Consider the following 72,089-nt stretch of genomic DNA (forward strand, 5'->3'; position numbering starts at 1 on the left):
CATATGGTGCATTGGCCTTCATCAATCGTGGGAATGTGTTTAGGAGCCGAGAGGTATTGTTGCACCTATATAGGAACTGGTCAGACCCCACTTGGAGCACTGTGCTCAGTTCTGGTTGCCTCACTACAGGAAGGATGTGGAAAAGGTGCAGAGGAGCTTGGAAGTAGCTACAGAGGAGATGTCAGGGGTAAGTTTTTTTACACAGAGAGTGGTGACTGCGTGGAGTGGGCTGTTGGAAATGGTGGTAGAGGCAGATACCATAGGGCCTTTTACGAGACTCCTGGATAGGTACATGGAGCTTATAAAATTGAGGGCTATGGGTAACCCTAGGTAATTTCTAAGGTAAGGACCTGTTTGGCACAGCATTGTGGTATTATGCTGTAGGTTTTCTTCGTTTCTAACAGCAGGACAGGCACTGAATTTTGAGCCTGGCTTTTAGCATTTTGTATCTGCTGCTCAGTGGAAGAGGGGAGAAGAGAGAATGTCCAGGGAGGGTAAGTTGCTTTACTGAGACAGTGTGTGTAAGCAGAGTCTACAGAGGGAAGGCTGGTTCCTGTGCTGTACAGAGCTTTGTCCAGAATTCCCTGCAGTTTCTTGTGGGCATGTGCAGAACAATTACCATCGTTGCCATATGAGAAGAATATTCTGCACTCAACTTTAATTTCCCTAGGATTCAAACATTCAGGAATGTTGTTTCAGCATGAAGGAGGACAACAACTTCCAATCTGTCTTTGTCCAGCCATTCCAATGTATGATGATATTTTACACAGTTTCGGATTAAATAAAATGTTCCTGGGTTCTGAATAATTTCATCAATAAAAGGATAATATTTTCTCCTCAATGTGATTTCTAAGAACTTTATGTTATTTCCCTCTGTTGATCAAAAGTGACAGCTGTTCATACATGTTAACAAGGAGATAATTTTAATTGTTAATGTTATGAGCTATTATTTTGTTCCCATTTAGACTTATTTGAAACCAAATAATCATTTGAAAAAATATCAATCAATATGTTTGGTTCATGTTTATGTTCAAACCCAAAGCAGTTTAATATGTTTCAATCAGACTTCAATGAATCAGAAATTTATTTAGTGAGTATTGTTAGGAACTGGCTGTGTTATTAACAAAATGATGGACCTCAAGGTGTTAATTAGAGTCAACATATTGTTCTTTCTTCTCAAATGGATGATAAATTAAAAGAATTTATTAAATGTTTCAATAAAGTATGCATAAGATTAACATCTTTTAAAGGTCAATACATCACGGAAAAGTAATCACAGTTCAAAAAGACATTTTAATATTTTAAACAATTCATTTGATTCAGTGGCAGACCCAATGAAGAATGATTTTATTTACTCACAGGCAATCATGCAATACCAGCATTCCTGTTGAGAATGCTGCCTAAATAGAACCAAGCAACAGCCACAGTGATCAAGGCATCACAAGAGATTTCCTCATTTGTGTCTTGATAGTCAGAAATCATGTAGTTATGTGCTATTTATAAAACAGCCATTATCTTTTAGATGAAGATCCTGGCATTAGTCGTTTATACTGCTCAGGAAGCAATGAATAAGATACGTGACTGAAGGGAGCTATGATGGATGTTTCCCAGTAGTATTTGCAGTCACGATCTCACCAAGCTGGATGGTGCTTTAGAGGTAAAGACAGAAATAAGTAAGGCTTACTCTAATTGGTAATCAGAACTCCAAATCCTTCAACTTTTTTGAAGCCTCCCTAATTATAGCTGTATATATACTTGCATAAAAATCATTGTAAGTTAAAATTTTTTGATGAACAAATAGCGAATAAGTGAGTGTTCCTGACACTATATATGATCAGTTCAGAATCAGGTTTATTATCACCAGCATATGACGTGAAATTTGTTAACTTTGCAGCAGCAGTTCAACGCAATGCATGACGCAGAAGAAAAAAAAATAATAATAAATAAATAAATCTTTTTCAATATACTTTATACAGTATACATATATTGAATAGACTAAAGATCATGCAAAAAGCAGAAATATTATATATTAAAAAAAGTGAGGTGGTGTCCAAGGGTTCATATCCATTTAGGAATTGGATGGCAGAAGGGAAGAAGCTGTTCCTGAATCACTGAGTGTGTACCTTCAGGCTTCTGTACCTCCTACCTGATGGTGAGAAAAGGACATGCCCTGGATGCTGGAGGAACAATAATGGATGCTGCCTTTCTGAGACACCACTGCCTAAAGATGTCCTGGGTAGTTTGTAGGCTAGTATCCAAGTTGGAGCTGACTAAATTTCCAATCCTCTGCAGCTTCTTTCAGTCCTGTGCAGTAGCCCCCAACCCCCTCAATACCAGACAGTGATGCAGCTTGTACGTCAATGGAAGTTTTTGAATGTATTTGCTGACATGCTTAATCTCTTCAAACTCCTAATAAAGGAAAACCACTGTCTTGCTTTTTTTGTAACTGCATCGATATGTTGGGACCAGGTTAGATCCTCAGAGTTCTTGACACCCAGGAACCTGAAGCTGTTCACTCTCCCAATTGGTTGGCATACAGGAAGCAAAGAGTGGGAGTAAATGGGACCTTTTGAGAATGGCAGGCAGTGACTAGTGGGGTACCGCAAGGCTCAGTGCTGGGACCCCAATTTTTTACAATATATATTAATGATTTAGACGAGAGAATTAAATGCAGCATCTCCAAATTTGCAGATGACACGAAGCTGGGCTGTGGTGTTAGCTGTGAGGAGGATGCTAAAAGGATGCAGGGTGACTTGGATAGGTTAGGTGAGTGGGCAAATTCATGGCAGATGCAATTTAATGTGGATAAATGTGAGGTTATCCACTTTGGTTGCAAGAACAGGAAAACAGATTATTATCTGAACGGTAGCCGATTAGGAAAAAGGGAGATGCAACGAGACCTGGGTGTCAGTGTACACCAGTCATTGAAGGTGGGCATGCAGGTACAGCAGGCGGTGAAAAAGGAAAATGGTACGTTGGCATTCATAGCAAAAGGAATTGAGTACAGGAGCAGGGAGGTTCTACTGCAGTTGTACAAGGCCTTGGTGAGACCACACCTAGAATATTGTGTGCAGTTTTGGTCCCCTAATCTGAGGAAAGACATTCTTGCTATAGAGGGAGTATAGAGAAGGTTCACTAGATTGATTGCTGGGATGGCAGGACTTTCATATGAAGAAAGACTGGATTGACTAGGCTTATACTCACTGGAATTTAGATTGAGTGGGGATCTTATTGAAACATATAAAATTCTAAAGGGATTGGACAGGCTAGATGCAGGAAGATTTTTTCCAATGTTGGGGAGGTCCAGAACGGGGAGTCACAGTTTAAGGACAAAGGGGAAGCCTTTTAGGACGGAGATGAGGAAAAACTTTTTCACACAGAGAGTGGTGAATCTGTGGAATTCTCTGCCATGGGAAACAGTTGAGGCCGGTTCATTGACTATATTTAAGAGGAAGTTAGATATGGCCCTTGTGGCTAAAGGGATCTGGGGTATGGCGAGAAAGCAGGTACAGGGTTCTGAGTTGGATGATCAACCATGATCATACTGAATGGCGGTGCAGGCTCGAAGTGCTGAATGGCCTACTCCTGCACCTATTTTCCATGTTTCTATGTTTCTAATCCCTCAATGAGGATTGGTGTGTGTTCCTTTGTCTTACCCTTCTGGAAGTCCTCAATCAGCTTGCTTTCATCTTACTGATGTTGAGTGCCAGGTTGTTGCTGTGACACCACTCCACTTGTTGGCATATCTCACTCCTGTACACCCTCTCATCACCATCTGAGATTCTACTAACAATGGTTGTATCATCAGCACATTTATAGATAGTATTTGAGCTATGCCTAATCATACAGTCATGGGTATATAGAGAGTAGAGCAGTGGGCTAAGTACACACACCTGAGGTGCACCAGTGTTGATAGTCAGTGAGGAGAAGATGTTATCACAAATCCTCATAGATTGTGGTCTTCCAATCAGGAAGTTGAAGATCCAGTGTAGAGGGAGATACAGAGGCCTAGGTTCTGCAACTTCTCAATCATGATTGTGGGAATGATGGTATTAAATGCTGAGCTATCGTTGAAGAACAGCATCCTGACATAGGTGTTTATGTTGTCCAGGTCTAAAGCCACGTAGAGAGCCATTGAGATTGCATCTGTGGTGTTGACCTATTGTGGTGATAGGCAAATTGCAATGGGTCCAGGTCCTTGCTGAGGCAAGAGTTCAGACTAGTCATGACCAACCTCTCAAAGCATTTCATCACTGTAGATATGAATACTACCAGGTGATAGTCATTAAGGCAGCTCACAATATTCTTCTTTGACACTGGTAGGATTGTTACCTTTTTGAAGCAAATGGGAACTTTCACCTATAGCGGTGAGACACTGAAAATGCCCTTGAATACTCCCGCCAGTTGGTTGACACAGGTTTGCAGAGCCTTACCAAGTACTCCATCAGGACATTCCACCTTGCGAAGGTTCACTCTCTTCAAAGGCAGCCTAATTTCGGCCTCTGAGTCAGAGATCACAGGGTCATCAAATGCAGCAGGGATATGCACAGCTCTAATTGTATTCTCCCTTTCAAAGTGGGAATCATTTAAAGTGGGAGTTCATCTAGTAGTGAAGCATCGCTGCCATTCTTGCTATTGGGCAAAACATTTCAACAACTCCGCTAGTTGGCATATCTCATTCCTATACGCCTTCTCGTCACCATCTGAGATTCTTACCAACAATGGTTGTATCATCAGCAAATTTATAGATGGTATTTGAGCTATGCCTAGCCACACAGTCATGTTATACAGAGAATAGATCAGTGGGCTAAGCACACACACCTGAGGTGCGTCAGTGTTGATTGTCAGCGAGGAGGATATGTTATCACCAATCCGCATAGATTGTGGTCTTCAGTTAGGAAGTCGAGGATCCAATTGCAAAGGAAGATACAGAGGTCCAGGTTACACATTTGAATTGAGATGCATTCTATAATCAATTGGATTTTATAGCGAAGCAGGGAGGAGAGTCATGTATTTGATATTTCTGTAATATTTGAGTAAAATTGTAAATATGTTTGATTAAGCATTCTTAGTTTAAATGATTTGTTATGAATTGTGTGTAAAAGTATATGAATGGTACATGTCAATTCGCCATGTCATATGCGCACACTTCGCTAAAAGTAGAAGTGATGTTCTCCTGGGATCCCATGAATTTATTTCAAATAGGTTTACGTTTTGTATTTATGAAACATAACAGCTTTTGCCATCATCAGCAATGAAAATTAGATGCAGAGTGAGGATGGAAACCACCTATAGGATTCAAAACCAGAAGAGAGACAAGATGCTCCATTTGGAGGACGATAAAATTGTCACTGAGAACAAACTCACAATTGAAAATCAAAGGTAAGTAATCTATGTTGGCATGGTAACACATTAGCCAGTAGTTACAAACTGCTTCATAGTTACTATGGCATCGTTGAGGCTAATACCTTCTTCCTATCTAAATGTGTCGCATGAAGGAGATCAGAGTCTGTATTGAAGAAGTTGAAATCCCTTATAATAACAACTTTGTTAGCTTTACACCTGTCCCTAATCTGTCTGTTTATCTGTTCCTGAATGTTCTGCTGTCCACCCCAGTTCGAATATGGTCCAAGTGTGGAGTGAGAGACACTGAAGTGGGTCGATAGTTCAGACTTTAATGCGATTAGTGTAAAAAGGTGGAAGAAAACAATAAATGCTAGGCCAAACAAGGCTGCTAGCTAAAACTTTCTAACGGAAAAATGAAGCCTATACCGCAGCTGAAAAGAACAACTAAAATATTAAATGAATACCGCTAGCCTTGTGAGTCAGATGACTTGACGAGCCAATCTCTCAGGCAGAGCTGAATTCAAAAAGGCAGCAAAGCGTTGCTAGCTGAGTCCAAGTCTTGACAAACACAAGTTAAATACGATTACAATGAAATAATAATTAGCTGACAGGTGAATATTCACAAGTGCAATTGCCGCATCTACTGCAGCTGCCGAATCAAAACCATGCAATTGAAACAAAACCATTGAATCTTGCCCATCTCTCAAGCAAATCTCTGTTTGATTACAACATCATAGGACCATCAAACCATAAGACATTGGAGCATAACAGGCCATTTGGCCCATCAAGTCTGCTTCACCATTCAATCATGGCTCATTCCTTCTTACTTCTCTCAGCCGCACTCCCCCGGTCCTCTCCCCGTAAACCTTGACACCATGTCCAACCTATCAAGTTCTGCCTTAAATATACCCAACAATCTGGCCTCCAAAGCTGCCTGTGGTAGAACATTCCACAAATTCCCCACTCTCTAATGAAATAAATTTCTCTGCTTCTCTGTTTTAAATGGATGTACCTCTATCCTGAGGCTGTGCCTGATTGTCTGGACTCCCCCACCACGGGAAACATCCTTTCCATATCTGCTCTGTCTAGTCCTTTCAACATTCAAAATGAGTCAGAGATCCTTCTAAATTCAATTGAATACAGACCCAGAGCCATTACATGTTGCTTGTATAGTAACCTTTTCATTCCTGGAATCATCCTTGTGAACCTCCTCCAAATTCTCTCCACGACCAGCATATATTTTTCTTAGATGAGGAGTCCAAAACTTTTCACAATACTCAAGGTGAGGCCTCACCAGTGACTTAGAAAGCTTCAGCTTCACATCTTCACTCTTGTATTCCAGACCTCTTGAAATGCATACTAGCCTTGCATTTGCGTTCCTCACCACCGACTTACCTACAAGTAAACGTTTAAGGTGTTCTGCACGGGGAGTCCCAAGCCCCTTTGCATCTCAGATTTTTGCATTTTCTCATCATATAGAAAATAGCCTCCACATTTATTTCTACTACCAAAGTGCATGATCATGTATTTACCAACATTGTATTTCACTTGCCACTTTCTTGCCCATTTTCATAATCTGTCTAAGTCCTTCTGCAGCCTACCTGTTTCCTCAACACTACACGCCCCTCCACCAATCTTCATATCAACTGCCAACTTGGCAACAAAGTTATTTACTCCATCATTAAATCATTGATAAGAAGCGGTCCCAACACCAACCCCTGCAGAAAACCCCTGGTCACTTGGAGCCAACCAGAAAAGGATCCTTTTATTCCCACTCGCTGCCTCCTACCAATCAGCCAATGCTCTAGCCATGTCAGCGACTTTCACATAAAACCATGGGCTCTTAACTTATTAAACAGCCACATGAGTGGCACCTTATCAAAAGTCTTTTTCTGAAAGTCCAAATATACAACATCCACTGCACATATCTTATATATCTCATCAAGGAATTCCAACAGGTTAGTCAGGCAATATTTTCCTTCAATGAAATCATGCTGACTTTGTCCTGCCTTGCCCTGTGTTACCAAGTACTCCATAACCTCATCCTTAACAATTGAGTACATCTTTCCGACCACTGAGGTCAGAGTAACAGGTCTATAATTTTCTTTCTGGTGCCTTCCTCCTTTCTTAAAGAGTAGAGTGATATTCACAATTTTTCAATTCTCTGGCACCATGCCCCAGTCTAATGATTTTTGGAAGATTATTTCTAATGCCTCCACAATATCTACGATTTCTTCTTTCAGAACCCTAGGGTGCAGCTCATCTGGTCTGGGTTATTTATGTACCCTTAGGACTTTCAGCTTTTTGAACACATTCTCCCTTGTAATAGTAACTACACTCACTTCATTTTCCTCACACCCTTCAACATCTGGCACACTTCTAACGTCTTCCACAGTGAAAGCTGATGTAAAGCTCTCATTTAGTTCATCTGCCATCTCCTTGGCTCCATCATTATTTCTTTGACCTCATTTTCTAGCGGTCTTATATCATTTCCCATCTCTGCTTTAATTTTTTTTACATACTTAAAAATGCTTTTGCTATCCACTTTAATATTGTTTATTAACTGGCTTTCATTTTTCTTGTTTTCTCTCCTAATTCTTTTAGTTGCTTTCTGTAGGACTTTAAAAGCTTCCCAATCCTTTATCTTCCTGCTAATTTTTGCTTTGTTGTATGCCCTCTCTTTTGCTTTTACATTAAAACTTTGACTTTCCTTGTCAGCTGCAGTTGTACTATTTTGCCACTTGAATATTTCTTAATTTTTAGAATTCATCTATTATAGTGCCATGGTCTAAGTTCATCACTTTTACCCATAATAGTCAAACTAAATTCTAATCAATCTGTCTGTCCCATCATGTCCATCATGATATCCATTATCCTGCCTAATGCTTTCTTAGGGACGTACTCATTATGAGACCTATCTTTCTTTCAATCCTTCCACTATCTGACCTGGTGCTCTGGTTCCCATCCTCCTACCAAACTAGTTTAAACCTTCTTGAGTAGCATTACGAAGTTCTTGGCCAGGATATAGCTTCCCCTGTAGTTGTTGCAATGAGCGACTGAAGCGAACCCAAGTGCAGGACACAGGCACGCAGATTGAGTTTGGATGTTTACACAGGTGTAAACACCGAACAGCAAGCAGGAGGGATCTTGACATGGAGCCCTGATATGGAACCTTCACACGGAGCCTTGACTCAGGGAAATGGAGTCTCATAGGTACCTTGAAACTGGAGCTAAACTTAGAACAAATGGTTCTAAGCAATCAGGAAATGTAGTTTACTCAGGAAAAAACACCAACGAACTGGCGACTAGTGGTTGTGACGTACAGGTTCTTATACTGAGTCCTTGATGGAAACCAGGTGTGTTATCATTAAAGAGAATTGGAAGTAATTTGGGAAATTAACGATCAGGACCATGGCATAATCAAAGAAAATTAGGAGTAAGATAGTGAATTAACAATCGGGACCATGATAGTACCCCACCCCTCCAAAACGGGATGTTTGGGTGTCCCCGCTGGAAATCTCAGATGAGGGAAGGGTCCAAGATGAAGGAGTGGGGAATCCAGGAACATTCCTTCTGGCTGGATCCCTCCCAATTGACCAGGTATTGAAGGCCCCTGCCTCGGCAGTGCACATCTGGTAATTGTCGGATAGTGTACGCTGGGTGGTCATCAATGACCCGGGTGGGTGGAGGGGGTACAGTGGGAGGGCATAAACGGCTGACAGATACTGATTTCAATTGGGAAACGTGGAATGTAGGATCGATGTGCATAGTTTTGGGTAGTTTGAGTCAGACAACCAAGGGGCTGACAATACTCTCAATCTTGAATGGTCCCAGGAAATGGGGGGGGGGGGTGAGTTTCCTGGGCTCTTCTTGAGGGGGATGTCTTAGGAGAGAGCCAAACCTTCTGCCCAGGCCATTAATCAGGTGCAGGAATCTGATGGCAATCAGCAATCCTCCAGTTGTGGTCGGCTGAATAGAGCAGGGCCGCGCGTGTGTCTTTCCAGATCCTGCAGCACCGGCAGAGATGGGCCCAAACAGAAGGTACAGCAATATCATCTTCATGAGCAGAGAACAGAAGGGATTAGTAACCAAGGGAGCATTCAAAGGGAGACCTTTCGGTGGCAGTGCTGTCCAGGGAGTTGTGGGCGTACTCGACCCAAGTGAGATGGGTGCTCCAGGCAGACGGGTTGTTGGCAATTATGCAGCGCAGTGCTGTTTCCAAATCCTGGTTAGCTCACTCTGTTTGCCCGTTCATCTGCAGATGAAAGCCGGAAGACAGATTTACTGAGGCTCCAAGGGCTTGACAAAAAGATCTCCAAACTTGAGGGACGAATCGGGGCCCCTGGTCAGAAATAATGTCTGAGGGAATCCCGTGAAGGCAGAAGATGTGATGGATGAGAAGGTCGGCTGTTTCACAAGCTGTAGGGAGTTTGGGAAGGGCTAGAAAGTGCACAGCTTTGGAAAAGCGGTCCACCACAGTGAGTACGGCAGTGTTCTCATGTGAAGGGGATAGTCCCGTAACAAAGTCCAGTGCAATGAGAGACCAAGGATGGCCAGGAACAGGTAAGGGATGAAGCAATCCAGCAGGTGGTTGGAGGGAGGCTTTTCCACAGGCACAAACAGAACAGGCAGAGACAAAGGAATGTGTGTCAGCATCCACGGAGGGCCATCAGAAATGTCTCTTCAGGAGGGACAGAATCCAATCAATCCCAGGATGGCAGGCAAAACGAGACGTGTGCCCTCACTGGAGAACCTGAGATCGAACGGAGTCAGGGACAAAGATGCGATTGGAGGGGCCGTTGCCTGGGTCTAGCTGAGTCTGTGGAGCCTCTTTGATTATGGCCTCAATCTCCCAGGTGAGGGCAGCCACTACACAGGATGGTGGAAGGATGGTCTCGGGGTTGGAAGGCCCTCCTTGGAAAGGTATTGACGGGAGAGGGCATCGGGCTTCCCGTTCTTGGACCCCAGATGATAGGTGAGTGTAAATCTGAACCGACCAAAATATAATGCCCAACGGGCCTGGCGAGAAGTCAGCTTGGCTGTTTGGATGTATGCAAGGCTCTTGTGATCGGTCCAGACAATAAACAAATGTTCTGCTCCCTCCAGCCAGTGCCTCCACTCCTCCAAAGCAAGTTTGACCACCAGTAACTCCCGGTTCCCTACATCATAATTTTGTTTGGTGGGGACAGCCAGTGAGAGAAGAAGGCACAGGGATGAAGTTTTTGTTCAGGGCCTGAACGTTGGGAGAGGACCGCTCCCAGCCCAGAGTTGGAGGCGTCCACTTCCACAATGAAATGACAAGAGGGGTCTGGTTGGACCAGGATGGGAACAGAAGTGAAACATCACTTTAGCTCCAAGAAGGCAGTGTCTGCTTTGAGGTCCCTGTGAAAAGGGGTCGCCGGAGAGGTGAGTTGAGTAAGGGGTGCTGCCCTGATGAAACAACGATAAAAGTTTGAGGACCCCAGGAATCGCTGGAGTTGCTTGAGTGTTGTAGGTGTTGGCCACACTGCTACCACCCAGATCTTTTCAAGACCTGCTCTCACTTGCCCGCTCTCGATGATGTATCCTAAGAAACTGACTGAAAGAATGTGAAATTTGCACTTCTTGTCTTTTATGAATAGTTCGTTCTCCCAAAGCCTTTGTAGAACCTGACAGACATGGTGTGTGTATTCCTGAAGATTGCTGAAGAAGATTAAAATGTCATCCAAATAAACAAACACGAAGTGGTTCATGAAATCTCTAAGGACATTGTTTATCAGGGCTTGGAAAACGGCAGCGGCATTGGTAAGGCCAAATAACATGACCAGGTATTCGAAGTGACCAAGAGAGGTGTTGAAAACAGTTTTCCACTCATCTCCCTCCCTTATTCTGACCAGATGATAGGGACTTCATAGGTCCAACTTGGAGATGATGGTGGCTCCGTGAAGTGGTTCAAAAGCAGAGTTGAGAAGGGACAATGGATATTTCTTCTTTATGGTTATGCTATTCAAGCCTCGGTAATCAATGCAGGGACACAGTGAGCCATCCTTTCTCCCCACAAAGAAGAAAACTGTGCCAACAGGGGAGGATGAGGGCTGAATAATGCCTGCCGCAAGACATTCATTTAAGTACACCTCCATTGCGTCTCTTTCTGGCCAGGACACGTTATACAGCCGACTGGTGGGTAGTGGGGCCCCAGGGAGAAGGTTGATTACACAATCATAAGGGTGGTGTGCTGGCAGGCAAAGAGCCCGTTGCTTGCTGAACACTTCTCCCAGATCATGGTACTCTGCTGGAACTTTCAGGGGTCAGGGGTCTCAGTGGCAGATGAGGCCTTGGTGACTTCCACAAGGGAAAGGGCCGATTGAAGACAAGTGGAGTGACAGAATGGGCTCCAGCTGGCTATCTTCCCGGTGGACCAGTCAATGTGAGGATTATGGTGGACCAACCAGGGATACCCAAGAACTATAAGAGATTGAGGGGAGGAAACTAAGTTAAAATGTACCTGTTCCCAGAGAGAATTAGAGAGAGGGGTGGTGTTCAGTGTGTGATCCAGGCCAGAAGCCTGCTGTCTCATGCCTGGGCTTCCAGACAGGCATTCAAAAGCTCCCGAGGAATTCCAGCCAGGGAAGCTATGCCTTCATCCAGAAGATTGCCCTCAGCACCAGAGTCCAGTAGAGCTGACAGAGGCAGGGATTGTTTGCTGTAACATGGATCAGGGATCTGCATCCGGCTTCTGGGAATGGAAGGGAATGTTGTCTGGCTCACCAAGGACTCCCTTTCTACTGGTGAGCCTTCCTCCTTTGGCTGAAGGGGACAAGTAGCTCGGAAGTGGCCAGACTGGCTGCAATATAAACACTCATCCGCTCTCAATCTCTGGAGTCGCTCAGCGGGAGAGAGGTGGTTCCATCCCAGCTGTGTGAGTTCCTCTCCCGTGGCAGTGGAAATGGCCGGACTGGAGCTACTCTTGGAGCAGGAGGAGGAGAGGGACTTGTTCTTGTGGGAGGCGGAAACAAGTGCTGTGGAGTGGCCAGTGGCGGTGGTTGGCCAAATCTTTCCCTATGGTGTTCCGGAAGACGGTTATCCAGCCTGGTCAATGTATCCAGGCTGTTGGTGTAACCCCTTGTCGCCAACTCGTCCTTCACCCTGTTGCTGAAGCCATTCCGGAAAACCCCTTGGAGCGCCTTATCGTTCCACCCCGAATCAGCCGCTAACGTCCAGAACTCCACGGAATACTCAGCGACACTACAGGAGCCCTGATGGAGACTGAGTAGACACTTAGCGACATCTTTACCACAGACGGGGTGGTCAAAGATCTTTCTCATCTCTGTGATAAAGGTGGGGAATGATGAGCAGATATTCAGCTGATTATCCCAGACTGCCGTAGCCCACACTAAGGCACTTCCCCACAACAACCCCATGATGTAAGCTACCTTTGACTTGTCCATGGAGTAATTGGTTGACTGCTGATCGATCACCAAGGAACATTGCAGAAGAAAGTGCCGGCACTTCCCCAGATTCTTAGCATAGCATTCAGGCTCATGTACACGAGGCTCTCTTGGCGGGGATGTTGCTGACAGGTAGGGGGTTGCCACTACAGACTGTCTGGACTGGTTTGATACACAGTCCACCTGGTCACCGATCTTCGTTATGTTTAGCGAACAGGGAACAGAGGTTGTTCACAACATCTCAGAAGAGTTGATCTTGCAGACCCAGTAGCGAGCTCTGGCTGATGAGGACTTGTTGCAGGGTCTTCGTATCTGCTGGGTCCATAGTGACCTGTTCATTCTGTTGCAATGAGCAACTGAAGCAAACCCAAGTGCAGGATACAGGCACGGAGATTGAGTTTAGATGTCTACATGGAAGTAAGCACCAAACAGCAAGCAGGAGGGATCTTGACACAGAGCCCTGATATGGAAACTTGACACAGAGCTTTGACTCAGAGACTTGACATGGAGCCTTGGCTTAGAGAAATGGAGTTTTATAGTTACCTTGAAACTGAAGCTAAACTTAGAACAAACAGTTCTAAGCGATCAGGAAAAATAGTTCACTCACAGGAAAAAAAACACCAATGAACTGGCAACTAGTGGTTGTGACATAGAGGTTCTTATACTGAGTCCTTGATGGAAACCAGGTGTGTTATCATTAAAGAGAATTGGAAGCAATTTGGGAAATTAATAATCGGGAACATGGCATAATCAAAGAAAATTAGGAGCAAGGTAGTGAATTAATGATCGGGACCATGACACTAGTAAAGGTTAACCTGCCCTTCTTGTACAGGTTCCAATGATACAGGAAACTGAAACCCTGCCCCCTGCATTAGTACCTCAGCCACATGTTTAACTATTTTATCTTTCCGGCCCTGACTAGCACATGGCATTGGGAGTAATCCAGAAATGATTACCTTCAAGTTCCTGGTTTTAAGCTTCTTTCTGAACTCCCTCTACTCATTGCACAGGACCTTCTCACCCTTTCTACTTTTGCTTGTGCCAATGTGTACTATGATATCTGAATGCTCCATCTTCCCCTTGAGAACATTCTGCAACTGCTCCAAGATATCATCGACTCTAACACTGGAGAGGCAACACACTATCCTGTCTCTTTTGTAGACATAGCATCCCCTGACTACTGAGTCTCCCATCACTATTACTCTGCCTGACTTTATCTTTCACTGCTGAGACTCCGAGCTAGCCACAAAGCCACTGACATGCCCTGAAAGGTCATCCACCCCAGCGTATCCCTCAAACTTTGAGCAAAGTCTAGTTTTGCAGTAATTCTACCTTACCGTGTGACAGCTTTAAATCATGTAGGAATAGGTAGTGACCCTTTTCTTTTCCCTACTTCAAGGTTCATTTCCAGGTCATTTATAAATTACCTTGACAGATCAGCCCAATGTGACTTTTTTGATGGTACACTCAATTTCCCCTGAGGCTTCAGGTAAGGGTCTCAGAGAGGATCAAAAATGTTAGCATCTATATACTACTAAAACTCTCCTGCTCCGTTTGTCTGTTTGTGACCTCCAATGAGCACAAACAGTGCATTACAGCAGCACTATTTTTGGCTAAGTCAACTTAAAATATGTTAACTCATCTCCTTCTACCGTAGGCCACGAACTTATCAACCACCCCTGATGAGTTATTAACTGATGAACTATTAACTTCAAACTTGCTGCATAATCACTCAAAGAGCTGAAATGCATGTGCATGTAACGAGAGCTGTATAACTCATCTGTTTCTACCTTAGGCTACAAACTTATCAATCACCCCAGCTGTGGACACTTTTTGTACGTCCAAGATCCGTATGCTCCACGACTGCTGGACTAAATGTGTAAATGTAAGAGGGGACTATGTTGAAAAATAAATGTGCTAGGTTTTCTAAAATTGACTCCTTCTACCTTAGGCCATGAACTTATCAATCACCCATCATATCTCTGATGGTGTAAATTCAGTTGACCATGGGGATAAGCTGTAAACAACGTTATCCAGTCACTGAATGAATGGTAGCTGTAATGGACCGAGAATATTGACAATTGAATGTAGAAACTGAAAAATGCAGATCAGGAGGAGGCTGTGCACCACTTGCAGAGAAAAAAATGATGAGAAAAAAGTACAAGCTTAACCATTATCACAAATAGACAACTGAGGCAGGCAGAGAAACGAATGTGCCCAATCAAAAGGTGAGATGGCGTCCTTCTGACATGTTTCTGATCATCTCTATATTGGAGTGAACAATCTCTACTTCCATCAACTTGATAAAGATAGTCAGTAAAATTACAAAAATTGTAATAAACTACAATATGGAGACCAACAATTTACTTTTCTGATAGTATTTATTTTGAGGGCTGTGTATGCACTCATGGTAACTATTTTGGTACATGTACCAAGAAGCTTGGATCACATTGCTAAAAAAAATAGATCTTGATTTGTACTTTATTTAGGTTGATAAAAGCACTTGAGCAACTTCATTACAAATGTTGGAGTTAGCTATTTATTGAGAGTTTCAAGAGTTCAATTTAGATAAACAAATTATTTTTATGTTTCATTGTGCCCGTACTATCCAGAACTCATAGGATCATACACAGGCAACAAATACAACATAGATGACTCATATCATTGATGTGACAACTAACATAGCACAATTCTTTTTGTTCAGCTGTTTCAATTTCTTTAAATGGATTCCACAATGGCTCACAGTTAAATGCGTGCCTCCAGCACACTGTTAGATACATAAGCCACTTCTTTCAAGGAGTTTGTGCTGTCCCAGGCATTCTCAGTGACTGTCAGCAGCTCTGTGGATCAGCGGTTTAAACTGCTAACCTATTCTTTTACTGAGAACATTTGAAAGAAAAACAAACTCAGTTTTTTTTTGAAATCTCCCAAAGAACCGCAATGTTTCTATACACCACTGTCCCTGCACTTATCACATGCCACTCTCCAGCTTTCACCGGTCACTGCCTTCTCATCTTCAGAGTAATGGAGCCCTGGTTAGAAACCACTGCTCTATGCTATTTTTTGGATAATAACCATATCAGGTTGTTGCATTATAGCTATGCATTGAGTGGCAACTAAACATGAAGCTACAAAATGCTCCATCTTCATTATTTCATGTAGAATGGATGAATTGTGTTGATGAGGGAATTGTTTCTGCTCATTAAAATAGTTCCCCTTGATGTGACATATTAAAGATCATATCCAAGTAGAGATCATCATATTACTCCAGAAAATCTGTATTAATTCAATAGAATTACAGGTGATATCAATTTGCAGATTGTTTTCAAAATCCAGAAAATATCTATAAAACCACTGCCATGTAACATACCACAACATCAATTTTTGGAAAAGAAAATATTGGGAGGAATTGCCAGGAAGTGAGCAGGTCCTCTGCAACATTCCTAATAACAAATAAAGGAATATCAACATTAAAAAACCTGGACAACTGTTTCTCTGTTCCTTGTCTGTCACATCTATGTGCTAGAAAGGCATCCAATATTGAATTAAAAAAAGGATTGTGTAAAACAATCTCTGTTTTAGACAAGCTATAATCAAATGCCATGTTGAATTGGACTCTCATGAAGAAGCAGGTCCTTCTCAACCTTGGTATGTGTTCTGTTTGATGACTTCCACAAGAAACGCAAAAGGTTCTACTTCATGCATATTTCTTTCTGAATATGTACTTGTTTTACAGCACACAGTACATCACATAGAATGACTTATTGAGTCATCTCTGCAAACTTTGCACTGTCAATAGCTGATCCATTTTATGGAGAAATTTCCCACTCAAAATATATGTGACTTATTCGCTGAGTTGTTTATTCTGGAATAGTTTAGCTCTTGCATAATAGCCATCTGCTTACTTGCCGAAAGGATGCGTTCGCTCTCAGCCCGGAAATATCACCTGTTTTGTATTGTTTTTCCTGTAGCATTAATTATAAAGTGATATTCTTCATAGTTTTCAAGTCTGTAAATATATATATATATATATGTGTGTGTGTGTGTGTGTGTGTGTGTGTGTGTGTGTGTGTGTGTGTATATATATTGTTCAAAACCATGATCAACCCCATCTTTGTTCTTGCAACACGCATCACCTCATTTTAGTCAGGATTAAATACCACTTATCATTGATCTACTCATCTTTCCCAATTATCTACATCATGCCAAGGTTTTAGACAAAATAAATCACTATTTATGATGTATCCAATTTGTGTATCATCTGCAAATTTACTAATCATATTTTCTACATTGATATCCAAATATATAATAGCATCAAAGTTTTCAAACCCAATAGTTGTAGTAAGCCACTGTTCACAGACTTCCAATCAGAAAGCCAACACTTCACCACCATGCTCTGCCTCATATTACCAAACCATTTATGGATCCAGTTGCCACTTGCCTTGGATCTCATAGGCTCTAAAGTGTTTGACCATGTTACTATGCAGATCTTTGTCCAACAACAACATTTACAGTACTACACTGTACATAGTACTACACTACATAGTCAATGTGTGTAGTTACCTCTTCAAAGACTTCAAATTTGTTGTGCTGAGATTTCCACAAATAAGGCAACCTATGCTGATTATCCCTAATTAATCCCTGCCTTTCCAAGTGAAGAGCAATTCTGTCTTTTAGAATATTCCCTTGCCATTGATGTAAATCCACTGGTCTGTAGTTATCTACCTCTTTCTTGCTGCTCTTTCTGATAGCAAACACTTGCTATCCTCTATTAATATAGGACTCCACCCATGGCTAATAGATATCCAGAAATGTCTGGATCATAGCGGCTTCTGATACACATCTGAACCTGGTGATTTATATACACAAGAAAATCTGCAAATGCTTGAAATCTTGAGCAGGCAGCAACTAGCCCATCAGAAACAAGAGAAAATCTGTAGATGCTGAAAATCCAATCAACACACACAAAATGCTGGAGGAACTCAACAGGAGAAGCAGCATCTATGGAAAAGTGTAAACAGTCGACGTTTCGGGCCAAGATGCTTTACTGGGACTCCTGATGAAGGGTCTCACCCCTTTCACTCCTCTAGAGACACAATAATTTAACCTCAGGTTAATATGACTCTTGTGAACACCCCGTCAAGTTGCAAATAAAATACAAAAATACAAAACTAGTACTCTACACCCAATAGTCACCCCTCAGTGTACTATTGTAGTCTTTCTCTGCCACAAAAGGCCATTGACCTCCCCCCACCCCCCCCCCCCCACCTCAGAGTGTAATAGCCAATGAGCTGGTCCCTCACTTAATCTTCACCACCGATTCTCAGATGCGATCGGCCAGCTGAGTGATGTTCCCCAACTCATTCAGAAAGTAGGTGCAGCATTCTTGACCAATAACAGCACAAGTGCCAGTTTTCTTTGCGAGCAGTTAATCGTAGGACATTGATATCAGTTCCTCGTGCAACAGTCTGCTTATACCATACTGGGAAGGGCTATTATTTTAAAAATCCCTTCCACTATAAGAGCCCTCTTACTATACTAATCAGCATGGGCAAGGTGCATATCCAGTGCACGGAGATGGTATATGTACAGCACCACACCAGGAGATACGGGTAGACCTAGGAAATGCATATCCGGCAAGTGCCTTTCAGTGTGCAGAGAGTGCATACCCTCACAGCACCATTCAGCATTAGCAAAGTGCTCCCAGGATACTGATCCAGCTCACGCTCACTGGTTGGCCCTGTACTTACCGTATCACCTACACCAACATTCCTTGCCCTTCCCTGTCAGGTGAGGAATCACTTTAAGATTCGGGACCTTCCAGTTATACAGATAGTATATAAGGAAATATCAACCCTTAAACCATTTACTTCACCGGGATTACTAAGGCTCAAGTCACTTAAGCCTGCTACCATACTTTGGGTCAAGGTTGGCCGGAATCCAGGCTTGTACTTCTCTTCCTTCAGAACCTTTGCAAGTAACTGCAAAACTTAGAATGAACAGTTAATTCCCACAGCGAAAAGAAATAACTCATTTTCCAAAGATGGTATCAGCATACAACACTCATTCGGTCAGCATCTTCCAGAGAGCCTTCTTCTGTTTTTCACCTTAAGCGTGTTTCTGGGACTGTGAGAGCCTGAGATTTTCAGTGTGGAGATCAATTGAGTGATCTCGCGCTTTGCTCTCTTAGAAGATTCTGGGAAGCAAACACGTACTCAGACAGCCTCAATGTGAAAAACTTCAAAATAGGACACAAGGCTTTGTTCAACTCCATTTGGCCAATTAAAACACCCATTAACTGGCAACTAGAGGTGTCAAGGATGATTGAGAGATCATAGTGAATGTGAAAGGCGAGTGAGAGTTCAGCACCGACTGCCTTCCTTTTGATCACTGCCAGGAAGGAGTCTGTGAGTAACCTGTCAATGTGTGGCTCACTGTGGCAGGTGGCATCCTTCACTTTTGATAATTGTCAGTAATATCTGTGGATGGCAACATGGTTCTGCATTTATGGATAGGACTATTGCCTTTAAGGACTATGGACTTTCACTGCTTATGGTCTTAATATTCTGCATTTTTTTATTGCCGGTTTCTTTTTCGTTTTGTAGTGCAAGGGAAGGAGTTTTGGGGGTTGCTGTTCCATTGTGTCCTATCACTTTTTTTGTATACACAAATCATTCACACTCTACTTATAGGGGATAGGGATGCAGGCCAAATGATCCCTCTCTCTATGGGGATGATGGGAGAAGGCGCTACCTATCCCTTATTGCATGCTAGCAATGAAGATCCACATTTACAGAGCTTCTAGCAAATTATCTGCTAGAATGGAAGGAGCAGTTCTTGAATGGTTTTAGCATGGTAGAAGAGGCTTTTGACCAACAAGTAAACTAACACCACCCCCCCACCCCCACAATTGACACTGTGGAGGACACTAAACAGTCAAAATTTATTTCCTTTGGCTCAAATTCCAAGACAGCCAACAACTCCTCCTTATTTCTTGGACAGTGTCCTTTTGCAAATATCAAATTACAGACAATTAGTTTTAGGAAAGAGAATACTTCCCGTTCTGCGAACACAGCACCTCCAGTTAATACTGAAAAAAATATATTTCCAACATAAATTCAGAGAAACCTCTTTGGTTGACTTTGGCTTTATGCAGTATGAGAAACTGGTAGATGGTGAGTTGTCCATCAGTCTTACACCTCTCCCAGTTTTCACCCCAGTAGCCCGATGAGGAACAGGTTTGAGATAATCCTGTTTTACAGTTAAAAAACTTTTACACTGCTATTTTCTACTGAATGATTATCTGATGACATCACCAATGTCCTGAGCTGATTTATGAACTAGTTTGATAAAGAAATGCATGGTGTTGTCACTTTTCTTATCAGAAACCTGTTTCTGCTATAAGTTTATTTTAGCTCTAAATCATATTATAAAAAAAATAACCAGCCCCTTGAGTTAACCTTGCCTTCAACTTATCTGATTGAACAAATAAGAATCTAGGTTTACATTATCTAGACAGTCTTAGAAAGTCCACGTGTTGTTGTCACATTTTGGCCAGACATAAATAAAACAAATTTTGAACAACATTTGAATTCAGCAATTCTTTAAGGACATTGCACATACTTCAAAATGATGATAATTATCTTCAGAGTTTGCTGTATTTTAAATTGCAATAATGCAGAAAACAATAAAAAAGTAATCAACTAATTAAAAGAAACTCTCCTTCACATAGTTATGCATTAGCAAGCTGAAGGAAACATTGGAACAAGTTTTCTTAAAAAAATATTCTGTGGCATTTGTTAGTGTATAATGAGCAGCAGAGATAATGTATCTGCACAGTTTCAATAAAAAAAGGACATTTTAAACAGGACTCCAACTAATGAGTAAAATGTAACAGTGGGACTAAGGAACAACAATTTAACATTTATGGCTCATTAGCAATGACATATATTCAACCAGATCAGGCTTTTAAAATGAAGATGAATAATATTTCAATTGCTTCATTATATTTCTTAAACAGTTCCATCCAATGCATTCATTTTTGTTTTTTCTTTACATCTTATTTTTACATAACCATGAACAAGAGGATTGCACAACTATCATCAAGCACCTTTCCTGGTAAGGCATGGAATGAGCAAATGAATTAGTGAGCAGCTATTGCCTCGTGCTCGAGCCTATAATGGCACTGAAGTATTTTATAAACACAGATCAAAACAAACATAGAATTAGGAGCAGGAATAAGCCAGCAAATACAAGTCCACCTCACCATTTAATCACACCTTGGCTGAATGGATTGTAGCTTCTATTCTGCATTGGCTTTTACTCGAGTGTTTACCTCAATTTTCAAAGACTGCCTTTGAGGAAAAAAGTATCCAAGATTCACATGCCTCTGAGAGAAAACAATTTTGCTTCATTGTTGTCTTCTAAATTTTAGTGACACATTCTTCAAGATTCTCCAACAAAATGAGACATCCTCTCCATATCCATGTCAAGGAATATCAAGATTTTGGGCTTTCAACCAATTCCCTCTCACCCTTGTAAACTCTACATCTGGTCTCTCTTGAATTTCATGGTACTCAATTGCCTATTGTGGGCACCAGTTTAGAAAATCTTCACTGAATATTTTCAAATGTATTTACATTTTTCTTGCACCAAATTATTCTTGCAATGCTCAGTGAAAATGAAAGATAGCCACCCTACTTGTGTTCAGTACCTCTGGAAGTATGTTATCCAATACTTCTACCTAATTTGGACCAGAAAACAACATCAGGGAAAGCCAAAGGTAGCAACATTTGCTTCTGAATAATTTTTCATGGTGCAGAGTCATGGTAGTTCCAGTTCAATCATGTTCTCATGACTTGAACCATCTAGTGGCCAAGTGTTACCTTTTCCATCTGCCAAGGCAGAGCTCTGGCATCATCTTGGTAGCAGAGTACACGCTGGCACTGCTGGAGATCAGAACCATACGCAATATTCAGAAGTGGCATGGCCTGATGCCTTCCTGATCATCACAGGAAAATTTAACCAAGCCAGCTTGAAGAAGTCTCCAGCCAACTACAACCAGCATGTCACCTGCAGAACCAGAAGAAGCAACGCACTTCATCAGTTATACCACTATCAGGAACACTTACTGTCCCATCCATCCCCACACTTTAGCAAGTCTGATCACCTGGCTGTAGTTCTACTCCAAGCATTATAGGCAGAGACTGAGGACCGCAGCAGCAGTGGTGAGGACAATGAAGGTTTGGTCAAGGGAAGAGGAATATTTACAGGATGGCTTTGAATCATATTCAGGGATTTTTCCTCAAATCTGAATGAAAATGTTCCGGTTTTCACTGTCTTCATCAAAACCTGTGTGGATGAGTGTGCGATTGTGAACTCAGTTTTCTCAAACCAATTGTCCTGGATCAACCAAGAGATTTTCAGTATGCTGAGGGTTAGATCTGAGGCATTAAAGACTGACCATTCCACAATCCCACAAGTACAGTCTTAACTATTGCCCTGAGCTATGTATACTTTGATGCAAGAAGTATTGTAGGAAAGGTGGGTGGCGGTGCTGAAGATGTGGTAGCTGGTTTACAGACAGAGGCAATGCGAAGTGAAGAGAGACTGTTGATTGGAAAAAATTGCTGTCAACAGGATGAGTTGCAACGTAAAAGGTGAACAAAATCAAAAAGGGTGAATACAGGACTGATAGTGCCTTATTTGAACGTGCACAACATACAGAATAAGGTAGATGAACTTGCAGCACAGTTGCAGATGGGCATGCATGATGTTGTAGGCATTACAGAATCATGGCTAAAAGAAGTTAACAGCTTAATGTGCAAGGATACACAGTCCATTTAAAGGACAGGCAAGAAGGCAGACAGGGCAGCACTGCTCTGTTGATAAAAAATGAAATCAAATTACCAGAAAGAGATGACATAGGGTTGGACAGTGTTGAATCACTGTGGATAGAGCTAAGGAACTGCAAGGTTTAAAGACTCTGGTGGGAGTTATATACAGACCCTCAAACAGTAGTAAGGATGTGGCATACAAATTACAATGGGAGATAGAAAATGCAAGCCAAAGGGTCAAGGTTACAATGTTCATAGGGTATTTCAATATGCAGGAAGATTAGAAAAATTAGGTTAGTGCTGGATTCCAGGAGGGAGGATTTCTAGAGAGCCTATGAGATGTTTTTCTGAGCAGCTTGTGGTTGAGGCCATTAGCGGATCAGCTGTTCTGGATTGGGTGTTCTGCATTGAACCAGAATTGATTGGAGAGCTTAAGGTTAAAGAACCCATAGGGTACAGTGATCATGATATGATCAAATTCACCCTTAAATTTGGGAAGGAGAAAATAAAGTCAGATGTATCAATATTACAGTGGAATAAAGGGAATTACAGAAACATGAGAGAGGAGTTGGCCATAATTGATCAGAAAATAACACTGGCAGGGATGACAGCAGATCAGCAATGGCTAGAATTTCTGGAAACAATTTGGAAGACACAGGATATATACATCTGAAAGAGATTCTAAAGACAAGATGACACAACTGTGGTTAAAAAAAGAAGTCAAAGCCAAAGAGATGGCATCAATTAGAACAAAAATTAGTGGGAAGTTAGAGGATTGAGATGTTTTTAAAAACCAACAGAAAGCAACTAAAAATATCATTAAGGAGTTAACTATGAACACAAAAGTGAGATAGCCAGTAATATTAAGGATGAAACCAATAGTTTCTTCAGATACATAAAATGTAACAGAGAGGTGAGAGTGGATAATGATGAATAATGATGCTGGAGAAGTAGTAACTGGGGACAAGGAAATATTGGAAGAACTATTAAGTATTTTCTATCAGTCTTCACTGTGGAAGAGAAAAGCAGTATGATGGAAGTTCCAGGTGTCAGGGCATGAAGTGTGTGAAGTTACCATAACTAGAGAGAAGGTTCTTGGGAAACTGAAAAGTCTGAAAGCAGATAAGTCACCTGGACCAGACAGCATACACCCCAGGGTTCTGAAAGAGGTAGCTGAAAGAATTGTGGAGGCATTAGTAATGATCTTTCAAGAATCACTAAATTCTGCAATGTTTCTAGAAGTCTGGAAAATTGCAAATATCACTCCAGCCTTCAAGAAGGGAGAAAGGCAGAAGAAAGAACTATAAGCCAATTAGTCTGATCTCACTGGTTGAGAAGATGTTGGAATCAATTATTAAGGACAAGGTCTCGGGGTACTTGAAGGCACATGATAATATAGTCTGTAGTCAGCTTGTTTTCCTCAAGAGAAAATCTTGTGTGTCAAATCTGCTGGAATTCTTTGAAGAGATAACAAGCAGGATAGATAAAGGAGAATTGGCTGATGTTGTGTACTTGGATTTTTAAAAGACCTTTGAGAAGATGCCTCAGATGATGCTGCTTAACAAGCTATGAGTCCATGGTATTAATGGAAAGACTCTAAAATGGAAAAAGAATTGGCTGTTTGGCAGGTAGCAAAGAATGGGAATAAAGAGAGCCTTCTCTGTTTGGCTGTTGGTGACTAGTGGTGTTCCACAGGAGTCTGTGTTGGGACCAACTCTTTTTACTATATATATTAATGATTTAGAAAATGGAATTGATGGCTTTGTTGGAAAGTTTGCAGCTGATATGAAGATAGGGGGAGGTACAAGTAGTTTTGTGGAAGTAGAGAAAATACAGAAAGATTTAGGCAGATTAGGAGAATGGGAAAGAAATAACAGATGGAATATACTGTTGAAAAGTTTATGGTCATGCACTTTGGTAGAAGAAATGAAAGGGTTGACTATCTTCTAAATGGAGAGAAAATGCAGAAAACTGAGGCACAAAGGGAGTTAGGAGTTCTTGTGCAGGATTTCCTAAAGGTTAATCAGGTTGAGTCTATGGTGAGGAAGGTAAGTGTTAAGTTAGCATTCATTTGAAGAGGATTAGAGTATAAAAGCAAAGGTGCAATGTTGAGACTCTATAAAGCAGTGGTGAGGCCTCACTTGGAGTACTGTGAGCAGTTTTGGGCCGCTTATCTTAGAAATATGCTGCAACTGGAGATGGTTCAAAGGTGGTCCACGAAAATGATTCCAGGATTGAATGACTTTTCAAATGAAAAGACATTTGATGGCTCTGGGGTTGAATTCTCTAGAATTCAGAAGAATGAAGTGTGAACTCATTGAAATTTATCAACTGGTGAATGGCCTTGATAGATTTGATGTGAGAAGGATGCTTCCTTTGATAGGAGTGTCTAAAACCAGAGGACACAGCCTCAGAATAGAAGGGCATCCTTTTAAAATGGAGATGAGAAGGAACTTCTTTAGCCAGAGAGTGGTGAATCCATGGAAATCTATGCCACAGACAGCCGTGAAGGCCATGGGCCACGTCTTTGTGTATATTTAAAGCAGAGGTTAATAAATTCTTGATTGGTCAGGGCCTGAAGAGCTACAATGGTGGTGGGGGGGGGGGGGGAGGTGTGGGGAAGGCAGGAGATTGGATCTGAGAGGAAATTTGGATCAGCCCTAAAGAAATGATGGAGCAGGCTGAAATGGCCAAATGGCCTGATTCTGCTCCTATATATTATGGTCTTACGATCTAAGTAGTTCAGGTTAGATCTTTGGAAGGGCATTGTGAGAGATAAAAGGCAATTGTGACTGAAGATAGAGACCCAAGTGTAAATACAATAGCTGTGGCAGGGTTTGCATGCCGTTATGGTTGATAAGACTAAGCCTAACAACATAATTGGCAATGATGTTTCACTCCACAAAGATCTCAACAATTTTCTTGCTTGAATCCCTACAGCATCCAGCAAACCTTTTAACTACCTTGGAGGTCAATATACTAATATCTTTCAAGTGAAAGGTGTACCTGGGCAGGTGCCAAAAATCTGTGCTGACAAATTGGATGAATTGTTCAAGAATATTTTTAACCTCTCACTGCTGTGGTCTGAGGTTCCCATCTGCTGAAAAGAGCAGCAATCATTCCAGTGCCCAAAAGAGTAGAGTGAGCTGATTCAGTGACTATTACCCAGTGGTACTCACATAAGACCATCAGACCATTAGACATAGGAGTAGAATTAGACCATTTTGCCCATCGAGTCCCCTCCACCATTCAATCATGGCTGATTTATTATCCATCTTAACTCCATCCTCTTGCCATCTGCTCACAACCTTTGATGTCCTGACTAATCAAGAACCTGTCAAACTCTGATTTATATATACCCAATAACCTACTCTATTGAAGTGCTTTGAGAGGTTGGTGATGGTGAGAATCATCTCGTTTCTGATCTAGGACTTGGATCTACTGCAGTTTGCCTACTGCCTGTAAATATCTATGGCAGATGTAATCTCACTGGCTCTCCACTCTGCCTTAGAGCACTTAGACAATCGCAAGATATATGTCAGGCTGCTAATTACTGATTACAGCTTGGTGTTTAACACTTCAACATCATCCTTCCTTCAATACAAATAACCATTATTCAAAATAAATCATACTAATAAATTCACTTTGAACTTTGAACTTTTTGAAACTTGAGCCTCTACACCTCCCTCTGTAATCGGATGCCTGGCTTTCTTATTGGGACATAACAGTCAGTGTAGATTGGCAATAATATCACCTCCTGTTGACATTCAACATAAGTGTACCTTAAAGATGTGTGCTTAGCCCACTGTTCTACTCTCTCTATATTAATGACTATGTGGGTTAACACAACTCAGATACCATCTGTAAATTCACTGTGATTGGTAGAATTTCTGATGGCGATGAAGAAGTTTACAGGAGTGTGTTAGATTGGCTGGTTGAGCGGTGTCACTTCGACAGCTTTGCACTCAATGTCAACAAGAGCAAGGAACTGATTGTTGATTTTGGGAAAGGGAAGTCGGGAGAACACATACAAGTCCTCAACAGTGGAAAGGATGAGTAACTTCAAGTTCATAAGCATCAACATCTCAGAGGACTCAACACGTTGTTGCAATCACAAAATTACATGCCATCAGTTCTACTTCATTAGGAGTTTGAAGAGAATTAGTATGTCACTAAAGACTTACAAATTTTCATTGATATACTGCGGAGAGTATTTTGACTGATTTCTTCACAGCCTGGTGTGAGGACTTCAATGCACAGGATCACAAGAAATGGAAGGTATTTATAGACTCAGCCAGTTCCATCATGGACACCAACCTCTCCACCATCAAGAATAACTTCAAGAGGCAGCATCCATCATTAAGGACCCTCACAACCCAGGACAAGCCCCTTTATCATTACTACATTCAGAGAGGAGGAACAGGAGCCTGAAGAACCATACTCAATAATTCAGGAATAGTTTTATTTCCCTTCCATCATCCCACTCTGAACAATCCATAAACCCAAGAACACTGCCACATTATTCTTTGCTTCTTCACTATTTTTTGTAATCGGTAGATTTTATGTCTTCTTGGTGTCTAGCTGCTACAAAAGAACACATTTCATGTTATAGGTCAGTGCTAAAAAATCTGATTAGGATTATAAAAATTGGCATTTTCATATTTCCCACATTATACTTCATTTGCCTGGTCTTTTCCCACTTAATCAATCAAGCTATATCTTTTTTAGCCTCATTATGTCCCCTATACTTTGTCCTGTCTTATCTTCGTGTATTATTAGCAAATTTAGCAAACATATAGAGAGTACCTTCTTCAATTCATTAAAACAAACTAAGTATTTGAGGTTACAGTGCCAATCCCTGTGATGCATCTTGCCCTTACATTCATTTATGCCTATTCTCTGCACTCGGTTAGTCAGCCAATTATCACCTACAGCATCTGCTTTTATTTTCCACAATAACCTCATCAAACATATTCTGCAAATCTCAGCAGATGCACTGGTTCTCTTTTATCCACAGAACATGCTACCTCTTCAAAGAGCTCCAATAAATTGGTCAAACATGATTGTCCTTTCACAAAACTGTGTGAACCTTACCCAAATTACCTTGAATTTTTCAAGTTGTTATAACATCTTTAGTAATGATTTCTATCATTTCCTTGGTGATGGATGTTAAAGTAACTGACCTGTATCTTCCTGCTCACTGCTTCTCTCTACTTTTGCAGTAAGGAGCTTGATTTTTTATTTTTCAATCTCATGAACCATTATGAAACTCTAAGCAATGTTTAAAAAAATTAAGCTAGTGCATCCACGATCACACTAGCACTTCTTTTAAAGCCCCAATATGAAGTCCACCAGGACATTAAGACAGGACAAACTGTAGTTACAGCAATTAGCTCAGTACCACTTCCCCCATGAATGTAATTTTTCCGAGCTCTCCCATCCTTTCCAGTTTCAGATTTACAACTATTACTGGTATGTTACATATATCTTCTACTGTGAAAACAAGTGCAAAAATCCAGTTTTCTCCTGTGGTAGTCTGGTGAGGGCCAATGAATAATATTAACCTGAAGTCATTCTTGAGTATCACCCTGTAGAATCATCATGCATCATCAGCTTCAAAAACTTTAATATGAATTGCTTTGGCTTTAAAAGCAATATTAAAACTTTTGCACACTCCACTCCCCTCCAAAATAAATGTTCATGTTTGTTTTTTTTTATTTTTGCAGACTGATGACAATCTCACATTCAATTCATGTAACTTTGCAGTAAGGGAAACAGATTTTACTGCTTAAAAACTACAGCAAGCGCCGTGCCTCTTGGGTAATTTCCTATTAGAAGTTATATTACTGTTAGTGGATCAACCCTGCAAAATGTTCTATGTTGTTGACATGATGATTGTTTGATGAGTGTAAATGAGAATTTTACTACCCAGAGCCTAGATATTTCTGCACAGTGACATAACAGCAATGATTTACTGCAGGAAATTATTGCCTACTGGTTCATTTGCAGAATGCATACAAAGTACTAAAAGAAGCCTCTTTAATTCACAAGGAACTTATTCAATTGCTTGAATCGCTATGTTGTGTGCTATTTATTTCTTTTCAATTGTAACACAAGATTCCGAAAAAAAACCTTGATCGCAGCTAAAAGTGATAATCCACGAGTGACTATTTCACAATGTGCAACCTGCATTTGAAATATCAGTATTAACGGATAACAAACATATTCCAGAACATGAAGTTCAAGTTAAGAACAGGTCTTTTGGCTTACAATGTCTGCATTAAACATGATGCTGAATTAAACAATATCTTTGTTGCCTGTACAAGATCCTCCATTCCCTACATATTCATGTGTCCAATGTCTTCTTAAATGCCATTATCACATCCGCTCCCAATGATGCTGGCAATCATTCCAGGCACCCTTTGCTTTCTGTGTAAAAGCGCCTGTCCTCACATACCTCCTTTAAACTCTCTCTCTCTCAGCTTCAGTTGATGTCCAATAGTTCTTGATATTCTCATCCTGGAAAAATACTGACTGTCTACCTTATTTATACCTCTCATATTTTTATATATTAGGTATTAGGTCTCTTCTCAGCCTCCAGATGCTTCAGAGAAAACAATTCAAGTTTGTCCAACCTCTCCATATGTCTCACACCCTATTCTTATAATACCGATGATTTGCTTCTTATTTTTTGAAAATATTTTGAAGCATTGCTCTTGGTGAATCATTTGAACTACACTGACTTCTGTTTTAATAAGATGACTATTCTCAGGAAGGTAAGATAGACACAAGTAATTGCAGCCAATGACCCAGAAATTTAACAGCATAACAGTAAGCAAACAAGTGTTGCAATGCATAAAGGAATTCCTTGAATTTTCAGCTGCGAGATTTTCTTAGACTCTAAAACTGATTTTTCTCACAATCAGCTCAGCTGAACAAATAGCAGTTGGTACTATGTAGTCCCAAAAGAAGCAGCTTAATGAGTAAAGTAGGCATTACTATTTAAAGGTTTTAAAGGACCCAGCACATTCATAGGCAGTACACTGTACTGATCTTTGAAAAGCAGCCCTTTAGGATGATGACCGAGACTGCACCCCAAATTGGATGAGAAGCGAGCAAAAAGGTAGATGAAGGTATGGCAGTGGATGTTATCTAATTTGACTCCAGAAAGGCCTTTAATAAGAGCCCATGTGATAAGCTGGTCTGCAAGGTTAGGTTGCATGGAATGCTGAGAGAGCTAGTTAAGTGGATTAAAAACTGGCTTGGAGGTGGGAAACAGGGAGTAGTGGGTGAAGATTGTTTCTTACAATGGAGCCAGTGACTAGTGGTGTGCTATAGGAGTCAGTTTTGGGACCCTTATTACTTATACTGTATAAATGACCTGTATGTGAATGCACAAGTCTTGATTGGCAAGTGTCAATTACAGAGAGATCTCAATCAGTTAGGGTAGTGGGCTGAGGAGTGGTGAATGGATTTTGATATAACACAAGTAAGTGTGTGGTGATCCATTCTGGAGAGTCATTGGAGAGGAGGCCTTGTGCTATAAATGGTAGGGCACTAGGGAGGGATGAAGGACTACAAATACAAAGTTCAGTCAAAATTGTGTCACAGATGGTGAAAAAAGTGTTGAACACGCTGGCTGTCATCAGTCAAGGAGTTTGGCCATTACTGTGCTGAATAGTAACCAAAATGGTCATTGGTGAAGCTTCTCTTGAAGTACAATTTAGGTCACTCTTTCACAGGAAGGATGTGGTTAAATTGGAAGAAGTGCAGAAAAGATATGCAATGATATTGAGAGGATTAGAGGGCTGAACTATTGGGAGGTTGGCCAGGCTAGGCCTTTATTTCTTTACTCCTTGGAACATAGAAGAATGATAGGTGACATTATAGGTGTCTAAAATTGTGAGAAGTAAAGATACAGTGGATAATAACAGTCTCTTCACAGGCATAGGAGAATCCAAAACTAGGGAGCATTGACTTAGGGTGACAGGGTAAGGTTTACAAGGGATCTGAGGGACAACCTTTTCAGATAGAAGGTGGTGAATATATGGAATGAGCTGCCAGAGGAAGTGGTTGAAGTGTGACAAGATAGAAATCTGTTCAATTTAGTTATAAATAAATGTTCAAATAATTTATTCCATGTGAATATCATCTCATGCTGAGATAGGAAAATGGATGTTACTTGAAAAACATTAAAATATGGTTAGCAGAAAATTCTGAGAATTTGTATGTAAGGTATTCTTTTATAGTATTGAGCCCTGGATCTGTCATTGACTTGTAAGGGCTTGCATTCAATCTTCAGCACGCGATTGATTGCTCATGCCTGCTAATGTGCCTTGGGGAGGGGCAGAGTCCTGAATGTTAAATAAGTGACAGTATAAATGGGAAGAGGATTAAACTTGATGGGATGGACATCTCATTGTCTGTTGTTATACAGATAACTAGATGTAGTGTATTCTGGTTCCATAAAGTGACGGATGCATAAACATAACATATCTCTGTTTCATTCACCATATCCCTTTTTGGTTGTGGGGGGGGGGTGCTGTACTGCAGAAGCAGCTACAATAGAATCATATAAACACCCTTGGAAGCACTTTCATAAATACATGGAGGGGAAGAGCCTAGAGGGATATGGCTGAATGCAAGAAATTTGGGCTAGCTGGGTGAACAATGTGGTCAGTGTAGACTTGTTAAACCAAAGGGCCTGAATCCATATTGTATTGCTCTGCAGCTCCATTGCCCTATGATGACTTTTCTGCTACTATCTATAGATTTACTGATGAAACAACCATTGTTGGTAGAATCTCAGGTGGTGATGAGAGGGCGTAAGGGAGTGCCAACTAGTGGAGTGGTGCAGCAGCAACAATCTGGCACTCAACGTCAGTAAGATGAGAGAGCTGATTGTGGACTTAAGGAAGGGTAAGATGAAGGAACACATACCAATCCTTTATAGAGGGATCAGTGGACAGAGTGAACAGCTTCAAGTTCTTGAGTGTCATGATCTCTCAGGATCTAACCTGCACTCAACATATCGATGTAGTTATAAAGAAGGTAAGACAGTGACTATACTTCATTAGGAGTTTGAAGAGATTTAGCATGTCAACAAATACACTCAGAAACTTCTATAGTTGTACGGTGGAGAGCATTCAGACCAGCTGCATCATTGTCTGGTATAGAGGGGCTTCTGCACAGGACTGAACAAAGCTGCAGTAGGTTGTAAATCTAGTCAGCTCCATCTTGGGTACTAGCCTACAAAGTATCCAGGACATCTTCAAGGAGCAGTGTCTCAGAAAGGCTGCTTCCATTATTAAGGACCTCCAGCACCCAGGGCATCCCCTTTACTCACTGTTACCATCAGGTAGGAGGTACAGAAGCCTGAAAGCACACACTCAGTGATTCAGGAACAGCTTCCTAAATGGATATTGAACCCATGAACATTACCTCACTTTTTTTTAATATACAGTCTTTTTGTTTTTTTGCACATTTTAAAAAATGTATTCAATATACGTGTACTGTAATTGATTTGCTTGTTGATTTATTATTATTTTTTTCTCTCTACTAGATTACGTATTGCATTGAACAGCTGCTGCTAGGTTACCAAATTTCATGTCACATGCCCGTGATAATAAACCTGATTCTGATTCTTCTTAAAGCTTTCTAAAATAATATTGAAGGTCGCAAATGCTCTTTTACTGTTAGAAAACCGGTTTCAACTAAATTCCAGATATTCTGCTTTGTCATCAGATGGAGAATAGCAGGTATTATTTTTAGTATTTATTTATTCCTGTTTCAGAATTGGAGCACTACTGACGAAGTAAAATGCATTCCAGATTATACCATCATTTACTTTCCCTGGGCAAATGACTTTGAATCCATACACCTCAGTTTCCCTGCTTCCCATGCTTTTAACTTTCTGAATAAGCCTAACACGGGGAAATTGTTGAACACCTTATTAAAATTCATATACACCACATCCCCTGCTCTACCTTCATCATTTTGTTTTGTCTGTTCCCCAGAAAAATTAATCAGGTTATTCAAATGTCCATATATATCTTATATGTACACCCAATATATCTTAACATAACCTTGCTTCTTTGCTTATCACTATTTCGAAGCAGAACATGGAACATAGAAGAGTAGAGCACAGGAATAGTCCTTTCAACCCATGTGTCAAACAAATTAAAATTGTCAGGCTTCCTATCTGATATTAAACACTACATTAACAGAGATGTTCTCAACCTAAATACAGCAAAGAATTGAGTCATTTTCTTTGGTTCACCCTTTGGTTGATTTTAGGCCACTCTTAGACCACTGTGTCAAATGAATTTAATTGTTCATTACCTGAGAGTCTTATTAGATAAGGAGGCACCTTAACCACACTAATCCATGTTATTACTATCGCTACCCCTGCGATATTGCCCATTTCTATTGCTGTCCTAGTCAACTTGTTGAAATGCTCAGCTACGATTCTGCTGTTTTCAAATATTTCAATGCAGTCCTGTGGACCTGCCACCTTCTTTGCTCCATAAATGAGCTCATCAGAATGTTTGCTAGTAGTGCTCTACTTTCATGGATTTCAGCTCCCCTGAGCTCAGAAACTTACACTGGCTCACAAATTACCAATGTTTCAAAGCTACAATTCTCATCCTTTCATAGACTTGTCATTCCCTATCTTCATCAATGCAGTCCTTCCAAAATGATCAATTACCTCCAGTCCTTGACTAAGGAATCACTTGACCTCCTTTACCTCAAATGCAAGTGCAGAATTTGCCAGAGCCCTAGCAGAACTATTGAAATCATCCTTTGTGACAAGAGAGGTACCAAACGATTGGAGGATAGCAAATGTAGTTCCACTGTTTAAGAACGGCTCTAAAAATAAACCAGGAAATTATAGGCTGGTGAGTCTGACATCAGTTTTGGGGAAGTTATTAAAAGGTATTCTAAGGGACTGGATATATGAGTATTTGAACAGACATGGACTGATTAAGGACAGTCAATATGGCTTTTTGAATGCTAAGTCATGTCTAAACAACCTTACAGAGTATTTTGAGAAAGCTGGGAGGAAAATGAATGAAGACAAGGCAGTGGATGTTGTCTGTATGAACTTTGGAAAGGCTTTTGACAAGGTCCCACATGGGAGGTTGGTCAGGTCACTCAGCATTCAAGATGAGGTAGTAAATTAGATTAAACATTTGTTTTGTGGGAGGATCCAGAGAGTGGTGATAGAGGGTTGGCTTCTAGACTGGAGGCCCATAACTAGTGGTGTGCCACAGGGTTCGGTGCTGGGTCCATTGTATCAATGATCTGGATGATAATGCAGTTAACTCAATCAGGAAATTTGTAGATGACATCAAGTTTGGGGTTGTAGTAGACAGCAAGGAAGGCTGTCACAGCTTGCAGCTTGAAAAATTGGCTGAAAAATGGCAGATGAAATTGAATGCAGTCAAGTGTGAGGTGTTGCATTTCAGCAAGACCAACCAATGTAGGGCACTGAGGAGTATGGTAGAACCAAGGGATCTGGAAATACATGTCCATAATTCATTGAACGTGGTGTTGCAGGGATATAGAGTGGTAAAGAAAGCTTTAGGTGTGTTGGCCTTCCTAATTTAATGTATTGAGTACAGGAGGTGGCATATTATGTTGAAGTTGTATAAGACATTGGTGAGACCTAATTTGGAGTTCTGTGTGCTGTTTTGGTCACCTACCTACAGGAAAGATATAAATAAGTTTGAAAGAATACAGAAAGAAAATTACAGAGATGTTGCCGGGTCTGGAGTTTTAAGGAAAGGTTGAAGACGTTACGACTTTAAATCTTAGAACAGAGAAAATTGAGTGGAGATTTGATAGAGGCATACAAGATGATGAGGAGTATAGCTAGGGTTAATGCAAGCAGGCCTTTTTCCTCTGAGGCTGGGTGGTACTACAACTAGGGGTCACGTGTTAAGGGCAAAATGTGAAATGTTTAAGGGGAACTTGAAGGGAAATTTCTTCACTCAGAGAGTCATGAGACTGTGGAGTGAGCTGCCAGCTCAAGTGTTGCATGAAAGCTCAATTTCAATGTTTAAATGAAGTTTGGATAGGTACGTGGACTGTAGGAATATGGATGGCTATGGTCCCAGTGCAGGTCAATGGGAGTGAGTAGTTTAAATGGTTTTGACATGGAATAGATGGGCTGAAGGGTCTGTTTCTGTGTTCTACTTTTCTGTGTTTCACCATTTGGTTTAATCACCAGAATTCCTTCCATAAAATAAATTTACAACTCTCTCCTAGATTAAGGCTTTTCTCAAGATTTATTTGTTTGACTGAGTTTCTTAAGTTGTGTTTTAATCTCTCCTTTGGGGTTGAAACCTCTATATTTTTTCTTACTTTGCTCTTGTGAGACATTATGGCTTGTTTTAGTGTATTAAAGGAATTGTATAAATGCCAGTCTTTAATTGAAGTAACTAAGATACAAACAGAAGATGTATTAATAATGCTGGTGAGCAGTTTATTCCTTTTACATGTACGAAATAGAATACAAATAGTGCAAAGTGCTTCAGACTTACTGGAATGAGTTATGCCAAACCTAGGCAGTGAGTGATAATCTCCACATATTCTTAGCTCATCACACTTTGTGATTATAGTTGGCCCTCCTTATCTGTGGGAGATTGGTTTCAGGACCCCTGGTGGATAGCAAAATTCGCGGATGCTCAAGTCCTTTATTTAACATGTATCAGTGTGGTAGTCTTTAGGACCCAGCAGAACCCCAGACTTTATTTAACATGTCTTTTAACACTTATATAACATATTTAACAGTGGACATTAGGACCTGGTGGCGCAGCTCTGAATCCGCAGTGTTTCTTTTCACGAAAATAATCACGATCGCCATTGAAAATAAGGTGGAAGTAATAATGCGATTGGAAAGAGGTGAGATGCCATTGGTCATTGGAAAAGCGTTAGGCTGCAATCAGTCAATGATCGGAACAATTTTAATGGAGAATGTGAAAGGCCCTGCCCCGATGAAAGCTACAATTATTACTAAGCAACACAATAGTTTAATCATTGAAATACATATGTTTCTTAAGTGTTTTATATGCATAGAAAGGTAAAATATGTACTATATACTAAGAAAAATGTTTGACTTACTGACGCTAAATAATACCGGATGTACCTGTTCCGACTTCAAATCCAACTTAAAGACGGACTCAGAAATGGAACTCATTCATAACCTGGGGACTGCCTGTACTTTCAAGTCATTTCTAGATTACTTATAATACCTAATACAATGTAAATGCTATGTAAATGGTTGTTATACTGTATTGTTTAGGGAATAATGACAAGAAAAAATAGACTATACATGCTCAAACAACAAGTGCTGGAGAGAGAACTTCCGGGTTTTCGCGATCCACGGTTGGTTGAATCCACACATATGGAATCCGCGGATCAGGAGGGCTGACTGTATTTAGCAAAGTCCCTGTCATAACTAGGCCCAAGCAACCAAGTGCATAGGCCGTGTCCTGACAGATGGCAAAGCTGGGAGATGTGATCAGAAAATGTGAGACATTTTAATTGTGGCAATGTAAATAATTAAAATATAATTATAAAAACATTTTAAAGAACTAAATGTACATCAGACTATCTAGAAGTAATTAAAACATTAAACAGAAGTAAAGTCCACAGACCTTGGATCTAGAGTCAAGAAGGGTGTTGCCCAATCTGTCTATCAATCAGCCTCATATCCGCAGCTGTGCTGTTATTTGGATAGATTCCAGATTTATGTGTGTTTATACTGCAGGAAATTGGAAGCTGCTTTAGTTCATTGAATGAAGAACAGAATAAATGATGTAATCAATTCTCTAATTTGAAAAACTGCAAAAGGTTGTTTTTTTTTCTGTTGCCATCTCAAAGGAGTGAATGCAAGACAGCCTGGACCAAATGCAATGCAGCCTAATATTGATTCAATAGATTGCATTTTCATCTGTAGTTTTTTTTTCAAAAATCAGTGCTGGTGAATTATTGATATCCTGTTGCTGGTTTCATTGCTATTTAATTTATTAACCTGTCATTGGCAACAAATCACTTAACCATCTTATTCCTATTTATTTAGACTTGGCCACATTTAACACAGCCGAGGTCTAAAGTCAGTGGAGGAAATACATTTTGTTGTTCTTTCAAAGAGCTTTAAACATCCCTGGAGGGGAGCATCTGCTGAAGCTAAAAGGGATACGGGTTCATAAGTGTTTGGAGATCAATGCAAGTGATGACTTTACTAATGGTATAACTGGAAACAAATTTTAGATGCAGGATAGAACGTGCAGTCATTAATGTATGTTTAGCACTAGTGACTAAGGGAGAATGCTTTGTGTTCACCCTGATTGAGAATTTATGTGATTTAGATAATTTATGTGATTGTTGTGTATTTGGTAGCACTTTGTGGTAAATCATCCCTACACTAGTGAGGCTATTGTGCACTCACCCAATAACACTGTATCCCATGAAAGAACCAAGGGTTTTTAAAATGTACTGTAACGTACTGCATTCAAAACAGGACACCAGCTCAACACAAGTGCAGCCAGAAGCATTAGACAGGTAGATCAATACACAATATCCAATTGGGAGTCATTATACCTCCATTCTGTACCAGTCTGCTGAGTAATTGGCATTTAAGTCTGCACAACAAACCACAGCCTCAGCAGAGCAGATGCAAGACTCATTTTGTTGTCTACTGTAATCTGCATGATCGGGTTATCAATAGGGCACAGGAATGCTGCCAGCTATATGCTACTGAGTCCATATCAACAGAAGAATGTGAAAGAAAGAAAAGAGATAGAGGAAGAGGAAGAGAGAAGGACTTCATCTTTCTGATGGGACTGGTTGTGAGCAGCCTATCTGACTATATCATTTGTAAAGACATCAGCTCCCCACTTAAAATATTTCCACATATTATATCTTCTTTGTGTCTAACAATTAAACAAAGCACAAAGAGTTTAATTATCTAGGGCTATTAAGTTAAATGGTGGTATGCTTTTTTTTGTTCTATGACTGCCTACTCAAATGGTGATCTTGAGGTTTTAGTTATGGTTATGGTTGATGGAGCAGAGAGAGAGAGAGAGAATATTAAAAAGTGCACACTTTAACTAATAGAGGTGAGAGATGAAGTGAGACCAGCAGTCTCGTGTGATATTTGAGCTATGACATTCAGCACTTCCTCCATGTGGCTAAGGCCATACAGCTTAAGTATAAGGAAATTGCAGTTTCAGATGGAAAATGTACTTAAGACAATGAACCATAATATGAAAGAAAGATACTTAGACAATTGGACAGATTAGATTTCATAATTGCTTTTATTCTTTCTTCAAGAATAAAAGACAATTTTTTTCAGGTGAAGATCCTTATTAAATCAGAAATATTTGGTCAGACCATTCTACCACTTCCCCCATTTCAACCCACCTTCTCCGACACTGAATATCCTGTTGTCACGTTCAACTGCTTCTAGTCAACCCAGTAACGACTGACCTATTTTGACTGTTTTTTTCCCCCCTCTCAGTTTAAGGGAATAATGGATCTGGATTTCGGGTAGATTTAGAGGAAGCTAGCTCACAACACATGTTAGCTCTCATATAAAACGTGGAGGAACCAGTTAAGTCCTCAAGCTACAGGAACACACAGTGATAGAACTAGTAAAGTTGCTGCCTCATATCCCTAATGTCCCAGGTTCACTCCTGTCCTCCGGTGCTCTCAGTATTCTGTATGCATGCTCTCCATATTCCTGTGGAAGTTTCCTTCAGGTGTCATACAATCAAACAGCACAGAGATAGTGTCTTTGACTGACAGAGTCTATGCCTACAATCAGTTATCCATTTACACTCATATTACCTTCACCTTATATTCTTCTCCCCACATTCATCCCAACTCTCCCGCTCAGATTTCTGCCTTTCCAGTCCTACACCTTTCCTACCCACATGCCTTCACTTATCACCTTTTAGCTAGCCTCCTTCCCCTCCCCCACCTTTTTTATTCTGGCACCTCACCCCTTCCTTTCCAGTCCCGAAGAAGGGTATCAGGACAAAATGCCAACTGCTCATTCATTTCCCTAGACATTGCCTGACCTGCTGAGTTCCTCCAGCACTTTGTGTGTGTTGCTTTAAAAACAGTCCTGCCTGAATTCTATCAGCATGGTGACTTGGCCCCTCAAAGTGAGAACACATTAGACCTGGTTTATACCAGCATCTCTGGTGCGTACAAAGCTGGTCCTCATCCCCACATCGGACTCTCTGACCACTTACCTGTTATTCTAATTCCTGCATACTGACCACTGATTAAACATGGCAAACCAATTCAAAGGCCTGAAACATTGACTGTTTGCTCATTTCCATGGATGCTGCCTGACCTGCTGATTTCCTCCAGCATTTTGTGCAGGTTGCTTTGGATTTCCAGCACCTGCAACACTTCTTATGTTTAATGACATGCCAAGTGCCCTTTTCACAACCACGTTTATCTGAAACATAATTTACAATGAACTTGGACTCCTCAGTCGCTCTGTTCCGTAGCACTTCCCATGGCCCTACCTGGTTTGTATGTCCTTCCCTGGTTTGATCTCAAAAGCAATATTTTAACTTCAACTGAATTGAAAGCCAATTTCTAATCCTCAGCTCACATACCTAACTGATTTTTCATAACCTCTGCACTAGCTACAACATCACCTACTGTATTTTGGAATCATCTGCATTTACTAACCATGCCTTGTACATTTTATTCAAATTATTTAGATATATTTCAACAACACAGTGTTACAATCATGGACACAGCTGTGCACTCGTGAATATGCACGTCTGATAATTATTATTTCATGATGTGGGTATTTAACTCCCTTCTTTTCATCATAGTGCTTATGAGACTTGAGCAAAGGTCAGCATTGTTACGCTACCTGCTTGTATTTGGCCTTGCCTGAGAAAAGTGGACTGTCAAGTCAACTGATGCTGAGGACTGGCATATTCATTTTACATTTTTACAAATTGATCTGTGCAATGCTTACAGTCTGATTCATATGAGAGAAGGGGATGAGTGGAAGACAGCTTTCAACACCTCTAAATGGCCACTATGAATACCTGCTGATGCCTTTTGGTCTGGCCAATGCCCCCCGCTGTATTCCAGGCCTTGGCTAGCGATGTGCTCAGGGACATGTTAAACCAGATGTGTTTGTGTATTTAGATGAGATCCTTATCTATTCCTGCTCACATCAGGAGCACATCCAGCATGTCCGGAGAGTACTTAGATGCCTTCTTGAAAATAACTTGTACGCCAAGCCTGAGTAATGTGATTTCCATAAAGACCAGGTGTCGTTTTTGGGCTACAAACTTACCCCATCCAATGTTCAAACGGAACCTAGTAAAGTTCAGGCAGTTGTAGAATGGCCCAAACTGTCTACAGTCAAACAGGTACGGTGCTTCATGGGGTTTGTGAACTGTTATCGCCGCTACATCTGGAATTTTGGCTCTATCGTGGCTCCAATTAATGCACACACCAAGAAGACCTCGGCAGGAATCCATTGGACGGACGATACCGACCAAGCATTTTCAGAGCTAAAGTGACGTTTCACCACTGCCCCACTGCTGCAACACCCAGACCCATCTCAGCCATTCTTTGAGGAGGTGGATGCATCCGATGTCGGCATTGGAGCTGTCTCTCTCAGTGCTCGTCTGTGGATAGCCGGCTGCATCCTTGTGCTTTTCTTTCCCATTGATTGACTCCGGCCAAGAGGAATTATGACATTGGGACCCCGGAGCTTCTGGCTGTCATGGAGATCTTGGAGGAATGGCGACAGCGGCTGGAGGGGGCGGAACATCTATTCTTGGTCTGGACAGATCACAAGATCCTCTTCTATATTCAGGATGCTAAGAGACTCAACACTCGTCAAGCCCGGTGGGCACTCTTCTTCACACGGTTCAATTTCAGATTTAGATCAGATTCAGATTCAGTTTATTATCATTTATAAACCACAAATACAATGCAGTTAAAAAATGAGACAACATTCTCCGGAATGATATCACGAAAAAGCACAAGAAAAGCCACATAACGTTTGGTAATCCCCAATCCAGAGTCCGGAGAGGCTGCTGCACTACCATCTTAGCAGGTTTCCCGGAAAGGAACTACAAACCCATCAGACAAACCTAAAACTACAAGACCTACACAAAACCACATAGTTACATATAGTTATACTTAACATATAGTTTCAACGGTGCAGACAATACCATAATTGATAAAAGACTAACTGACAAAGACCACATAATTATAACACATAGTTTCAACAGTGCAAAGTAATACCGTAATCTGATAAAGAGCAGTCCATGGCACGGTTTAAAAGAAAGTCTCAAAGTCCCGACAGTCCAACATCTCACGCAGATGGTAGAAGGAAGAAAAACTCTTCCTGCCATGAACCTCCAGCGCCGCAGCTTGCCGATACAGCACTTTGGGAGCCCTGACCACAGCCAACTCCAAGTCCGTCCGAAAACTTCGAGCCTCCGACCAGCCATCCAACACCGAGCACCATCTCTGCTGAACGCTTTGACCCCCGCACCGGTCGCCAAGCAACAGGCAAAGCCGAGGATTCGGGGCCTTCCTCCCAGAGATTTTTCTGATTGCACAGTAGCAGCATCAGCGAAACAGGCATTTCCAAAATTTCACCAGATGTTCTTCCGTGCTTCACACGTCCGTCTCCATCAAATTAGGATTGTACACGGCTCCCTACTCGACAGATTACAGATATTCATTCCAAAGTGGCTGCTGCGTGCTGCATCACACCACCATCTTGCCATCAAGAGCATCTCGCCCTCACTTATTGTCCCAGCAGCAAGAATACAAAGGCCGATGCTCTCTCCCGGAAGTTCCACGGATCTGAGGACAATGCCAATCCAGAGCCCATTCTTCCTCGCTTGTGTATCACTGCTCCAGTGATCTGAGGACTAGAGGCAGAGGTGAGGGCTACCCAACAATCAGATCCAGACCTGGATGGGGGATCTCCCAACCAGCTGTTTGTCCCTGCTGTGGTGCATTCCAAAGTTTTGGAATGGGGTCACTCCTCCCTTTTGGCTGGACATCCGGGAATTCAATGGACTCAGGAGTTTGTAAAGAGACAATTTTGGTGGCGATCTATGTCCCAGGATGTCCACGACTTTGTATCTGCCTGTCCCACCCGCATTCAGAACAAGACATCACGGCAGCGTCCTGCAGGTCTGTTATGTCCACTGCCGGTGCCCCACTGCCCCTGCTCCACCTCTGAGTAGATTTCATCACTGGTCTGCCCCCATCTAATGGAATCACCACCAGTTTGGTCGTTGTGGATCAATTTTCCAAGGCTGTCCACTTCATTGCCCTTCCTGAGCTCCCTTCAGCTCGTGAGACTGCCACACTCATGGTTCAACATGTGTTCAGGCTCAATGGTTTTCCTCAAGACAGTGTCTGATTATAGACCGCAGTTCACTTCCCGCTTGTGGAAGGATTTCTGCTTTCCTGTAGGAGCCATGGCCAGTCTCTTGTCTGGCTTCCACCCCAAATCCAATGGCCAGACTGAGAGAGTAAATCAGGCGTTGGAAACAACCCTGTGCCGTCTTGCCTCTTCCAACCCAACGTTCTGGAGCTCCCAATTGGTTTGGGCAGAGATCACCCACAATAACCTCCAGTTGTCCTCCACCGGTATGTCTCCCTTTGAATGCTAGAAGGGATTCCAGCCCCCACTCTTCCCTGATCAGGAGATCGACGTAGGAGTTCCTGCTGCTGAACAGCTGATCCAGCGCTACAAGCGCACCTGGAGACGAGCCAGGGCTTCTCTGCTGCTCGCCCAGAAACAGCATTCCCGGTAGCTGATTGGCTCCGTCATCAGGTAAGGCCATTAAAGTCAGGAGAGGAGATCTGGTTGGTATTAAGAGATCTTCCCCTGAAAGGTGAGTATGGGAAATTGGCACCATACTATGTGGGACAGTTTGTAATGGAAAAGGCTGTCAACAAGGTATCCTATAGATGCATCTGCCAGCATCACTGAAGATCCACCCAGGGCTCCATGTTTCATAGCTCAAGTCAGTTACTATCTCTCCCTTGGCCCCAGTCACCACACATCCCTCACCTCCTTGTCTATACTGTGTGGCACCTCCTGAAATCTCACCGGGTATGTGGTAAGGTCCAGTACCTTGTGGACTGGGAAGGGTATGGCCCAGAAGAACGTACTTGGATCCCAGCGAAAGACATCTTGGGCAAGTCGCTGATCTGGGAATTCCAGCGGACATAGGCCTGTAGTGCTTCAGGGGCTGTGCATAGAGAGTGGGGCCCTGTCACAACCACAGATTCAGCAGCACAGTAGAGATGGCAGTTGCGCTTGTGAATTTGCACGTGTCAGGTAATTATTATTTAGTCATGATGGTATTTAACTACATTCTTGTTGTCGTAGTACGTGTCGGGACTTGGACAGAGCATAGCAAAGCTTTGCTGCTGTTTTGCATTCGGCCTTTCCTAAGCCAGTGAACTTTCAAAAATCAACCTACTCTGAAGACCAGCGGTATTTGTTTAATGTTTTGACATTCTTTTTGGCTGCAGTGTAGGTTTTGTTTCCCTTTTGAGAGTTTTAGTTAATGGCCCTATTTGGCCTAGTATTTATTGTTTTGTTTTCCCTTTTTCAAATTAAAGTCTGTGAACGATCGACCTGCTTCAGTGTCTCTCACTCTTCACTTGGACCATATCCAAACTGTGGTGACAGTAATCTCCTTAAAGAATTCCAACAGGTTTGTCGGACAGGATTCTCCCTTAAGGAAACCACGCTGACTTTGTCCTATCTTGTCCTGTGTCACCAAGTACTCCATCACCTTATCCTGAAAAATTGACTCTAACATCTTCCCAACCACTGAGGTCAAGAAAACTGGTGTATAATATCCTTTCTGCTGCCTTCCTCCTTTCTTAAGTGATATTTGCTATTTTCTAGTCCTCTGACACCATGCCAGAGTCCAATGATTTTTGAAAGATTATTTCTAATGTTGCCACAATCTCTAATGCTACCTCTTTCAGAACCCTAGGGTACTGTTCATCTGGTCTGGGCGATTTATGTACTTTTATGACTTTCAGCTTTTTGAGCACCTTCTCCCTTGTAATAGTAATTTCTTGATGATGTCCGGTACTGAGATGTTGGTGACCTTCAATATACAGTATATCTCCAGGAGCCTTAGTGAATGGTGAAGGAAAAGTATGAGTCATGGCCAGACAAGAAGTATTTATGTTCCATTTATAAGAGCAGCAGTACAGTGGTGCTGATCCAATATGTCATTTCAAAGGAGGATATTTTTAAAATAGTTATTCATTTTTCAGGATGTGGACATCAGTAGCAAGAACTTCAATTATTGCTTGTCCCTTACTTTCCTTGAGGTGCTAATGGTGAGCTGTATTTAGTTTTTGAACATTTGCAATTCCTCTGATGAAGATATGCTTTAATACACTGAGGTAAGTGTTTCAGGATTTAGACCCAGCATTGAAAATGTAATGGTAGTACATTCTCAGATATTTTATAGCTGGAAACACCCACAATTGGAAGTGTTTCCTTGATCCTCTTTGCAAGTTCTCTCCCCCAATTCAAATATTGGATGTGTCACCTGGATCTCATCTAACATCCTGAGCTTCCTAGCATGTAAGTTGCTAGGGGCACTTGCCCCATTACTGGAGCACTTGTGCATATTGCCCATTAGCTTGGCCCATAATTTTTTTTTTAAATTACACTTCTTTCAGGGGAACGTCAAGTTCACTTTGAGGATCTGTATTCTGAATGAAAACGAACATTCACTTATTACAGTTCTCATTGTATTTATCATATCACATAGTTCCAGGTATGTGAGACATTTTTGCTTTGTTTGTAGGTCCTCCTATTTCCCAGAAAAAAAATTTGACTGGGATCTGTGACTCACAGTGTATTGTTCTTATCCAGGCTTTATGCCATCTGCCGCTAAGTAATAACATGTCCTCAGTATGTAGAATATTGAACACTTTTGAGTGAAGTCAGTACAGCTGAGTTTGCCATATAATCTTAAACTAGATTCGTTTGCAAGCACTTTCATTCTCTGTCAGTTCATACGGGCATCATCTTACTGATGGTAAACCAGGCTTGAGGAGTTGAGAGGCTTTACTTACTTACTGTCTGATATGCCCCAGAACTCAGAGCAGCAATGGAAGTGCTCCATCTCCGTCTGTCCTTGGCCATCTTCTCTATTATAGCTCAGCTGTGGTTCAGGGTCGTCACTTCTGTCTCTACAGCGTGGCACCAAGTTGTCTTTGATCTCCTGTATTTCCTCCTCATTTTAGGGTTCCAATTAAGTGCTGTCTTAACGATTGAGTTGGCTTCTCTTCTCGTCATGTGACCAATCCATCTCCAGTGTTTTCCTCATGATGATTGTGGCCATGTCCTCTTGATGACGCTGAAGCAGTAGGGTGTGCTTGGAGATCTTTCTTGGCCAGAAAAGATGAAGGATCTTCTGGAGGCTCGTGGTGTGGAATGATCACAGCATGGCAAAGTTGCTCTCTGTCATGTGCCAGCATTCTGATGCGTACAAGAGTGTGGACAGAACATAGCTCTGATACAACTTCAAACAACACACACAAAATGCTGGTGGAACATAGCAGGCCAGGCAGCATCTATAGGGAGAAGCACTGTCGACGTTCCGGGCCGAGACCCTTCGTCAGGACTAACTGAAAGGAAAGATACTAAGAGATTTGAAAGTAGGAGGGGGAGGGGGAAATGCAAAATGATAGAAGACCAGAGGGGGTGGGATGAAGCTAAGAGCTGAAAAGGTGATTGGCAAAAGGGATACAGAGCTGGAGAAGGAAAAGGATCATGGGACAGGAGGCCTAGGGAGAAAGAAAGGGGGAGGGGAGCACCAGAGGGAGATGGAGAACAGGCAGAGTGATGGGCAGAGAGAGAGAAAAAAAAACAAACAACTAAATATGTCAAGGATGGGGTAAGAAGGGGAGGGGGGCATTAATGGAAGTTAGAGAAGTCAATGGTCATGCCATCAGGTTGGAGGCTACCCAGCTGGTATATAAAATGTTGTTCCTCCAACCTGAATGTGGCTTCATCGTGACTGTAGAGGAGGCCATGGATAGACATATCAGAATGGGACCGGGACGTGGAATTAAAATGTGTAGCCACTGGGAGATCCTGCTTTCTCCAGCAGACAGAGCGTAGGTGTTCAGCGAAATGGTCTCCCAGTCTGCGTTGGGTCTCACCAATATATAAAAGGCCTACTCCCTCTGGTCTTCTCCTATAATTTTGCATTTCCTTCCCCTCCTACTTTCAAACCTCTTAGTATCTTTCTTTTCAGTTCATCCTGACAAAGGGTCTCGGCTCGAAACATCGATGGTGCTTCTCCCTATAGATGCTGACTGGCCTGCTGTGTTCCATCAGCATTTTGTGTGTGTTGTTTGAATTTCCACCATCTGCAGATTTCCTCGTGTTTGCTGATACAATTTTATCTTGACGTGGACACTGTGCTTGGTTAATCCCCATATATTGCACATTAATTTGAAGAATTTTCTTCCTTCGTTGAACCTACATTGGATGTCCTCCTTGGTCCCACTATCCTGCCAAATGACACTGCCCAGGTAGGTGAATTTGAAGGTCCTGGGTAACTTGATGCTATATGACATGATGGAAGAAGGGGACTCTACATTGAAGGTTATGTTCTCATTCTTTCTCTGGCTGATTCTGAGACCAACCTGTCCACCAAAGGTACACAGGTGCTGAGTTTTCTCTTGCATGTGCTGGCGTGAATGTGACAGTAATGTGAGGTCATCCAAAAGGTGAAGGTCGTCTAAAGTAAAGAATAGAGTTCACCTGATGTCTTTCTGATTATCTTTCATTCTTTGCCTCATAACCCAGTCAATCACCAGGTTAAACAATATCGCCAACATCACACAGCCTTGCTTGACTCCTCTCTTGGCTTTGAATCTCAAAATGCGGTCACCAACTGTGCAGGTGAAATTAGCATAGGATCTCAGATTAAGCTGGACAATTTTGGAAGGGATCCCGTATGATCTGAGAATTCGCCAGAGGAGTCCCTGTGGATGCTATTGAAACATTTTTTCTACGTCCACAGAATTTACATAATGTTGTCTCTGCCACTCTGTGCAATGCTCTGTGATGTTATGCAATGTGGAGTTCTGGTCAACACAACCTCTGTCTTCCTGAATCCAGTTTGCTTCTTCCTTAAGCACACATTGACATAATCTGTAAGCCATTGGACAGTAACTTTGGCAAGAATCTTGCTGGGCACTGACAAAATTGTGTTGCCACATCAGTTGTTGCAATTACTTAGCAATCCTCCCTTTCCCCAGTCCTTGGGTACTTGTCCCCATTCCCAGATTATAGTGAACAATGGTTGCAAGATGGCTGCTGCAACTTTTGCTTCAGCTTTGATCAGTTCAACATTCAAATTGTCATGTCCTAGAGCTTTGCTGTTCTTTAATTATTTAATCATAGCACCAATCTCTTCTTTCTTGGGATGGACCTTTATTGATGTTGAGGTTCTCTGCTGCCTCTTGTACCTTAGGTTCTAATATGGTGGTGGTCTAATCAGTAATTCTCTGAAATTATCTGTCTATTCAGCTCCTTGATCTTTCTCAATTGTCAAAAGCAGACCATTCTTACTTCTCATGGGACCATTCGACCTGGCCTATAACATTCCACATATTAATTTTGAAACCTTGACTATATTTTGTTAGTCACCTAGATGGACTGTTTCAAGGTCTTCCATGTAGACTCTCTTATCCTTTCTTACAAGTCTCATCACTTTCTTGTTAGCTGTGGTGTATACTAGGTAAAGTTTCAACTTAAATCTTGTTGTCTTTACATCAAGCTCTTTCTTCTTAATGTTCCGACTTTCTTCTAAGGCTGTTCATGTTTCTTTCTTTGTCCTTCTTTACAGCTCTGTATCCTAGACAACCCTTGCTGATCTCTTTGAAGACTGAGACAATCTATTTCCACATAACATCAATCTTGTCTACCGGTACCTCTTCGTCAAGGTCTTGCAAGGTTGGAGATCTGTTTCTAAGCTGAAAGGTGGAAGTGGATGTCACACTGGTATCCTTTAGCTACTCAACATCAGAATGTCACTGTATATGTGTTCTGGTCCTAGTGCTCCTCAGCTTGAGTTTGGTAATCACTTCCTGTTTCTGCTTCTCTCTTCACCTATACAACCTGCAAGGTTCATCTCCACATACCAATGAACATCAAATGGTCAAACTGGTTCTTGTTACGTCCAATGTGTGAGCACAATGTCAGTTTGTGGATTTCACGGTGTGGAAATAGGATTCCTCCTATGACCAGATCGTTCACAACACAGAATCAGTCTTTCACCATTGTAATTCATTGTTCCACATCCAAATGCCAAGTGAAGTGTGAAATGTTATTTTCTACTTTGGGATTTAGATCTTCCATGACAATGATTATGTCTTGACATGGTGCTAACACTACCTCCAATTGCAGAACACATCCTTTTCTTCAATGTCACTAACATTAGTTGGAGTATAACACTGGATCACAGTCATGTTTGCTTGCCTCCCTTTCAGCCTAACTCTTTTCAGCCGACTGTTGATTGATTTCCACTCCAGCAAGCACTTCTGAATGTCTTTCTTCAAAATGACAGCTACACAGTCACGATGCTGACCATCTTCCCTTCCTGAGTATAAAGCTGTTTCACTAGTTGCTCCCTTTAGTATTGCAGACCCTGTCCATCTGCTTTCACTGATGTCACATTTCTACAGATATTAGTGATAGCTTGCCAGTGTTGTACATGGTTTGTACATTCCAAAAACCAGTTTTGGTCTTGGTCTTAGCGGTGTTCGCGGCTTCGTTCAACATGCCAGTAGCGTCCTCTTGGTTTTCAATACAGTCAGGCATGCAAATCCTGGGTGGAGATTCAGGAATACTGTCGTACACATATATAAGAGGGTTCTTCATTGCTGTTTACATAACAATTTTTTGACCCTTCAGGATCGTTAGCCCTGAGCTGAGCCCCCTGGATGATCAGTGGACCACTCTGAGCCTGGCCTCTACCCTTTGACCTGCTCAGCATGGGTGACCCTACCAACAGCTAAAGCACAAGGCCCTGAATCCAGCCAACATAGCTCTCAGTTTGTTTAGCTACACAAGCCTCCAAACCCTACGACAAGTTTCTAATCTTCTTGGAGGTGAGATGCCTTGCCCTGCTCCTACCTTATACTGTAGGTTTGCATGTCATTCATGTCTATTGCCTTTCTTCACTCACCCCATTACTGAACTGTTTCCACAAACTATGGTTTCACTTTCAAGGACTCTTTACCTAATTTTCTTGATATTTATTGTTTTCTATTGATTATTGTTATTTCTTTTTCTCTTTCTTTTTTGTATTTTGCTGTCTTTTTTACAATGGTTGTTTATCTGGGCTGCCGGGTGCAGTTTTTCATTGATTCTATTGCATTTTTTGTATTTACTGTGATTGCCCACAAGAAAATGAATCTTGGGGTTGTATATGGGGACATATATGTTCTCTGATAATCAATTCACTTTGACGTTTCTGCTCTGTTGTCTATGTGTAATAATCCTATTCCTTTCCGGGGATTGATCTGGAGGTTGGCTATTTGACAATTCCGTGTTTCCCTCTGTTTAACAGTCCTTTGATTGAACCTATATTTTGTGTTATAGAGAGCTTCACCTGCACTAAAGGGCAACTTCTTTGCTTGCATCTTCGGAAACAGCTCTCTTCCGTCTTTAATATCTCTATTTTTCCCTTTCAGGGTTCTTTTGCAGACCCTGACCTGGAGTTCAGTGCTGACTCTGTGGGAATCGGACGCTCTCTTGGGGTATCACAACTGGCCGTTATCTGACATGACAAGGGCGCGTCTCACCTTTGGAGACCTAGGATCTCAGGGCTCTGGAGTTGGGCAGGTGGAAGGTCAACGTCCCGGACCATGTGTCATGGGAGCTGGAAGACCTCAGGCTGTGTGCCCAGAGATCTGAGGTCTTTGGGTTCAGAGCTCAGAAAAAGTGATGCAATGGGCTTTTAGCATCATAAACCAGCGAGTTGTTTGTTATGTCTCCCGCCCTTGATGTGAAATGGAGACACCCCTTTCTCCCTTATCAGGGAGAGAGAGACTGTGGTATGTCAAATACCGGGTGAACGCATAGTCTTTGGGGTACTGCAAGTCTATCTTTGCTGTTGCTTTAGCTGCATGTTTGAGTGCTTGGTGGTGGGTGCTGATGCTTTTTTTTGCCGGTGGGGGGTGGATTGTTGCTTACTACCGTTTATGTGCAGGAGGGAGGGGAGCTGGGGGGGGGGAAATTTTGGGGTTCTAACGTTTAACTGTCATTCATTCTTTGGGATACTCCTCTGTTTCATGGATGGTTGCAAAGAAAAAGCATTTCAGGATGTATATTGTATACATTTCTCTGACACTAGACTTTGGCGGTCTGGCAGTGTTCGCAGGTCCTGGTCCAGTGTCCGACCCATTTGCACAAACCATGCCAGACGAATCTGTCCACTACCAGCTTGATGGACGCCCGAATGGATGGGTGCGCCAGGTCGTGCAGCGTGTCGAACACCCGGCGCCTCACAGGTCGGGGTTTGCTGGTAGACACGTCACACAGGAGTCGATCTGCTGCCGGGCCGATGGAGTCATCCTCCAACTGGAGCCCCAAAACGGCGATGTGGTAAGCCAGGATCTCGGTGTCCGACCGTTGTGCTTTCACCAGTGCTGCGTAGTCTATTCCTGTGGACGATATGCCTACTGTGTAGAGGCAGGGTCGAGACAGTGTGTCGGCGACGATATTGTTCTTCCCTGCGATGTGGCGGACGTCCGTGGTGAATTCTGAAATAAAGGACAGGTGCCTCAGCTGCCTAGCCGACCATGGGTCTGATACTTTGGCCAATGCGAACGTGAGGGGCTTGTGGTCCACATACACGGTGAACTCCCTTCCCTCGAGGAAGTACCGGAAATGCCGGACAGCCAGGTAGAGTGTTAGCAACTCTCTGTCGAAGGCGCTGTACTTCACCTCTGGTGGCCGTAGGTGCCGGCTGAAGAAAGCGAGTGGTCGCCACTGGTCCTCGACGAGCTGCTCCAGGACTCCGCCGACTGCCATGTCGGAAGCGTTGACAGTGAGTGCCGTGGGTACATCGACTCTCAGATGCACTAGGAGGGCCACCTTTGCCAGCGCCTCCTTGGCCTGCTCGAACACCTCCATGGACACCGCGTCCCGTGCCACTTCTTTGGCCTTGCCGGCCATCAGGCTGAACAAGGGTCTCATGATGCGTACCGCTGACGGCACAAACCGATGATAGAAGTTGACCATCCCTACAAACTCCTGCAGGCCCTTGACTGTGCTGGGCTTGGGGAACTGGCGGACGGCCTGGACCTCGTCCGGTAGGGGAACAGCGCTACGTCGGTTGACTCTGTGCCCCAAGAAGTCAATCTCCGTCACCCCGAACTGGCACTTCGCCAGATTGATTGCCAGTCCGTGGTCGCTCAGGCGTTGGCAGAGCTGGTGCAAATGTCCCACGTGCTCTTGGTGCGAACTGCTGGCCACCAGGATATCGTCCAAGTAAATGAAAACGAAATCCAGGCTGCGTCCCACCGAGTCCATGAGCATTTGGAAAGTTCGGGCTGCATTCTTGAGACCGAAAGGCATCCTCAGGAATTCAAACAAACCGAACGGGGTGATGAGGGCTGTCTTGGGCACATCTCTGGGGTGCACTGGGATCTGATGGTATTCCCTGACCAGGTCAATTTTCGAGAAGATGGTTGCTCCGTGCAGGTTCGCCGTGAAGTCCTGGATGTGGGGTACCGGGTAGCTGTCGGCGGTGTCGTTGAGCCTTCAGTAGTCTCCACAGGGCCTCCATTCTCCTGCGGATTTGGGCACCATGTGCAGCGGGGATGTCCACGGGCTGTCTGAGCAGCGTACGATTCCCAGCTCTTCCATCTTACGGAACTCCTCCTTGGCGAGGTGGAGCTTGTCGGGTGGGAGCCTGCGAGCTCAGTCGTGCAGCGGCAGTCCTTGCGTGGGGATGTGATGCTGCACGCTGTACTTGTGGTCGGCCGTGGAGAACTGCGGGGTGACTATGGAGTGGAATTCCGCCAACACCCTGGCAAATTCTTTACCCGAGAGGGTCACAGAATCCAGGTGGAGGGCCGGTAGCTTGGCTTCTCCGAGCTGGAAGGTCTGGAACATCTCGGAATGGACCAAACGCCGGCCTTTTGTGCAGTTGGCTTGTGGGAAATCTGCCCCTAGTAGTGGCTGAGACACTGCTGCCAATGTGAAAGTCCAAGTGAAACGGCTGGACCCGAAATACAGTGCAATAGTTCGCAGGCCATATGTCCGAATACTGGTACCATTTACAGTGGTGAGTTCGGAGCCTGGGACTGCGTTACGAGTGTCCATGTTCGAGGGGGGGATATACGCTAACTTCAGCTCCGGTGTCTACCAGGAAGCAGCGCCCAGAGTGTTGATCCCAGAGGTACAGGAGACTGTCTCAGTGGCCAGCTGTCATAGTCGTTAGCGACGACTGGCCCCAGCGTTTCCCAGAAAAGCACATGGTGAATAGCAGTGGTGCGTGCCTGAGCCCCATCTTTGGTGATAGAAATACCATTGTCCTGAACTTTTGTCTTTTCCCCCCCCGTGGGTCACGACAGCTTCGGTTGTGGGACCTGGGCTTTGGGGCGCACGATCGTGGCTAGGCCAATGGAGGCTGCTCCACGTTGCTTGCTCTGCCAAAGGACGTCTGCTTTAGCTGCGACCCTGCGGGGTTGCTGAAATCCTCACTCGCGAGGAGGAGGCGAATGTCCTCTGGCATTTGCTCGAGGAACAATTGTTCAAATAGAAGGCACGGCTTCTGGCCGTCCATGAGCACCAGCCCATCATTCATGAGCTTGGATGGCGTGCGGTCGCCCAGGCTGTCCAGGTGTAGGAGCCGCGTGGCCCGTTCGCGGTGGGAGAGTCTGAGGGTACAGATCAGGAGCGCCTTAAGCTCAGTGTGCCTGTCCGCCGTTGGTGGCTGACATAAGAAGTCGATGATCCAGCTTGTTGTCTCCTGGTCAAGCGTGCTGACCACATTGTAATACCGCGTGGTGTCGGCTGTAATGTCTCTGATATTGAACTGGGCCTCAGCCTGCTCGAACCAAACATGGGGCTGAGTGGCCCAGAAAGTCGGGAGCTTCAGAGACCGCGTTGTGCGAGTTGCTCGAACTCATGGCTGTTCACTGAGTCACTGGCTCCAGATGCCGTCTGGAACATCGGGGTCACCAATGTAGTCACATGCAAAGCGCTAGTAAAGAAAACACACGGAGGCAGAGAGAGCTGAACTTGGAATGACTTTACTGATTCAAAATCACGTGCTTAAATCTCCCCTCCCACGGGTCCTTGCGACCTGAGGGACGGACGTGACATCAGACTGTCCCCGGATGGTCCGCCCCGAGCAGACCACGCATCTGCTTGCGGCTCCTGATGGCGGTTCAAGTCCCGTGTGTGCGGGCCGCTACAACATCTTCCAAGCTGCTGCTGGAGATCCTGAAACGCAGGCCGCTGAGTGAATTCCAAAGAACTCGAATCTACTGTGCGTGAAGAATGAAGTTTGGGTGTAGCCGTAGATCATGGACACTGACAGGACCCCAGCAACCTGGAAAGGGAATAAAACAGACATGAGAATGGAGATTTAAACTGTTTCATGAATGAGCTTGAAGAGACTTCTTGCTCCAGTGTGTTTTCTTATTGCAGATTTACAAATATTGTTTTTATTTTTGATTTTATTTTCAAATAGGTCTGTGCTATCAAAGACAAATATGCAGAAGGGTGTCAGAAAACGTCCAGCAATATCATAAAGGATCCCATCCACCCTGCTCATGACTGTTTGTCCCACTCCCATCAGAGAGGAAGTTACGTAGCATCCATGCCTGAATCACCAGACTCAAAAAGAAATTACTTTTCCCAAGCAATAAGGCTGATCTACACCTCCACTTACTAACCCACCACACTACAATTCCACAACCACTACTTTATCATTTCCTGTCAGAGTCACCTTATGTTAGGATATCCCTGTGCTTGGTGTCACGTTATGGATAAACAATCAATCTAAAATATTTACAGGTATTTATTGTGCTTTTATTTTAGACTTCTCTGTTTTTTGTGCTGCATCAGAGCCACAGCAACAATTATTTCATTCTTCTTTGCACTTGTGTACTCAAATTGAAATAACACAATCTTAAATCTTGAACCTAGACTTAAGAATACTTGAAATAATGCTCAAAAATCAATAAATGTATACAATACTTTCTTCATTGTTGAATGTACTACAGATGATGTTGTTATTGGAAACTACAGATTAGTCAGACACCAGCAGAATAAAGTAAAAGATCTGAACATTCTGTTTCTACATTAGACCTGGTACTGAACTTTCACGTCCTTTCTTCCATCCCCCGATAATTTCATCTTGTTATGCATTTTTGATATTTCTATTTTAACAATCATACTATTTGAGTTTAACTCTTTTTAATTAATGATTATATCCCTGTAATAGTTTTCAATAGATTTCCTTTTAAGCATAGTTAAATAAGACAACTTGAATCAAGTCACATTCCTGAAACATTGAAAATTTCTGTTAGTGAGTTTATTTATTCATTTCCAATCTGAACCTGGTGCTTTCTGTCAGATGTGAAATGAACTTTTGTGTCTGGCAGCATTGCAACCAATGTTACCTTCGGAGAAAAGAAAGAGGATGGAAGTGTGAAATAAATAAGCATACTTCCTCTAGAGAAATAGAGAATCCATGTAAAATTTCCTCTCCTGATATACTCCAAGCTGATTTATTTACTTACTCAAAAGGGATATTCTCAAGCCTGCCAACCAATCAAAATCTATTTGATATATGAGATGACTACTTGCTTTGAACATTTCATTTCATAGATGGGAGTTACAGGAAGGCAATTGCCCCGAAACTGGAGGAGGTATGTACCTGGGTGAGTGTTAAGAGAGGGAAAGGGAATAGGCAGCCAGTGCAGAGTAATAAATATACCACTTTGCATATTATTGGGGGGAGAAGCCACGGTGACCAGTTCTCGGGCACTGAGTCTGGCTCTGTAGCTCAGAAGGGAAGAGGAGAGAAGAAGAATGCAGTAGTGATGGGGATTCCATCATTAAAGGAGCAGGCAGCAAATTCTGCAGGCATGAAATGGACATCTGGATGGTTTGTTGCCTCCCAGGAGCTAGGGTCAGGGATGTCATGGAGTGGGTGCACAACATTCTAAAGGGGCAGGCTAAACAGCAGGAAGTCGTGGTACATATTGGGTACATATTGGTACAGATGACATAGGTAGGAAAAGGGAGGAGGTCCTAGAGACTTAGGCAGAAAGCTGAAAAGCAGGACCTGCAAGATAATAAGCTCTGGATCGCTGCCTGTGAGGGTAAGAATAGGAAAAATTGGCAGTTAAATGTGCTGCTAAAGAATTGGTGCAGAGGGCAAGGTTTCGGATTTCCGGATCATTGGGATCCCTTCTGAGGAAGGTATGATTTGTACAAAATGATGGGTTACACCTGAACCCAAGGGGAACCAATATACTTACAGGTAGGTCAGCAGAGCTGTTGCAAAAGGTTTAAACTAACTTGACAGGGGGATTGGGAAACACTTGAAGAGTTGAAGATGGGCAGTTGGTATGCAAGTTGATGCAGTGCGTAGTGAAACTGTGAGGAAAGACAGACAGATGACAGGACAAAATTGCAGTCAGTGGGATGAGTTAAAGTGTAACAAGGCAACAAAATCAAAATGAGGCGTTGTATTTGAATGCACACAGTATATTGAATAAGGTAGATAATCTTGTAGCACAGTTGGATTGTCGTGCGCACCTCTGAGTCATGGCTAAAAGATCATAGTTGGGAGCTTAATATCCAAAGATGCACATTGTATCAAAGGGACGGGCTTGTAGAGAGAGGGGTGGGGTTGTTCTATTTGTAAGATCAAATCTTAAAAATAAGGTGACATAGGATCAGAAGATGTAGAATCCTTGTGGGCAGGGTTAAGAAAATGCAAGGGTAAAAAGACCCTTATGAAAGTTATGTACAGACTTCCAAACAGTAGTCAGGAGGTGGGTGCGCCACAAATTAGAGCGGGAAATTGAAAAGCCGTGTAAAATGAGTGATGTTAAAGCTAAAGTCAAATGTATCAATACTACAGTGGAGTGAATGGAATTACAGAGGCATGAGAGAGGAGATGGACAAAGCTGATCGGAAGGGCACTCCAGCAGAAATGTTCGCACAATAGCAATTGCTGGTGCTCTGGAGAAATTTAGGAAGGTGCTGGAAAGATACATTCCAAAGATGAAGGAGTATTCGAAAGGAAAGATAACACAATCATGGGGCTGAGAAGGGAAGTCAAAAACAGTATAAAAGCAAAAGAGAGGACATATAATATTGCAAAAATTAGTGGAAAGGTAGAGGATTGGGAAGCTCTTAAAAGCCAACAGGAGGCAACTAAAGAGTCATAAAGAGAGAAAAAGATGTGAAGGGAGGCCAGCCAATTTTATAAAGGAGTATACAAAAAAATTTCAGATATCTAAAGAGTAAAAGAAAGATGAGAGCAGATATTGGACTATTGAAAAATGATGCTGGAGAGCTAGTAAAGGGGGACAAAGGAATGGCAGATGGACATAATAAATAAATGATGTATTTCAGTCTTCACTATGGAAGACACTAACAGAAATGCGAGTGTGTCAGGGGCAGAAGTGAGTGCCGTTGCTATTACTAAGGAAAAGGTACTTGGGAAGCTGAAAATCTGATGAGTTAAGTCAGCTGGACTAGATGGACTACACCCAAGGGTTCTGAAAGAGGTAACTGAAGAAATTGTGAAGGCATTAGTAATGATCTTTCGAGAATCACTAAACTCAGGAATATTTCTGGAGGACAAGAAAATTCTAAATGTCATTCCACTCTTCAAGAAAGGAAGGATGCAGTTGAAAGGAAATTATAGGCCAGTTGGCTTGATTTCAGTGGTTGGAAAGTTGTTGGAGTCTATTATTATGGGTGATGTTTCGGGGCACTCAGAGGTACATAATAAAATAGGCCAAAATCAGCATGGCTTTCGAGAAGGAAATCTGGCCTGATGCACTTGTTGGAATGTTTTGAGGTAATAACAGGCAGGATAGACAAAGAGTGTCAGCAGATGTTGTATATTTTGATTTTCAGAAACCTTTGACAAGACGCCACATAGGAGGCTACTTAACAAGATCAGAACCTGCATTCAACAGGAAAGGTAGAGCATAGATAGAAGACTAGCTGACTGGCAGGAAGCAAACAGTGAGAATAAAGGGGGCTGCTGGTGACCAGTGCTGTGCCATAGGGGCCAGTGTTAGGACCACTTCTTTTCACTTATATGTGAATGATTTTGATGCCAGAATTGATGACTTGAGGCCAAGTTTGCAGATGATATGAAGAAAGGTAGATGGGCAGGTAGTGTTGTGGTAGCAGAGTGTCTGCAGAAGAAATTAGACAGATCGGGGAAATGGGCAAAGAAGTCGCAGATGAAATATATTGTAGGGAAGTGCATGGTAGAAGGAATAAAGACATTGACTATTTTCTAAATGGGGAGATATTTAAAAAAAATAGAGGTGCAAAGAGAATGGGATTCTTTATACAGGATTCGCTAAATGTTAACTTGCAGGCCGTGACAGTGGTATGGGAGGCAAATGTAATATTAGCATTCATTTTAAAAGGACCAGATACAAAAGCAAGGATGTAATGCTAAGGCTTTATAAGATATTGGTCAGACCACACATAGAGCATAGTGAGCTGTTTTAGAACCCTTTTCTGAGAAAAGATGGAATTGGGGAGGACCTATAGGAGGTTCATGAGAATAATCCCAGGAATGAAAGGGTTAACATATGAGGAGTGTTTTATGGCTCTGGGCCTGCACCAGCTGGAGTTTAGAAGAATGAGGGGAATCTCATTTAAATATATTGAATATTGAACAGCCAGGATAGAGTGAATGTGAAGGGGATGTTTCCTTTTGTGGGAGAGTCAAGGACCACAGGGCACAAGTTCAGAACTGAGGAATGTCCAATTCGAACAGAGATGAGGAAAACTTCCTTTCGTCAGAAGGTGGTGAATCTTTGTAATTCCTTGCCACAGACACTGTGCAGGCCAAGTCATTGGGTATATTAAAGGTGGAGGTTGATTAATCAGTTTGTCAATGGTTATGGGGAGAAAGCAGAAGAATAGGGTTGAGAGAGATAATAAATCAGCCATGATCAAATGGCAGAGCAGACTTGATGGGCCAAATGGCCTAGTTCTGTTTCTATGTCTTATGGTTTTAATTTTTCTATCCATGTGTTTTTTTTTATTTGAAAAATAATTTTCACAGGAAATGCCAAGAAACTTGGCACAGAACATATCTATGTTTTATCTCCTGAGATAATTGAAGGAGACTGCTTGTTCCCCACCTGGGGCAACTGGCATTCATTCATGACAACAGATTTTGAGCTTACAATGTGAATATTCTTTCATTGCACTCTTATCCAAAGTTTTAAACCTTAACTTGCTGAAATATAATGTCTTAACTTTTACCTCTTGCTGAAGCTCCCACACAATGTTAATGCATTTAATGCTATGCCACTATTGTTGGCATATGGTTAATTTAGCTTGATTTCATCTGACGCAGTATGGGAACTGGTGTTTTATTTTACAGCCTAAACATAAAAATCATTTAAAAAGGCACAATTTAGCCAAATCTATTTGGGATAAAGAAATTGTGTAGGTAATATCAATCTTTGGAAAAATGCAAGAAAGAATATTCTGTTTTAATTCTATTGAGCAAATGGATGAGTTAAAAATAGGATTCACAATATGGTAGAATTAAAAAACATTAATTGTTGTTCTCATTTAAAAGATCTGCTTAGTTGTTTCCTATTTTTGCAAAGGCATCCTGCTAATTATCACCCTAGGTTCTAATGCTTCAGAAAAATAATTAGTGACTTGAAGCTGTTTGAAAAAGCTTCACCTCCTTCATCATTCTTATCTTTCTCAATTAGTTATTAAACAGCCTCAGACCACATTTCCCCATTACTGTATTGTCCCTTTAATACAGAATCCTCCATAACCACCCAGTGTGCTGTGGCGTCAATCACAAGGTCTTCCCTTTGGGTCCAAGTCAAAGGGTTGAGTTAAAATCTTGACAGTGCACTTCCTCTATTCATCTTTCAGCAGGAGACTGCTATCAACTTCAAACAATAACTCAAACTTTAACATTTGTGGATTGTGACAGTGTTTGACGGAATTTTTTCTAGAACAATCAAAATGAATTGTGTGAAGGCAACCCACAGCTAAATGTATATATAAATTCTGTCAGGTAAAACCCTCTTTGCAGTTAACACAGCAACAATTTAAATCAGCTTTTAAAATTTCAGTGAGTGGATATTTGCAACTATGAATAGTCCACTAAAGATTTTTCTTCTTAATACAGACTGTGTGTGTAATATCACTGTATAATGGGTTCAGTCTATTTTATATATTAAAGTGCCATTAAAAAAAGGCCTTTTCAATTCTCACTGAATTACTTCAATAATGGACAAAGGCAAGATATATCTTTCCTTATTTTCTCAGTTTCTCCATAAATTGCTTTAATGTTGCAGTATAAATCTCCTTGGCCCATCGAGATATCAGTGAGATTTTGTAAACTAACCATCACTATCTCTTTCACTATTTCAAAACAAATAAATTAATGCTTTATTGTGAAATTAGAGGGATTGGGGTTTTCTTTTCATTGATGAAAATTCTTAGTTTCTTTTATATATAAGCTCTTGTTAGTTCTGAGGTCTGCATGTCTGGATTAATTTCATCAGAAAATATCCTACATTCAGTTGCTTATTCCAGAACAAAACATTTGATGGGCAGCTAATCAACACCTTCGGTCCTCACATCTGTAGTGATTAACTTTGATTGCTTTTCATTAAAGGGTGTGAAATATTTTATATGTGTGGGACAATGGGGTAATGAAGCAGCATGTATGCTGAGCCAAATGAATGAACTGTGACAAAATGTGCACTTACAAGGATGTTCCTTAAATCGCTGGGCATCTAATTGAAATATTCAGATTTTTCTTTATTAAACAGCTCTGTTGCCAGATCAGAATTCTGCTGCTGGAATAAGAAATCCAGTTTTATTAAAATAAAACAAGACAAGCAGTGTCATAATGTTAAATGCTCATGACACAGATTATGGAGACTTCTGATATTAAATTATCTTGGCATAGAAATTGAATTGTCTACTACTCACTGCTTTCCGATTACCAAAGTTCAAAATAAATCCAGTATCCATGTACGTATATGTCACCATACACTATCCTGAGATTCATTTTCTTGCAGGCATTTGCAGTACAGCAAAAATATAATAACATCAACAAACAACTGCACACAATAATGTAATAAAAAATAAATAATTAAGTAAGTAAATAATATGTGAACCTTACTGGATTGATTACAAGAATGTGGCAAGTGGCTGATTAATCAGGTGATGAACCAAGTGAGCCTCCTCTGTATGGAGGGCTTTGTCTTTCTGCATGGGTTTTCTAGTGTGCATATGTTCACCTTGGTGGGCCTAGGTTGTAGGTCCCACACTGTAAACTGGCAAACACGTAGAGTGGCTAACAGGACTCAGTAAAAACTTTTAATCCTCTGCTCCGTTGGTGTTCTTGCTCTACACATGCACAGCCATACTGAGAACATGAGTTGTAGAATCAGTTCAAATTTGAGTTGTGTAAAGTTTTTCAGACTGATTCAGGAGCATGAATGCTGAAGGGTAAAAACTGTCCCCAAACATGGTGGAATGGGACCTAGGGCTCCTGTATGTACTTCCTCCCAGATAGCAGCAGGAAGAAGAGTGCATGGCCTGTACGGTGGGGATCTGCAATGATGGATACCCACTTCCTTGTGACAGTGCTCTTTGTCGATATGATGGGGATGGACTGGGCTGTGTCCTCAGAGCTTCTAATTCCTCAGAAAACCTAGCAAGTTCTTTATGTTCCTATTGTTCCTCACCAATTTTTAATGATGCACAGGAAGCAGGAAGAAATTACATACACAGCCTCCCCACCAGGACTCTGTCTGCACTTGACTGAGGAAAGTAGCCAGCATAATGAATGACCCCTCCACCTCAATCATTGTCCTTCTCCTACCATTCCTCCATCAGAGAGACAATACAAAATCTTGAAAGCTCGTTCCACCAGGCTTCAGGGAAGCTTCCACTGTTATAAGACTCTTGAATGGAATTCACATACAATAAATTCATGATTTCAACATTTACCTCATCATGGCCCTTATACCATATTTGCTTGTCTGCAGTGCACTTTCTCAGTAAATGTACAACTATATTCTGTATTATGTTACTACTTTCCCTTTTATACCACTCAATGTACTTATGTTTGAAACAATCTGTCTGGATGGCATGCAGAACAAACAAAGCTTTTCACTATATCTTGGTACATGTGACAGTAATGATCTAATTAACAATTATTAATTATTATCACGTTGCGCTTGCCTATCTGAAATAATCTCATTGTCGTATGTTCACTGTCTGATATTATTCTTACGTTGCTGGGAAAATCAAACCAAATTGTTCCGTGATTGACTATTGTTAGACCATAAGACCATAGTCATTTCAATTACAGGGCATCGAAAGAGTTCTGTATTGATATCTTTTGGCACTACCTCCCCAAGTCGGGAGTGGATAATTTGTGTGCCTGCTGCCTTCCTTGGATATGGTAGCCATTTCTCAGGCTCCCTCTCTGGAATCAAATCCTGATTCCCTCTTACCCATAGTGCCATCGAAAGTTGATAGGGCAGACAGTCATTAGCCACCTCATTAGGGTTAGCCACTCAAATACCTCACTAAATCTACATAGTTTCAATTGCCGCTTTGAACCTCCCATAAAATTGACTGTTCATATCCATTGCTCTCATATATTGACCTCAGCCCTACCCAGCACAGAGCTGGAATCAATGTATGAGAACAGTGGATATTGAAAGCCAGTAGTATGGGAGGTTCAACACAACCCCATGGATTTGACTCTTGGAAATATCAATGACTGAAAGAATGAATTCCCGATTCCCCCAATTTCTCAACTATCTGACTGTCCAACATACCTGCACTCCATTCCTACTGGAGCACACCAAACATTCCGTTGTTATCTCCACCACCCTACACTGACGTAGATGACTTACTCAAACAGTCCTGGTCTCAACCTCCTACACAAAGTCAGATTACTGGCACAAAACACCCTTCCAAAAATTCTCCCTCTCGGATTGCCAGTCCAGCTTTCCCCAACTCCAGGCACTAATTGGAACTGATGACCAGTTATTGCCCTCAATAGGCTAGATCCAGCCTCAGTCCTTGTCAGAGATACAAGAAACTGGAGATTCTGGGACCTGGACCAATCAACAATCTGCTGGGAGAACTCTGCAGGTCGAGCAGCATCTGTGGGAAGAAAGGAATCCAAGGTCACAATGCAGGGTTTTGACCTGAAACATTGACAGTTCATTTTATCCCACATATGCAGCTTGATCCAGTGAGTTCTTCTAGCAGATTGTTGCTTCCATCCTTGTTAGCATGTGTTATTTAGTCTCCAGGCCAGGTTCCCTCTCACCTACCTCCCCCTCACCTGGCTTCACCTACTACTTTCCAGCTTGTACTCGTTCTTCTCCCCCACCTTCTTATTCTTGTTTCTCCCCCCCTTCACTCCCTGCCCTATGGAAGGACCTCAGCTTGAAATGCTGATTATTTCTTCCTTTCTAAAATGTCATTTTGTTAATGTTACTCTGGGTTTCCAGTATCTGCAGAATCTCAAGAATGCTTACTGTGCTATCCCATGCCCACGTTTTTGAAAATCCGATCATCTGCTGTACCTCTACTCTCAGCATATAGGGAGAGACTAAATGCCTCAGACCAGTGGTAAGGACCAAAAAGGAATGTTCCAAGGGAGGTGGAGAAGAGCTTACACAACTACTTTGAGTCTATTAATTGGACACTATTGTGGGATACATATTCAAATCTAAAAGAATACACCAGAGTTGTCACCAACTTCATCAACACTTTAGTGGATGAGTGTGTGCCTTCAAGAACATACCGGACATACACAAACCTAAAGCTGTGAACGAACCAGGTGATTCATGGTCTGCTGAGGGCTAGCTCTGAGCCATTCAAGACCAATGATTCAGTACTATACAAAAAGTTCAGTAACAGTGTATGAAAAGCTATTTAAAGAGTGGAGAAACAATTCTGATTGAGGTTTCTGATGGAATCAGATATACATTCAAGCCATTATTTCCTATAAAGCGAAACCTAACATCATGAATGGCAGTGATGTTTCACTCCCAGATGTGCTCACTGCCTTTTATGCTCACTTTGAAATGGAGAACAAAACTAACCCTTTGTGAATCACTGCAGTGTCTGGTGACCTTGTGATCTCTATCTCAGAGGATGACATCAGAACATCTATCAAGAAGGTGAACCCTCTCAAGGCATCGGGCCCTGATGGTGTATCTGAACACCTGTGCCAACTAACTGCAGGAGTGTTCAAGGAGATCTTCAAACTCTCACTATTGCAGTTAGAGGTTCCTACCTGCTTCAAGACGGCCACAATCATACAGGTGCCCATGAAGGCAAGATGAACTGCTTCATGAATATTGATTTTCACCCAGTGGCACTCACATCCACTGTGATGAAGTGCTTTTGGAGATTGGTCATTACTAGGATCATTTCCTGCCCAAGCAAGGACCTGGACCCTCTGCCATTTGCCTATCGCCACAATAAGTTTACAGCAGATGCAATCTCTCTGGCTCTCCACTAGGCTTTGTATTGCTTGGACAATGTAATATATATAAAAATATATATGTAACGCCATTATTATGTATTGCAATTTACAACTGCCAAAAAGCAAATTTCATGACACATGCTAGTGTTATTAAAGCTGATTCTAGTTTCTTTTGCTGCAAGACTGGTCAGCATGCAACTGTCTCCCAAACACATCCAAATTAATGTCAAATCCACTTGTGTTTTTTTCTCTTTCACTGGGATCACTCTAATTTTTACTTCCTTTTACATCAGTAACACTGGTCATTAGCTGGTGACTATCAATAATGAAGAATGAGATGTGAACAGATTATTCAATCAAATCATAGTCTTTCAGCACCTAACTTTCAGTTATATCCCTTAATACACCTAGATGACAACTTTACATTCGTATATGCCACTGAAAAGTGATCAAATCATCGCTGAACTTCTCAGGCTATGTTAGATTACCTTTGGTGACTTGGGTTCCCATGTGCTCCGTATTTTTGGTTAAACTTCATGATCTCTCCATTTGGAACTAAAGAATATGTTTAGCAAATCCGTTAGCATCTATGGAAAATACTGTCTGCTTGTGGAAACACACAGGTTGTAATGAAGAGTTTTCAAACTGAAACATTAACATTGATTCTCTCTTTGCAGATGGTTCTGGACTGTTGTGTGTTTCCAGCACTTCAGTTTATATTTCAGATTTCCAGTGTCTTTAGAAAGCAGCTAGCTCTCTATATGCGATTAAATGATTAGGAACAGGAGCAGGATACTTGGCTGCTCAAACCTGTTCTATCATGTATTAGCATTGTGCCTTGTCTGGCTGTAACTTCAAATCTGCATTCCATACTCCAACTGTAAACTGTCACACTTTGTGCATAATGTATTTATCTACCTGTCTTCAAAATATTCCAATCTCTACTTCAACTACTATTTGAGGAATGAAGTTTCAAATACAAACGTTTGTACCTGGCTCACTGAAAGAAAATAAATTTCTCACCTTTGCTGTTGTTTTATGCACTGAAGCTGCTTTTCTGTTTATCTTGGCCCTTGTCGTTGCTGTACTTTCTCTGTGCTCTACACAGATTGCAATTTTCTGAGGTTTTCTTGAGATAATAGTCTTTCCTATCTTCCTCAGTGATCAAAAAAATCTTTCATCAATTTATGAGCTCCTCATTCTTGCAGACCACTATTTTTTCCACTTTGTAGTTCATTTTACTCATAGATATTGGCTGCAGTCTGCAACTGCATTTGTTGTAGAAGAATAACATACACCTAATATCATTTATGTGATTTTTATATTTAACTGCAGTTGTGTAGTTACAACGGTGTCAAATTTACCCTGTTAATACAACATTGCAACAAAATGCATGCCATTGTGTTTCTGTACATTTCTTTAATTTGTGTATGTCCAAAATATTTCTATGCCTATTCAATTTAGGATTTAGGCTTTAAGGGCAATTCCTGTACAAAGTTCAATTCAGGAAATTGTTTTCATTGAACTTGGAAGTGCTGTGAATGATGATATCTACTGAATGCAGAACTGCATTGAATCACATTGTTCTGAACTATTAAAACGAGCAGGATTAATGTTCAGGCAATAATATCACCCATAATAATTTCATCATAAATATTTCTAATACTTAATTCTTCTTTTACGTGAAATGTGACTCTAGCTGTTTCTTTTGGTCTTGTAATGTTCTTTAAATCCTCTAATTTTGTGTTACTTCATTGGTTAATTAATTGGACGTGGTCTTTTCTACTTATGCAATTTAATTTTAAGATCATGGACATTAAAATCTGCTTTGCAGATTGAATTGAAGTGTCACCTTGGTGACAGCAGGAGCAGCTAATAACTACTAGCTAAATTTACCACCAGCATGACACCATCTGTCTTTCTTAAATTGACAGTGGTATATTATGCACTATTTTCTTTTGCCCAATTAACACGATCGATACTTCTGGATTTTGGTAATACATTATAAAAGAACATTACGCCAATGATGTTAATGCAGATAAAAAATGTTAAAATAATTTCTGAATCAATTTTTCAGAAAAAAATATATTGTCATTAAATGGTTAATAATTTACTTAAAAGGCTTTAACATTGTGTGCATCAATAACATTATCTTTTTTTTACTATGGTTTTATAACAACAAGGAAATATTAATGATCAACTGTTGTCAGAAACTGATCATAAATATTAATCAGAAATTTGGAATGAAACAACATTATTATTAAAATTATCTGTCTTGCTAACGATTACCAAATTGGCTATCTATCTTTCTATCGATATAATGGTTATCTATGTACCTATCTATCTATCTAATACGTGAGCAAACCTCTTGGAAATGATCCACATTCCCAGTCATCTCTGTTTCTTTTTTTCAGGTGATTTTAAAATTTTCAGGTAACATTTACAAAGCCATAAAATAAACCCTTATAGAGCAAGGGTTCCCAACCATCTTTATTTCATTGACCCCTACCATTAACTGAGGGGTCCATGGACCTCAGGTTGTGAATCCCTGATACAGAGAAATCCACATAGATGAACTGCAGAACCATCATACACTATTTATAAATGCAGGAGTTATAGTATCTATTCCTTATGTAGCTGACTTTTTGAAAACACACTAAATTGAAATTACCTTCCTGTTTACAAATTTAGAAACAAATGGAAATACAGAAATGTTCATAATGTAAGAATTAATAATAGTGGTCAGTGAAAACGGGGAAGTGAGTTGTTCTGCCTGTACATAGATCTGAAGCAGGAAAACAAATTTAAAAATCTCAAATGTCATCTCATTCCCAACTGTAGTTGAAAGGAACTTGATCTCTCCAAAACAAATTCTAAAGTAACAATGTGCTGAATTACAATTCTAGTCTTAGAGCTTATGTTTATATACCAATACATGGATTTTGTGATTTAAGGAGCACATATTCACACTATCAAATGAATATATTATCATTGATAGAGGACAATGCTCCAATCCTTGAATAGTGTAAGAGTCACCACAAGGAGTTACTTAATGCTAGTATTTCCTGCTTATTCCACACAACCTGCACTGTACCTACCAGGAAGTTAAACAATCACCTTTCATGGTTATATCTGTTTTGTTTTTAAAGATGGATTACACTAATACATATGATCTACTGAAATTTCAAAATAGTAACTAACGTCAGTACAGGAAATCCAACAATGGAGATTTTCCGCAATTTCCACCAACTTCAGAAAGATAGAGGACTATGGGTAACCCTAGGTAATTTCTAAATTAAACACATGTTCAGCACAGCATTGTGGGTCGAAGGGCCTGTATTGTGCTGTAGATTTTCTAGGTTTCTTCAATGGGACCCTGCCACCAAACATAACTATGACCCCTGCCACTCTCCACTTTCCACAGGGATTACTCCGTCTGCGATTCCCTTGTCCATTTGTCCCTCCCTACTGATTTCCCTGCAGGCACTTACCTCTGCTACACCTGCCCAAACACCTCCTCCTTCACCACTACCTTCCCCTCCATTTATGGCCCCAAGCAGTCCTTCCAGCTGAGGAAACATTTCACCTGTCAATCAGTTGAGGTCATCAACTACATCCAATGCTCTCAATGCAGCCTCTTCTACATTTGTGAGATCCAAAGTATTCAATTCTGCTGTCTATTTATGCTGATCTATATTGAGTATATTGCCACAGAACCTGAGTTGGGCATGTTGCTTAGGCACATTTTGGTGAAAACCAGAACAATGCAGTTTCCCACCTGGATGTCATGTACATGATCCTGACACATCTACAAAGCAAGGACACCCAATCAGAATGCTGTTTCTGGATTTCACTTCGGTATTCAACACTATCATCCCAATGATCTTGGTGAACAAACTCCTACTCATCAGTCTAAGTACACCACTGGGCAACTGGGTGTTGTAAATTCCAACCAACACACCTCAAAGAGTGAGGATACACAATCACTTCTCCCTCACCATCATTCCCAACAGCTCTCTCAAAATCCAAGGTTCCCTCACCTTGCCATCTTTGTTCTTTTTTCTTCATGGAACATACTTATCCTTACTTTGTACAGTTGGTCCTTAAACATCATCGACATATCAGATGTGGTCTTCTCCAAAAGCAACTATTGCCATTGAACTTTCCATAGTTCCTCCCTAAGAATCCCATTTGTCCTGCTCCAATATAATGCTATACTGCAAGGCACATACTTATCTTTATCTACCTTAAAATTTCAGGTGTTTCTAATCATTGTTCCCTACCTGCTCTCCCACTGAGAGGTTAGTCGCCTAACTATGCTCATTGTCTAACATTGGTTCCTATTCTTGTTGGACTATCTAAACATTGATTCAATAAACCCTTCAGGATGCATGTAACAAATTCTCCTCTGTCTAAATGGCTTGCACTAGGGAGATCACAGTCTGTATTCCTAATATGCCTGCATATCTGTTCCTCAATGCCTCATGGCTATTGGGATCTGCAGTATAAATCTATCAACGTGATTGGTTTTCTCATTTTTGAGACATCCTTAACCCTGGCACCCTGGAGGGCACACGTTATCCTAGTGTCTGTATTGGAGCCTCAGAATCTCCTGTCTTTCCCCCAAACTAACAAGTCTCCTATTACTATCACTGTTACTCTGCCTGAATTTACTCTTGACTGATGAGCCTGAGAGGGGGGCACAGAATCCCTAGCCTGGCCACTGCTGTAATGTCCCGATAGGTTATTCCTACCCAGTAGTATCCATATAACAATATAACCAGATAGCAATTACAGCACAGAAACAGGCCATCTCGGCCCTTCTAGTCCGTGCTGAATGCTTACTCTCACCTATTCCCACCGAACTGCACTCAGCCCATAACCCTGCATTCCTGTCCTGTCCAAATACCTATCCATTTTTTTTTAAATGACAAAATCAAACCTGCCTCTACCACTTCTACTGGAAGCTCGTTCCACACAGCTACCACTCTCTGAGTAAAGAAATTTCCCCAGCACACCCTCAGACTGTGTTGATCATTGATGCAAGCAACATGTGTTTCAATGTATGGATATACATGTGAGAAAATAAAGCTCGTCTTTAATTTTTTGCCTGTGCATACCCATGCCTCCCCATTAAAGCCAGTTTCTAAAGAGCTGCTCTCACTCCCCACACCTGGTCCCCTTAACTCCTCCTCTTCTCCGGGAGAATGGGGTTGAGAGGGAAAATGAATCAACCATGATGAAATGGCAGAGCAGACTCAATGGGTTAAATGGCCCAATTCTGCTCCTCTATCTTATGGTCTTCTTTTGGTTCACTTCTGTGAAGAAGAAGTTAGTTAAGCAGTACTGTGAGATGGAATTAGCTGAAATGGCTCTCACGTTTCAGTTGTTGGCAATGTATTCAATCTACGAACTGTAGTATATAATGATATGCATGTCCTAGTTGATAGACATTGTGAGTGCTGAGGCACTTTTCATGTCCTAGTTGATAGATGTTGTGCTGTGTCCTAGTTGATAGACGTTGGTCAGGGCTAACATTGAATGTTGTACCCTTACTGTCTAGATATGTGAGCCAGGGCAGTACAATATGGAGAGCATGCTGTTGCCCATGTTGTAAGCTCTCCCTCTCCAAGCATCTGATGAATCCAAAGAAATGGCACAGACCAAAACATTTTGGTACCAACAGCATTGTGGAAGTTGCCAGACAGCATTGAACTCAATGTAGGACTATCTTAGGAACTCTAGCTCTGTATATTTCCCTCGGAGTTTACTCCATAAGCCTTCCCCATGAGTGGGCCTAGCCGCAGGGCAATGGAGGTTTAAGATCAGAGTTTTCCTTTTCTTAGATGATCTGCCAACCATGGCTGACAAGCTCTACCTTCCCGAAGTGACTGGTTTTAAGGGACCAGCAACCCACCTTTGTCCCTTCTCCTGTCAGTAGAAATGGTTCCACCGGGCATACTAGCTAAGCCACACATGAAGACCAGCAGCAGGACTTTGTTGTCGGTGGCTAAATGAGGCACATGGCAGTGAGAGCATTTAATAGGCAAGGAAGCTTATCCAAACTATCACCCCTAGCTATAACAACCTTAAGGAGGCTCTGAGTCTATGAGGATGGGATTGTGGTACAATAAACAAAATATGAGAATCACAGGGCATTTAATAGAACTTAACTTTTCAAGGTGCATTCACTAATTTGGCTTTTTTACAACATGGCACCAATATCAACAGGACTGCATTTTTGGCATTGAATTCAGAGTTAACATGCTCAACTGCATTTTCACAATGTATCTATAGAACTACCTGGTCGACTGCATATGAGAAAGGTTCCTTTCTTTGCAGGTGGAAGCCAGCCCTGATGAAGAGTCTCAGCCCAAAAATGTTAGTGGAACTCTACAAGTCAGGCAGCACCAATGGAGGGGAATAAGCCGCTGGTGCTTCAGGGTGCCTGACTCACTGAGTTCCTCCAGCATTTATATGTGTTCCTCAAGATTTCCAGCATCTGCAAAATCACTTTTGTTTCTACTCTTTTCTTTTCCGTATCCATAAAAATCTTTGAATGCATCATTCAAAGATTTGTGCATCAGCTCCCTTTGATGTTCAGCAATTCTTTCATCTGTCCCTGGTTATGAAGGTCTGCCAATACTGTCCAGCTCTCCTTTAAGGGTCATTGGCAGCTTTGAGAGTAGTATATTAGTATTAAGGGCTGCTTGAAGTATCAATTCTCCTCTCTCTAATGGTGCATAGAGCTAATCAACAGCAGGGTTCTTGCTGGCTGGATACAGTAATCATATTACTGTGCAAGCAACATGAAGATGCTGTGCTGAATGCAATAATTTGCAATCCTTGTATCTGTTTTAAAGGGTCTTGAGAACAAGATGTTAGAATGGGATCACAATTCATACCAAATTAAAAGAGAACTGCTTGCAAAGCCGTGACTTATAATATTATTGTGCTGTATGCTAATTTCACATGCACTGCTGCTTTCATTCTGATTTCTTTTTAATGCATAAACTATATATTTTCCTAGTCGGTATGTATTCCAATTAATTGTGATCACTCAAAACTACTTTCAAGATGAAAAATGGCTCCCATTCAGTTGAAACATCATAATTATTATTGTGAATAATTATTGAAATTTCAGGATTTGCATTATAAGCATAATTGCAGTAATTATTAATGCCTCATAAATGATCCATGCACCATATCACACAAGTTATTGACCGTGAAAGTTGACGAATAAGTTTGCAAGCACTATTTGGCTTTTCTTTTTGCCTTATGCTGTTTGCTTTGCATTTCAGACCCATGGAAGAATATACATTGTGAAGCTTTCATAGTTTTTGTAAGACTCTTCTATTTTCAATTATGTTTTAGATTTAGAGAATGGTACAGAAGAGGTTGGCAATGCTAACCTTTCCCTCTTGCCCGGTTACTCCACCTTGTTCCACCCCTAGTCTAGTTTCCCCAGTAGTTCACACACTTTACCCTCTCATTCTGTAGTTTTTGGGAATTCACCATTTACACACCCCAACAGTAAAACAACCGCTAGCTTGGCTAATGAAAACAATCCCCTCAGTTAACGTGCTCGACTGGTTTATAACTCATAAAAATAAAGATTCTAGACACAGGCATTCCAAACAGTTTCATTTAATTTCATTCACACCACTATATCAGTTTGTAGGTGGCAAAACGGCTCCAAAAGACCTGAGGAACAGTTTGGGGCATCCTAAAATAATGCCTGGGTTAGTGGGAGCAGGCACACTACACCCTCAGTTTGGTTTTGCTGAGAGGTGTAGAGATTTGTGAATAGTTACATTGGAAAGTTAAAGGCAAAGTGTGTTGAGGAAAAAGGTTCTGTATATGTGTATGTTCTGTACATACATGTGTGTTTTCATTTGTCTATTTGTAAATACTTCTTTACTTCACAACTTCTGGGCAGCTTTTGCATTTTTTTCACATGGCACTAAATAAAACCCGTTGCACTAATGCGCTTTTGTGGCATACCATCTGTTGTTTTTTGTTAACTGTTGACCCTCATCGGTCACGCTTACCCACACCTGATAGTGAGTTGTGACGGAGACTCTGTACTAATAAAGGAATTGTAAAGCTGAACAGAGATCTTGTCATTTAAACTGGTGTTATTTAAGACAGCTATCAACTTACCTTGAGCATGAATTGCTATTGTTTTAGATCTGGAGTGTTTCCCGAATGGGGGCTGCCCGTTACAAATGATAGAAATGTATTTTGGGGAAAGCTATATAATTACATCAAGTTATTATGAAGAGAAAGGTATGATAATAGGGGTCTGATGCACCCCAAAAGTACTGGAAGAGAGCTATTGAGCCAGATTGACTTTTTCTGTGCAGTACATTCTATTTAAGTTTGTGCAAGTAACTATAATACTTTATCTCAAATGGGAAAAAATCTGCAGATGCTGGAAGTTCAAAGCAACACACACAAAATGCTGAAGGAACTTAACTGGCCAGGCAGCATCTATGGAATAGAGTAAACAGTCAACATTTTGGGTCAAAACCCTTCAACGTTACTGGAAAAGAAGGGGGAAGAAGTCAGACTAAGAAGGTGCGGGGAGGCAAGGAAGAAGTACAAGATAGCAGGTGATAGGTGAAACCAGGAGAGGAGAGGGAAGTTGATTGGTGAAA

Source organism: Hypanus sabinus, chromosome 14 (genome assembly GCF_030144855.1).
Source record: "Hypanus sabinus isolate sHypSab1 chromosome 14, sHypSab1.hap1, whole genome shotgun sequence".
In the NCBI taxonomy this organism is placed as follows: domain Eukaryota; kingdom Metazoa; phylum Chordata; class Chondrichthyes; order Myliobatiformes; family Dasyatidae; genus Hypanus; species Hypanus sabinus.